This window comes from Lolium perenne, chromosome 7 (assembly GCF_019359855.2).
Source record: "Lolium perenne isolate Kyuss_39 chromosome 7, Kyuss_2.0, whole genome shotgun sequence".
In the NCBI taxonomy this organism is placed as follows: domain Eukaryota; kingdom Viridiplantae; phylum Streptophyta; class Magnoliopsida; order Poales; family Poaceae; genus Lolium; species Lolium perenne.
Window position 1 is genome coordinate 273,876,428 of NC_067250.2, and position 72,089 is coordinate 273,948,516.

General features: G+C 43.7%; 2 protein-coding genes across 3 annotated transcripts; one reads left to right on the top strand and one right to left on the bottom strand.

Moving 5' to 3' along the window:
* The first annotated feature begins 23,760 nt into the window (after positions 1 to 23,760).
* Positions 23,761 to 24,926, top strand: LOC127312934 (uncharacterized). Its single transcript, XM_051343471.2, has one exon. The coding sequence runs from the start codon at positions 23,922 to 23,924 to the stop codon at positions 24,744 to 24,746; it is 825 nt and encodes a 274-aa protein (XP_051199431.1). The 5' UTR covers positions 23,761 to 23,921; the 3' UTR covers positions 24,747 to 24,926.
* Positions 24,927 to 25,194: 268 nt separating this feature from the next.
* LOC127312933 (uncharacterized) lies at positions 25,195 to 29,802 on the bottom strand. 2 transcript variants are annotated; one of them, XM_051343470.2, is made up of 7 exons: positions 28,601 to 29,802; positions 27,689 to 27,841; positions 27,513 to 27,584; positions 26,899 to 27,001; positions 26,707 to 26,829; positions 25,828 to 26,082; positions 25,195 to 25,732 (listed from the first exon to the last, which is right to left on the bottom strand). In XM_051343470.2, exons 1-5 carry the CDS (start codon positions 29,747 to 29,749, stop codon positions 26,822 to 26,824), a joined length of 1,485 nt encoding a protein of 494 aa, XP_051199430.1. In that variant the 5' UTR covers positions 29,750 to 29,802; the 3' UTR covers positions 25,195 to 25,732; positions 25,828 to 26,082; positions 26,707 to 26,821. The 2 variants fall into 2 exon arrangements, with proteins under 2 accessions (XP_051199430.1, XP_051199429.1); XM_051343469.2 differs by having other exon boundaries at positions 25,195 to 26,082.
* Between the last annotated feature and the right edge of the window lie 42,287 nt (positions 29,803 to 72,089).

Genomic DNA, 72,089 nt, shown 5'->3' on the forward strand with positions numbered 1-72,089 from the left:
CATCACTCCGGAGGCGACCATGGCGGTGTAGAGTCCTCCGGGAGATGAATCCCCTCTCCGGCAGGGTGCCGGAGGCGATCTCCTGAATCCCCCGAGATGGGATTGGCGGCGGCGGCGTCTCTGGAAGGTTTTCCGTATCGTGGCTCTCGGTACTGGGGGTTTCGCGACGAAGGCTATTTGTAGGCGGAAGGGCAGGTCAAGGGGCGTCACGAGGGGCCCAGGAGACAGGCCGGTGCGGCCAGGGCTTGGGCCGCGCCGCCCTACCTCCTGGCCACCTCGTGGCCCCACTTCGTTGACTCTTCGGTCTTCTGGAAGCTTCGTGTGAAAATAGGCCCCTGGGCGTTGATTTCGTCCAATTCCGAGAATATTTCCTTACTAGGATTTCTGAAACCAAAAACAGCAGAAAACAGCAACTGGCTCTTCGGCATCTTGTTAATAGGTTAGTTCCAGAAAATGCATAAATATGATGTAAAGTATGCATAAAACATGTAGATATCATCAATAATGTGGCATGGAACATAAGAAATTATCGATACGTCGGAGACGTATCAGGTCCAGACAAAGGTATCGGATTTTTTCATCAAAGCATAGAGTGGTAGGGCCTTTTCCTCCAACCTGCTTATGAACCGGCTTAGCGATGCCAAGCTTCCGGTAAAATTTTGCACATCTTTGAGCTCTTGCGGTATTGCCATTCTTTCTATGGCCCGAATCTTTACCGAATTAACCTCAGTGCCCCGGCTAGACACGAGAAAGCCAAGCAATTTGCCGGCTGGCACACCGAAGGTGCATTTTGCCGGATCGAGTTTCATCCGGAACCTTCTTAGGTTATCAAACGTTTGCCATAAATCATCGATCAAGGTCTCCTTGACCTTCGTTTTTATCACAATGTCATCCACATAGACTTGCACATTCTTACCGATTTGATCAAACAAACACTTTTGCATGCAGCGCTGGTACGTTGCACCAGCGTTGCGCAAACCAAAAGGCATAGTAACATAGCAATAAGCCCCGTGTGGGGTGATAAACGCAGTTTTTATTTGATCTTCCTTTTTCAAGGGAATCTGGTGGAAACCGGAATAGGCATCCAGGAACGACAACAGTTCACATCCAGCGGTGGAATCAATCACTTGATCGATCCGGGGTAAAGGGAAAGGATCTTTCGGACAAGCCTTGTCCAGGTTGGTGTAGTCGATGCACATGCGCCACACCTTTGGAGCTTTTGCTTCAAGGTTCTCCTCTTTTTTCTTCTCGACCAGCACCGGATTGGCTAGCCACTCAGTATGCAGTACTTCCACGATGAAACCGGCAACTAACAACTTTGTCACCTCTTCTCCGATAATCTTTCTCCTGTCTTCAGCAAACCGACGCAACGGCTGTCTTACCGGCTTCGCATCCTTCCGGACGTTCAGAGAGTGCTCAGCCAACTCCCTCGGAACACCTACCAAGTCATCAGTAGACCAGCCAAAGATATTCTGATTCTCACGGAAGAAGTTGACAAGCGCGCTTTCCTATGCCTCGCTGAGACCGGCACCGATGCGAACGGTGCGCTCAGGGTAAGTCGGGTCCAGCACAATGTCTTTTGTTTCCTTGGTTGGCTTGAACGCCGGTGTGCCAAGGTTGCCACTCATTGCAGCCAAGCTCAACTGTGAGGACTGAGCCAGCGCAACCGCAGTTTGCATTCTCCTTTTTTCTTCTGCGATCACCAGCGATTCGGCCAGATTTGATCCGGCGGAGGCGGTTTCCAGCGAGATCTTGTAGTTTCCCACCACGGTCAGGGGTCCCGATGGTGCCTGCATCTTCATCTTGAGATATGTCATATGAGTTGATGCCATAAATGATGCCAACGCCGGTCTCCCCAGCAGCGCATGGTAAGGACTGTCTAAGTCCACCACTTCGAACAGGACATTTTCCACCCGGCAATTGTCACGTCCACCAAACGACACATCCACCCGGACCTTTCCCATGGGCGAGCAGGACAAACCCGGAACGATTCCGTGGAAAGTTGTGTGAGTTAGTTGCAGCATGTTCTCAGTGATTCCCAGCGTATGCATAGTCTGCCGGTACATAATGTTTATGCTGCTTCCATTGTCAATCAGCACCTTGTTGAACCGCACTCGAGCCGTTGGCCCATGCATGATAGGGTCCACAACAAGAGCATAACCACCCGGATTGGGCATGATTTTCGGATGATCCTTGAACGACCAGGTGATTTCCTGATCTGACCACAACATGTACCTTGGTACTGCCGGCATCACTGCGTTCACTTCCATGGAACGACGATACATGCTTTGTTTGTCAGTTGGCTTAGTAACGAACACAACACAGCACAAGTCCGGATCCTGGTAAACATTCCGGCCCAGAGGTGCCGGCGGTGGCGGTTGGTCATTGCCATCACCGACCTGATGAACTTGTTGGTGCTGCTTCCGGTTTGGCTGAGGCTGTACCGGTAGAGTGATACGTCTCCGACGTATCGATAATTTCTTATGTTCCATGCCACATTATTGATGTTATCTACATGTTTTATGCACACTTTATGTCATATTCGTGCATTTTCTGGAACTAACCTATTAACAAGATGCCGAAGTGCCAGTTGCTGTTTTCTGCTGATTTTGGTTTCGGAAATCCTAGTAACGAAATATTCTCGGAATTGGACGAAATCAACGCCCAGGGTCCTATTTTGCCACGAAGCTTCCAGAAGACCGAAGAGGAGACGAAGTGGGGCCACGAGGTGGCCAAACCCTAGGGCGGCGCGGCCTGGCCCTTGGCCGCGCCGACCTGTGGTGTGGGGCCCTCGTGTGGCCCCCTGACCTGCCCTTCCGCCTACTTAAAGCCTCCGTCGCGAAACCCCCAGTACCGAGAGCCACGATACGGAAAACCTTACTGAGACACCGCCGCCGCCAATCCCATCTCGGGGGATTCAGGAGATCGCCTCCGGCACCCTGCCGGAGAGGGGATTCATCTCCCGGAGGACTCTACGCCGCCATGGTCGCCTCCGGAGTGATGTGTGAGTAGTCTACCCCTGGACTATGGGTCCATAGCAGTAGCTAGATGGTTGTCTTCTCCCCATTGTGCTTCATTGTCGGATCTTGTGAGCTGCATAACATGATCAAGATCATCTATCTGTAATTCTATATGTTGCGTTTGTTGGGATCCGATGAATAGAGAATACTTGTTATGTTGATTATCAAAGTTATGTCTATGTGTTGTTTATGATCTTGCATGCTCTCCGTTACTAGTAGATGCTCTGGCCAAGTAGATGCTTGTAACTCCAAGAGGGAGTATTTATGCTCGATAGTGGGTTCATGTCTCCGTGAATGCAGGAAGTGACAGAAATCTCTAAGATTATGGATGTCTTTGTTGCCACTAGGGATAAAACATTGGTGCTATGTTCATGGATGTATTCACTGATTAGATTAGGCGCAATACTTAATGCAATTGTCTGTTGTTAGCAACTTAATACGGAGGGGTTCGGATGATAACTTTGAAGGTGGACTTTTTAGGCATAGATGCATGCTGGATAGCGGTCTATGTACTTTGTCGTAATGCCCAATTAAATCTCACAATACTCATCATAATATGTATGTGCATGGTCATGCCCTCTTTATTTGTCAATTGCCTAACTGTAATTTGTTCACCCAACATGATGTTTATCTTATGGGAGAGACACCTCTAGTGAACTGTGGACCCCGGTCCAATTCTCTATACTGAAATACAATCTACTGCAATACTTTGTTTCTTGTTTTCTGCAAACAATCATCATCCACACTATACATCTAATCCTTTGTTACAGCAAGCCGGTGAGATTGACAACCTCGCTGTTTCGTTGGGGCAAAGTACTTTGGTTGTGTTGTGCAGGTTCCACGTTGGCGCCGGAATCTCTGGTGTTGCGCCGCACTACATCCCGCCGCCATCAACCTTCAACGTGCTTCTTGGCTCCTACTGGTTCGATAAACCTTGGTTTCATACTGAGGGAAAACTTGCCACTGTACGCATCACACCTTCCTCTTGGGGTTCCCAACGGACGCGTGCTGTACGCGTATCAAGCTCTTTTTCTGGCGCCGTTGCCGGGGAGATCAAGACACGCTGCAAGGGGAGTCTCCACTTCCCAATCTCTTTACTTTGTTTTTGTCTTGCTTTATTTTATTTACTACTTTGTTTGCTGCACTAAATCAAAATACAAAAAAAATTAGTTGCTAGCTTTACTTTATTTACTGTCTTGCACTCTATATCAAAAACACAAAAAAATTAGTTACTTGCATTTACTTTACTTGATTCATCATGTTTCCTTTTAATTTTACCACAAAAGACATACCGGTAGGACGTGGGTCTATAGTTGGGAGAAATAATATAGAAGAATTTTTCAATCATGTTAGTACCATTGAAGATTTTGAAGATAGACACTTGGTAGAACTTGCTCCTACTTATGAAATTGCTGCTGCGCATTTAGTTCGCCTGTTGGAAACTAAATTTGTTAATCTCAATCCTATAATCCAACACATGTTCCTTACACTTGGTGATATGGAAGAAGGGGAAAAGAAAGATTTTGTTTTAGAAACCCTTCTTAGAGAATTTGGTGGTATAGCAAGAGAGGCTAGAAAGGTCTTTGCTAAATATGATATGCTTGGTTCTTATACGAATTTTGTTAGTCTCCTTGAAAAGATGGATATGGATAGAATAAAGTACACTAATAATATTAATGATGGTGGGGAGATCAAAACACCAATACCATGTAAGCTCCTAGCGATGAATGATGCACTAGAAAATAATTATGCTTGGCTTGTTCCTGAAAATTTATTTGATGAGAGTAGCAAGCCCAAGACTAATGAAAAGGGGGACGCTAAAACTTATGTATCTAATATACTATGCCTGGTTGAGAAAACTCCGCATCCCGCTGTAGATGCACCACCCTCCGATAATACTTGATACACACTTTCTGCGCCTAGCTGAAAGGCGTTAAAGAAAAGCGCTTATGGGAGACAACCCATGGTTTTTACTACAGTACTTTGTTTTTATTTTGTGTCTTGGAAGTTGTTTACTACTGTAGCAACCTCTCCTTATCTTAGTTTAGTGTTTTGTTGTGCCAAGTAAAGTCTTTGATAGTAAAGTTCATACTAGATTTGGATTACTGCGCAGTTTCAGATTTCTTTGCTGTCACGAATCTGGGCAAAATTCTCTGTAGGTAACTCAGAAAATTATGCCAATTTACGTGAGTGATCCTCAGATATGTACGCAACTTTCATTCAATTTGAGCATTTTCATTTGAGCAAGTCTGGTGCCATTTTAAAATTCGTCTTTACGAACTGTTCTGTTTTGACAGATTCTGCCTTTTATTTCGCATTGCCTCTTTTGCTATGTTGGATGAATTTCTTTGATCCATTAATGTCCAGTAGCTTTATGCAATGTCCAGAAGTGTTAAGAATGATTGTGTCACCTCTGAACATGTTAATTTTTATTGTGCACTAACCCTCTAATGAGTTGTTCTAAGTTTGGTGTGGAGGAAGTTTTCAAGGATCAAGAGAGGAGTATGATGCAACATGATCAAGGAGAGTGAAAGCTCTAAGCTTGGGGATGCCCCGGTGGTTCACCCCTGCATATTCTAAGAAGACTCAAGCGTCTAAGCTTGGGGATGCCCAAGGCATCCCCTTCTTCATCGACAACATTATCATGTTCCTCCCCTGAAACTATATTTTTATTCCATCACATCTTATGTGCTTTGCTTGGAGCGTCGGTTTGTTTTTGTTTTTTGTTTTGTTTGAATAAAATGGATCCTAGCATTCACTTTATGGGAGAGAGACACGCTCCGCTGTAGCATATGGACAAGTATGTCCTTAGGCTTTACTCATAGTATTCATGGCGAAGTTTCCTCTTCGTTAAATTGTTATATGGTTGGAATTGGAAAATGATACATGTAGTAATTGCTATAAATGTCTTGGGTAATGTGATACTTGGCAATTGTTGTGCTCATGTTTAAGCTCTTGCATCATATGCTTTGCACCCATTAATGAAGAAATACATAGAGCATGCTAAAATTTGGTTTGCATATTTGGTCTCTCTAAGGTCTAGATAATTTCTAGTATTGAGTTTGAACAACAAGGAAGACGGTGTAGATTCTTATAATGTTTACAATATGTCTTTTATGTGAGTTTTCCTGCACCGGTTCATCCTTGTGTTTGTTTCAAATAACCTTGCTAGCCTAAACCTTGTATCGAGAGGGAATACTTCTCATGCATCCAAAATACTTGAGCCAACCACTATGCCATTTGTGTCCACCATACCTACCTACTACATGGTATTTCTCCGCCATTCCAAAGTAAATTGCTTGAGTGCTACCTTTAAAATTCCATCATTTACCTTTGCAATATATAGCTCATGGGACAAATAGCTTAAAAACTATTGTGGTATTGAATATGTACTTATGCACTTTATCTCTTATTAAGTTGCTTGTTGTGCGATAACCATGTTTCTGGGGACGCCATCAACTATTCTTTGTTGAATATCATGTGAGTTGCTATGCATGTTCGTCTTGTCTGAAGTAAGAGAGATCTACCACCTTATGGTTAAGCATGCATATTGTTAGAGAAGAACATTGGGCCGCTAACTAAAGCCATGATCCATGGTGGAAGTTTCAGTTTTGGACAAATATCCTCAATCTCATATGAGAAAATTAATTGTTGTTACATGCTTATGCATAAAAGAGGAGTCCATTATCTGTTGTCTATGTTGTCCCGGTATGGATGTCTAAGTTGAGAATAATCAATAGCGAGAAATCCGATGCGAGCTTTCTCCTTAGACCTTTGTACAGGCGGCATAGAGGTACCCCATTGTGACACTTGGTTAAAACATGTGCATTGCGATGATCCGGTAGTCCAAGCTAATTAGGACAAGGTGCGGGCACTATTAGTATACTATGCATGAGGCTTGCAACTTGTAAGATATAATTTACATGATACATATGCTTTATTACTACCGTTGACAAAATTGTTTCATGTTTTCAAAATCAAAGCTCTAGCACAAATATAGCAATCGATGCTTTTCCTCTATGGAGGACCATTCTTTTACTTTCATTGTTGAGTCAGTTCACCTATTTCTCTCCACCTCAAGAAGCAAACACTTGTGTGAACTGTGCATTGATTCCTACATACTTGCATATTGCACTTATTATATTACTCTATGTTGACAATATCCATGAGATATACATGTTACAAGTTGAAAGCAACCGCTGAAACTTAATCTTCCTTTGTGTTGCTTCAATGCCTTTACTTTGAATTATTGCTTTATGAGTTAACTCTTATGCAAGACTTATTGATGCTTGTCTTGAAGTACTATTCATGAAAAGTCTTTGCTATATGATTCACTTGTTTACTCATGTCATATACATTGTTTTGATCGCTGCATTCACTACATATGCTTTACAAATAGTATGATCAAGGTTATGATGGCATGTCACTCCAGAAATTATCTTTGTTATCGTTTTACCTGCTCGGGACGAGCAGAACTAAGCTTGGGGATGCTGATACGTCTCCGACGTATCGATAATTTCTTATGTTCCATGCCACATTATTGATGTTATCTACATGTTTTATGCACACTTTATGTCATATTCGTGCATTTTCTGGAACTAACCTATTAACAAGATGCCGAAGTGCCGATTCTTTGTTTCTGCTGATTTTGGTTTCAGAAATCCTAGTAATGAAATATTCTCGGAATTGGACGAAATCAACGCCCAGGGTCCTATTTTGCCACGAAGCTTCCAGAAGACCGAAGAGGAGACGAAGTGGGGCCACAAGGTGGCCAAACCCTAGGGCGGCGCGGCCTGGCCCTTGGCCGCGCCGACCTGTGGTGTGGGGCCCTCGTGTGGCCACCTGACCTGCCCTTCCGCCTACTTAAAGCCTCCGTCGCGAAACCCCCAGTATCGAGAGCCACGATACGGAAAACCCATCGAGACGCCGCCGCCGCCAATCCCATCTCGGGGGATTCAGGAGATCGCCTCCGGCACCCTGCCGGAGAGGGGATTCATCTCCCGGAGGACTCTACGCCGCCATGGTCGCCTCCGGAGTGATGTGTGAGTAGTCTACCCCTGGACTATGGGTCCATAGCAGTAGCTAGATGGTTGTCTTCTCCCCATTGTGCTTCATTGTCGGATCTTGTGAGCTGCATAACATGATCAAGATCATCTATCTGTAATTCTATATGTTGCGTTTGTTGGGATCCGATGAATAGAGAATACTTGTTATGTTGATTATCAAAGTTATGTCTATGTGTTGTTTATGATCTTGCATGCTCTCCGTTACTAGTAGATGCTCTGGCCAAGTAGATGCTTGTAACTCCAAGAGGGAGTATTTATGCTCGATAGTGGGTTCATGTCTCCGTGAATCTGGGGAAGTGACAGAAATCTCTAAGATTATGGATGTGCTGTTGCCACTAGGGATAAAACATTGGTGCTATGTTCAAGGATGTAGTCACTGATTACATTACGCGCAATACTTAATGCAATTGTCTGTTGTTAGCAACTTAATACTGGAGGGGGTTCGGATGATAACCTGAAGGTGGACTTTTTAGGCATAGATGCATGCTGGATAGCGGTCTATGTACTTTGTCGTAATGCCCAATTAAATCTCACAATACTCATCATAATATGTATGTGCATGGTCATGCCCTCTTTATTTGTCAATTGCCTAACTGTAATTTGTTCACCCAACATGCTGTTTATCTTATGGGAGAGACACCTCTAGTGAACTGTGGACCCCGGTCCAATTCTCTATACTGAAATACAATCTCATCGCAATACTGTTTTACTGTTTTCTGCAAACAATCATCATCCACACTATACATCTAATCCTTTGTTACAGCAAGCCGGTGAGATTGACAACCTCGCTGTTTCGTTGGGGCAAAGTACTTTGGTTGTGTTGTGCAGGTTCCACGTTGGCGCCGGAATCTCTGGTGTTGCGCCGCACTACATCCCGCCGCCATCAACCTTCAACGTGCTTCTTGGCTCCTACTGGTTCGATAAACCTTGGTTTCATACTGAGGGAAAACTTGCCGCTGTACGCATCACACCTTCCTCTTGGGGTTCCCAACGGACGCGTGCTGTACGCGTATCATAGAGCATTTGCTCCGGTAAGCGGTGGTGGTGGTGGTAAGGGGTGCTGATGTAGCATATCTTGCGATGGCGGTAGTATCGTGGTACAGCCTTGTGCTTGCACATCTTTTATCGCACCTTTCAACATCAGGTACTTAGTCCAAGAATAATCCTTCGTCAAATGGTTAGATGGATTAGCCGGATTCGGTGTGTGCCACCGGCAAGGTTGGTCCATGGCTGCTTCCATGGTGTATTTCGCATGTTCCTGCCAGTTCTTTCTCTGGCCCCAGGGTTTCTTTTCAACCCATTGCTTCTTAGGACCCGCCCATGGCTGCGATCCGGCTTTCTGCCTCTGGCTGCCGCTGGCGCCAGAGTTATCTTGCACTGCAGCAACTTGCTGCGGACCGTATCTCCGATCCGGGAATTCTTCCCTTCTTTTGTTGTGCCGGTTATCCCGGTATTGATCTTGGTGTGGTTGGCTTGTTTGTGCTGGCTCTGCCTGCACTGCCGGTTGCATTGGGTCTCCCAATGCGTAGTTATCCGCCACACGTATCATTTCCGACAAAGTTGCCGACATGTTCCTCTGCAGCTTTTGCCACAGAGGTGAACCTCTTCTGCACCCGTTGCAAAACCAAGCTATGGCTTGCGCCTCGATTACTCCCTCACAGGAGTTTCTTATGGAGTTCCACCGGGTCAGGTAATCCCGGTCTGTTTCGTTCGAACGCTGCGTGCACCGAGCAAGCTGTTGCGGCATGTTTGGCCTCCGGTAGGTACTGCTGAAGTTGCTCACAAAGGCTTCCTCAAAGTCCAGCCAGCCGTTTATGCTTCCTGCCGGCAAGTTGTTTAGCCAGATGCGCGCCGGTCCTACCAGAAAAGATGGTACAATTCTCACGGCCCAACGCCGGTTTCCTCCACCAGCGACGGTTCCTCCACCATCGGCAACGTAAACTGTGGTCACGTAATCCGCAAGCCAGTCTTCCGGCTTAGTGGTGCCATCGTACATTTTCGTGTCACGAGGCAATGTGAAGTTGCGAACCGGTGGTTCCTCTTTCATGATCCGCGGGCCAAAGCACTTGGGACCCGGAGGACCTTTTGCCTCAACCATTTCAGACAAGTACACCCTATCCAGCATGTGCCTCGCATCCCGGTCTGGTAGGCATCTTTCTCCTAACCTTTCCCCCAAAGGGTTCCGGTAGGCTCCGACTCTTTCGGTTGCTGAATCAGCTTCATCGTCTCTTTCCGGTACCGCGGCCCTTGCCTGCCGGTACCTTGGCGGAGGCATTTCCTCCTCTGCATAAGCAGCTCTTGGTGCACGATAATTTTGCCCGGTTTCACCTCTACCGGCATACTCATCTCTGGCATAGCCGTATTTGGCGTAGCCACGATCTGCCCCTTGGCTTTTTCTACCGGCCTCGTGTCGCCCAGCTTGTTGTTTTCCGGCAAGAACCGGATCGTACACAGTCATCTGCTGCGCATTCACCTCTTTTTCTTTTCTCTTGTCCGGATGGGGGGACGATGCACTACAACATGACAGAGCTTTGGTAACACAGTATTGTGTTACTACATGTCCAAAACAGTGTTGCTAGGCCATGTAGTAACAGATTTTTATATGTGTTCCATTAGGCCGTGTTACTAAGTGGTGTCGCTAGTCACACATAATAATCGTTACCATATGTTAAATTTTGTGTTAAAATTTATATTGTAGTAACATGCATATTACGTGTTACTAGTTGCGCTGGTAACACATTTTTATAACAATAGTAATACTAGCAGTAACATATTTTCGTAGATGCAGAGCATTGGTGGTAACATATTTTTACAACTGTAGTAACCTTATTAGTAACATTATTTTTAGATTCATGGTATAATTAGTGATATAATATCCATCTGTTCTAACACTATAATTTATACACTGGTAACACATTTTATAACTATGGTAACACCAACAGTAACACTAAAATATTTGTATTGAAATATAATAAATATATGAATTATTATTAAACACAAAATTTGGTACCAATTTATGGAATATACATTTATTAATATTAAATAAAACCAATGCATAATAATTTATTAATTCATTTTCTATGATGCTTGGCACCATTACGATGTGAGAAACATTGAAGCACAACACATCCAAAAATTGAATATTAAGATACCTACTATGAATAAAAACGAGCGTAGGATTCATATACATTTCAATAAATAAATGCCAATATTATTTGTGCAACACCTTAACATTCATATAAATTTGACTAGAAAACACAACTGTGAAGAATATTACACAATTACATTTGCAGCAACTGAATTAAAGAAAAAGATCCTCTGAAATGATGTTACATTTTTTTCCAATCTGTCAATAGAAACTATAACTATTGCTAAGCAGAATCTTCAAAAATTATTTGCTTCTTGATCCAGCCAGAGAATTATGATGAATTCAATCCTTCTTCAACGTCTGTAAAGAAAATTGGACATCATAGTTGCATGATTAAATATACACAAATAAGATTCTAGAATATTGATGGCAAGAAATAACTTACAAAAGCTGAAGAGAAGCAATTAAGAATCCTAACAAAAAAAACATCACCACTTGTCTTGCAATCAGATACTTCCCTTACGAATTCCTCATTATCGAGAATAGGCTCATCGATGCGCAAAAGCGCAAATTCCGCACCCAACTCAATAACACCAGTCAATAAGTTGCAGGATTAGTACTCTGAATAGTAGCAAATGCAACATTCCACTTGTTTGGATAGGTTGAAGTATCCAGAACTAATTCGGAACCGGCCTATATTTTGATCGATATTAGCATTCAACGACAATGATGATATATTTGCATTAAAAATATGTCAATGGATACAAATGGTCATAGTTAAGGTAAACTGCCATGACATTCACTTTGTTCCATGTTTCTAGCTGCATGTACCATATTTAAGTATTGCATATATGCAGATTCCTAACCTTGTATTTTGATTTGTACTTGAATACTACTTGCTAATATACCTAATATTGAGTGAAGGTATTACCAGATCCTAATATGTTTGGATCTTGAATAGTAATAACATACTAAAGGAAGAGTAAGTACACGCTGAGAAGATTAATGGTCAGCTACGAAGTTAGGACACAATTTCCCCTTTTTAACACAATATTATGGTGTGCCGTTGTGTTATTGGGCCAGTCAGCTCATTATGAAGATGGATATACAAGTTTCTAAATTATCCTTGTTAACTGATAAATCCAACATGTATCTTGCTCTATCCTGCTTGCAGAACTTATGGAAATAACTACTAGTATGACATATTGTTAGGAAAGAGTTCCTTGAGCACGGACCATAGAACCAATGTACGGATGCTTTGATTTCAGATGTGTATGCTCTAGGAAGGACAGTTGAATAAATATGCTAATTCAAGATCTAGCACTGGCGGGGCTGGTTTAAAGAAACTTTTTGTCTCCAGTTTGATGGAATCAGTGTAGGAAGCAATCAACCTGGGTAGAAAAATGTGCATCAGGGTTGCACATTGCTGACCATTTGGTTTGTAAACAGACTGAAGAATTATGTTATATATTGTAAAGTCGGAGTTCTTTAACCTAGTACAGATTACTAACTAAATTTTCCCTCAAGCTAGTGCAGATTACTAACTAAATGAAGTTTCTTACATGATCACAAGGAGCTACCAACCAGAAGAAAATTGGAACACCGACAAAGAATATTAAGGACAACATCAGTTATTGTGCAACTACATTTGTAATGCCATTTTTGTGATACCAGGTACTGAAAGGCACATCATGTAACCCAACACCAAATAGCTTGGCAATAGTAGATACTATGGGGATATATTTACCTGGAGTGAAGAAACACACCGTTTTCTTAAGGGAACTGAGTGTCAATGCAGCTACAGAAAGCCGCAACTTCAAAATTAAATCACAATAGGAGATGTGACACCTCATCATGGATCTTTGTAAAACTTTGACCTCTTTATTTCCATCTTATAGTGGAGGTATACGGCGAACACGTCCATCACCATCCTACATATAAATGAAGATGTCAATCATACCAGCAGCACATGCATATATTCTTCTCAAAAGATCTTTGAGAGCAAGGCACCCTGCATGTGTATGTTTCTAAACAAAAAGAGATCTGTTTTTCTGATGTACTGATCTGCTGCCAAAAGATAGAATAAATGCCAAAATAAAAGTAAAAAAAAATGGATATATTAGTCTCTGCCAGTAATCACTTTCTTGTTCCAAATATTCGTGAAGCTATAACTTGAAGAATACCTCTAACATTGTTAATGAAGATAAAGGATTGTTAATACTAATATGGTCCTTTGGTGCTATCCATATGCCCATGCATGTTCTCACAGGATCCGTTATGATGCAGCATTACATAGCCAGATACAAGAGCGTGCAAGGCTGCAGCCTCATATCAGAAAACCGTGATTGAAAAACATCCAGGAAACAACAAGTAAACTAAAGCGTGTTGTAAGTTGAGACTAGCGTTTCTGAAATTGACTGAACATCTGATATTTTTTACAACCAATCACCTAAAATTAATGAGTTGTCTGACTTCACTAGTAGTTAAATTATTTCACGTACAGTTACTAATAGATATGCGTTTTTACTAGTGAATTCATAGCAGATAAATGAGGGAAGGGGTAATGGAGAATCAACCAGGTACAAGTTCGTATTATCGGACAGGGAAATCCATGGGAACATGGTGTTGGCGTGCCTTCTGCAACTTAGGTCGCGGATCAGAACAGTCCAACAAATAAAGAAACATGTGTCAAGGAAATCAATCGGAACAACTATTCCAGTTTATAGATTGCAGAATTAAGGAAATATCATACAAAGTAGTCGATCAACAACTGGCCTCGATAAACGCCTGTACTCACACGGGATGCATTGGACGAGATTGGCGGGCCTTGGAGACAAAGGGGAACAGATCGAGCCTTCAAATGGAAACAGGACGAGGGAAAGGATTTCGTGGTGCGACAGAGAGGAGGGCGTGGTGGTGGCAGTCTCGGAGGTGGAGGGCAGTGGGGGCAGCGGTGGGCGTTTTGGCGGTGGAGGGCAGTGGGGGTAGCGTGGGATCGATGGGCAGTGGGCATCTCGGAGCTAGCGGCGGTGGGATGGAGGCATGCTGGTGGTCGCCGGGGGCGAGTTAGGTGTGTAGATGAGTTTTTTAGGGGGGAGATTGGCCTGGAGAGGAGATTAATTAGGGTCAATATATGGGAGTTGTCAATGGACGGAAAATTCTATGTTAGCGGGAATGACTAAAAAATTCCCTCCACTAGTTTTTCCTATCGACCAAAATAACCAGATTTAAAGAGAAAAATAATTTATTTATTTTTCTGAAAAAAGGAACCTTACATCTATTGGTCAAACTAGCAGAATAGCCACCCCTCAAAAAAAAATCACGTCAAGATCCCTCCTTAGAGGAGGCTTGAGGATTAAAACACAAAGGAAAGCCGGACGAAGTGGTAATGGTGCAGTATGCCCATGACACGATATATAGAGGGAAATTATTTGAATTGAATGGAATTAAGATAAAATACAAAGCAAAATTTTCTTTGAATTAAGATAGAAAACCTCCATATTACAAAAAATACTTAGAATTGATCGAAGTCGATCTCTCCGACTAATGTGCAAATTAAAGTTTTTCTTAATTTTTTTCCTAGAACCAGTGATTGCAAGCCTATATATTAAGATAGGGTGAGGATAACTTTACAAGACACCGGCACCACAAATAGTGAAGTCCACACCCACCTCACTCCCGAACAAAAGAAGGTGGTGACGAATCTTCCTTCTTATGTGAACAGGGTTAGGCTTGATGCATGTCTTCTCGTCAAGATTCTCTTTGTAATATTTTCCCATATAGGCATGTAATTCTTTAGCAAATAAAAAACTAGAACGGTTCAGGTTTTATTAATGTATTCATCACCAATATGGGCTGCGTTGTGGTGGATTTGGGTAGTAGTTGAGTGCCTATGAGGCTTTAAGCGTCAAAAAAGAAATAACACTTCAACAACAAAGAGACTGGAATGGTTCACATTTTACTACTACATTCATCACCCGTATGGGCTTCGTTGTAGTGTGTTTATGCAGTATTTGAGTGCCTCTCAGGCTTTAAGTGTCAAAATAGAAACATTATTTACCATAATGAAACTGTATGTTGTTAATTTGAACTAGAATCACAACACTTATTATGGAGCGGAGGAACTACCATATTTGCTAAAATAATTTATTTACCATTTTATTACATAATCTCGTGTTGACTAGTAGACCCTATGTGTAAGGTAATGGTGATAGACATGCAAGTGTTTTTAGTTTTTCTATTTCCCCCCACATTAGATCTTGTTACGCTATGGAAAGAGACATGATTATGTGTTACTCATATTAAAGTATGTAACAAATTTCCACCAGAATATAAATATATGTTACTATGCCAGTACTCTCTTAACACCTTCATTTGCACACATAATTATATGTTACAATGTAATATCTCTGTAACACAATTTCAAACCTTATATAGTGTGTGTTACTATCGGTCATTGTCACACAAATGATGTGTTACTTTAATTTTACCTGTAACATACTTTACTATGTGTTAAATCAGTGTGTTACCAAAACTCTGTCTTGTTGTAGTGATGCCTGTCCATGGGGCTTGCTTCCAGCATTCTTAGTTGAACGCACAGACTTCGAAGCCGCAGCCTTGTTCAACTTGGCCAGCTGCTCAGCATTTTGCTGCTCGATGATATCAAGCAACTCCCTGACTCCCTCTTGCTGTTTTGCCAAAGCATCCCCAGAGAGCGACTCGCACAATTCTACCGCAGCCTTAGCTGCCCTAATGGTTTTATCCGGACTGCTATACTTAGGTTTTTCTATCATGCTCAACGATGCTGAAGCACTTTTTCCGGCAAGAATCTCTTTACGCAGATCCTGATCTAAGTTGCGAGCTCTAAGTCGGTTTTCCGGTATCCTTGCAGCCTGAGCGCTAATAGAAGCAAAGCCATGGGCAGCGTACTCACGTACGGTTAGGTTCAGCTCGCGCTGCGCCCGGACGATGTCGGCGCCGTTCGCGAGCAGCTTCTGGCGTTACGCCTCCAGCTCCGCCTGAGCCGCTGCCGGGTCGATGTTCTACGCGATGGGTGTAGCCAGGACGCTCATGGCCGCTTGGAGTGGAGTCTCTGGTGGTGGTGCGGAAGCACCTGCAGCTTCTTGGTCGCGCTCGGTCGGCGGCTTGGCCGTGCGCGTGGACTTCGTCCCGCCAGCGCCTTCCGCCGCAGCTCCCTTGCCGGCGTCGCCCGCGCCAACGACCAGCACCACGACGCTGCCGGCGGTGCGGTCGATGCGAAGCGCAGATCTTGGCGGATCCGGAGCTACCAGCACCGGCGAGAGGCACTGGCGCTCGGGGACGGTGCCATAGTAGACGAGGATGCTCCCGAACTCGATGACGCGGCCGTTCTTGGGGAACTTACCTCCATTGGAGAAGCAGCCCGTGTTGTCGTTGATGAAGCGCATGTCGCGGATGCGGTTGACGAGCGCGGTGACAACACGCTCGCCGCCTACGGTGAGGAGGCCCGCCCGAATATGAACTGTAGCAAGCACCGCTGCTGGCCCCACGGTGGACGCCAACTGTCGTCGTGGTGAACAGACAGATGCCATGGGATGGCTTATCTCGGGGCCGAATGGACGCTAGAGGATTCGGGGGAGGGTTTTTGGTATAGATGGAGAGGTTTCCGGATGGATTCCTCAAGAACTTGGCCTTGGCCGTAGGTGGAAGATGAAGAACTCAAGAACAAGGATAGCACAAGATCTCTTTATTTCTTCTTCACAAGTGCTTACAAGTTTAGTGCATGTCACCTCTCGTGTCGTGCCCGCGAAGGGCTGTGCCCCCTCTCCTTATATAGGGGAGAGGGTGGCTTACAAGGGAAGAAACCCTAGAAACCCTAATGGGATCTTTGACTATACAAACTACTTTACAAAGCTACTTTAGCTACCGGTGATGCCGGTACGCCTTTAATCAAGAGCCGTGACATCCTCCGGCACCTTTTACGTCATGCTTCGCTTTTGGCGTCATGGCTTCGATTAAAGCTGAAGTGCTTCGCTCATCTTTGTCTTCTAGCTCCCGAGAGCATCTTTGACTGGTCTTGCCGACGTGCTACAGTGTGGCCTGTTCCGGTATTCCGGTACGCTCTTAGCTAGTTTCGATATACCCTTCTTGGGATACCGGTATGATTCTCTGAATCAACCCTCGCTATCCGGAACAACCCTTAAACCGGTACTTTGATGGCCTAAACCATCCGGTTCGGCATGCCTTTGGCATACCGGGGGTCATCCCCCCAACAGAAGGTGTTGAGAAAATTTGGCTATGCTGATTGCAAATCTTCTCTCACATCTTATGATCCTAGTGTCTTGCTTCGAAAGAATGAAAAGGCAACTAGAGATCAATTGAGATACTCTCAAATCATTGGTTCACTCATGTATTTAGCTTGCGCTACGAGGCCTGATATCTCGTTTGTTGTATGCAAACTTAGCCGGTTTGTGGACAACCCGAGAGATGATCATTGGCATGCTCTTGAGAGAGTGATGCGCTATCTAAATGGAACCATGAGTTATGGAATTCATTATACCGAGTATCCAGGAGGACTTGAAGGTTATAGTGATTCCAATTGGATTTCAGATGCTAAGATGAAGGCCACAAGTGGATATGTTTTCACTCTTTGTGGTGGCGCTGTTTCCTGGAAGTCTTGCAAGCAGACCATCTTAACAAGGTCAACTATGGAAGCAGAACTCACAGCATTAGATACAGCTACTGTCGAAGCGGAATGGCTTCATGAGCTCTTGATGGACTTGCCTATGGTTGAAAAACCAATACCGGCCATCCTTATGAACTGTGATAATCAAACTGTGATTATTAAAGTGAAAAGTTCTAAGGATAACATGAAAAGTTCCAAACATATCAAGAGGAGATTGAAGTCTGTCAGAAAACTAAAGAACTCTGGAGTGATAGCATTGGATTATGTCGAAAGTGTTAAAATTCTGGCAGATCCTTTCACAAAAGGACTATCAAGAAACGCGATAGACCTTGCATCGAGGGAGATGGGTTTGAGACCCACCTAAGTTGCCGAGGGGGTAACTCAACCTATGTGATCGGAAATTCCGTGAACTAGGACCTGGGAAAACAAACCGGAGCAACTGAGTTGAGAGAAAATTAATACTCCCACTCCGCTACAGATGCAATTCTCTCATAGTTACTGTAAGGCAGGTTGACAATGTCTTAATGTGTTCCGTGCGGCTCTTGATGAGCGAAGACGCTATCCTACAGGGCGATCTTTGAAGAACATACCTATATGAGTGACACTACTGGTCATAGTGTGGGAGATTTGGGTGAATCTCTAGTAAGCTCATGAAGGGCCGAGGAGTATGACTTATAAGCTCCACCCGAGGGGAAGGCTATGGTAGCCTAGTACCGTGCCGACATTGAGTGAAACTTGCTGCACAAAGACTGACAATTCAAGGCATAGTCCATTGTTCAGTTGTAGTCAAGCGTAACTCCTTGTCTAGGTGGAAGTTTAACTTAACAGTCTCCACGGAAGTGCAGGTATATTAAACAGTGAATGGAACTAATGTGTCACTTGATGTGCATATGAGATCTGGTGGGGGATTGTTGAATGTAGATGGGCTGCAGCCCAGTAAGGCAGCCCATGTAGTCTACAATTCCTGAAATCTCAAGGCCCATCACGTTGGCAGCTTGGGATAGCCTTGGGGGACAAAGTTTAGTCCCATATTGCTAGTTGGGAGAGAGTTGGAGTGGTATATAAGGGCTGCTGTTCTAGTCCTTCCAAGTGAGTGAGAATAGAAGGAGCCCTCGTGCACTCCTCCTCCTCCGCCCGCCCCGCCTCGGCTCAGCTCAGCTCGTCACGTCACGCACGCACGTCGCGTTTCGTGACTCGAGTTCGAGTCACACTCAAGGAAGTCTAATTTTTTTGCTTGGTGCACCAATTGGATTCCTACGCGTGGCAATGCGGTCGGGTCGGCTTAATTACCTCCTAGGCTATACAAGGAGACAAATTAGATCTGGAGTCGACAGCTCTCAGAACTCTCTAGTCCGTCTCTCTCACGAAGTTCTTTTTGCTGCGCTACTCTCTAGTCTTCCCCATCCCGGCGACAGCGTGCACAGCCGTCCGGGAGAGCAGGCCTCCGAAGCCCCGTCCGTTGAGATCCTGCACCGGGAGACGGGCGATAAGGTTTTTGGGGAGCGTCTCGGCGCGACTGCTCGCTGTTGTTCGTCTTCTTCTTCGCCGGTTCGACTGCTTCATCAACAGATCCGACTACACCATGGGCGACATCAACAATTCCCATGGTGGTGGTGCTGCTGCTGGTGCGACCTTCCTGGTCGTGATGTACGTGATTTTTCTCTTCTACCTTGCACAACTACTTGTTCCATGTTCAGATCTGATGCATGTGCTTAGTCTGATGTGTATGGTTAAATATGCTTGTGCATCTGTCATGTTGTCTTCAGTAATTAATCTCACACGAAAATTGCCTAATATTCTAACACCACCTTGGGCGGGATGGGCGCCGCCACTGCCACCGTTACCAGTGGTGGCGGCGGCTAGGGAAACGGGATGGAAGTGGGCTAGGCTAGAGTTTTGGGAGACCTCTCGAGTCGCTTGGGCGGAAGCGACCCGGAAGTATACTCATGCAAATGCCGTGCGCTCCACCGTTGTCCTTTTGACACACGCATTCTACGCTGTGGTGATCTCTTCTGTTGCCGAGGAGCAGAAGCGTGGTATCATGCTTCCATCCGAACAGAGGCGATATTGTACTAGCTTGCACAAATAAGTAAAGAGTCGATCCGGTGTTATAAAATTAAACGTTGATGCAGCGTTTGATGTGGAATCGGGTACTGGAGCGATCGGTGCTGTCCTAAGAGACTCTTTAGGGATGTTCATTGCTGCTAAGACTGAACATGTTCAGTTTGCACTTGATGTGCCGTCGATGTGCCGTCAATGGAGGCTACTGCATTGTGGAAGGGATTGAATCTCGCGGAGCAGTTGGGAGTCCATTCGTTGTTAATTGAAAGCGATTCGATGGAGGTGGTTCAGGCGGTGCTCAACCCATCAGAATATAGAGCAGTAGGAGCGGTGGTGATAGATGATTGCCGAAAAAAGATGACTGAGCTCGGTAAGGCGACGATTATGAGAGTGGATTTTCAGAACCCGGCGGCATCTGAACCTGGCTGAAATCAGCATCTCATTGGTCCAGCAATTGTGTGTGGGGTCCAGTCCTGCAGTATGTGTATTCCATATACGGAAATGAATACATGTCACATGTGTGGTCCTCCCCCATCGCATCCCCATCCCCATCCCCTTCCCTTCCGGACGTCCTTCCCTTCCCCGTGCTGCTGCAGCAGCCGCCAGCTCGGCGATGTGGCCTCCGTCGCTGCCGCCTCCGCCTCCGCCTCCACGTCAGCAGCCAGCTCGCCGACGTTGCCACCGAGCAGCTGCGTCCCATCGTCGTCGGCGTCCTGCCTGTCTTTCTCGTCGGCGCTTGTCGGCGCCGTCCCCAACAATCCCACGAACCGGGTGCACGAGCTGCAGCATGACCGGGTGCGCGAGCTGTAGCACGACCTCACCGCGCGCCTTGAAATCCTCCCCTTCGCCGAGCTCGGGCTACCCGCCGCGGGACAAGCGCCTAGCCCAGCTCCGCGTCAAGTTTCGCCGGCACCCGCTGGCTCCCCTGCCAGAGCTGCATGTCGGCGCCGAGCGCACAGCGACGCCGCAGGCGTGGAGCGCGTGCCGGCCTGGATGCCCCTCGCCTCCTTCGTCCTCGGCTCGCTGCTCCTGGCCGACACGTCGGTCGGCGACGAGGAGCTGGAGAAGTTGGGCGACCGAGCGGGCGGAGGTGCTGCAGCGGATGACGTGGCGGGTGCCGGCGCCCGCGGCCATCGCGGCGGGCGAGGGGGCGCTGCGCGCCGCCTGAGAGGCCACCGGGGTCCACGACCTGCAGGCTGCAGCCGCCGGTCTGGGTGGCGTTCCTGCTTTTCAGCCTGCCGGTCCGGGAACCATATGGCTTGCTCGTCTAGGCAGCCGTATTCCGGCGATGCAACCAAACAACGGCGCCTCGACGCGCGGCCCGCTCGGCCTCCCGACGACTCCACCAACCGCCGAGGCAAACTGCAGCGGCAAGCGCGCCGGCGTTGCCTCACCGCAAGAGGATGTGTACGGGAGGTCTGTGGCAGCTAGCTTGACGGAGGAAAAGGAGGACGGGAGGGCGAGCAGCGGGCAATCAGCTGGGAAATAAATTCGCTCACGTTTTCTCTCTCTGTTCCCACTCAGTGGTGGGTCCCATGCGAAGTATTTATACATTGTATTGTTGATTGCATCCAAAACAACCGCAGGAGCTAGGGGACCACCTCTCTTTGGCAGCCAATAGCGTGACGAGTTCCGGCAGGAGCATATGCCGGCCGGTTCATCTATGCATTATCCGACGATTATGCACTGTTTTGGAGAAGCAAATGTAGCCGCGCATGAGCTTGCTCGTTTTTCTTTTAGGGAAAGGATTGGGGAGGTCTGGTATGATCAGCCACCTGGATTCCTTCTCCCTTTTCTTGTAACAGACTTGGTTATCATTGAGTAAAGTCGCCTATAGTTTCAAAAAAAAAAAAGTAAAGAGCCGAGGTTGGTCACTGCTCGCTGGGCTTAAGCAAAGCTGAATTATAAAAGACCAGTCAGTACTAGCCTAGCAAAATGGTTGTACAGTTTCTTTCGCTTTTTTTGGTAGGAGATTTATCAAAATTAAATAATTTTAAATTTGAGAAATTTAAAAAATGAACTCTTTTCAACTTTGAATAATTTAAAACCAGAACAAAATTTTAATCTGAACAAAGAAGTTTCTTTTGAACTTGGAACCGGCCCAAGGGGTCTTAATGTTGCTTAACTATTAGTGGTGAGGGTACAAGTTACAAAGGAAACTTTAGAAAATAAAACCATTACAAAACAACCCCTAGCTTTTACTAAAAGGTCCCCAAAAAATCTACAAAAACCAATAAGGACCTTGTCCATCATAACCGCTGGAGAACAGGAGTCTCTCACCGCGGCCTTCTTCATCGGAGTCGGGGACATAACCACTTGGTACCAAGAAGAAGTTGAGCGTCGTCGCAAGATCTTCAAAGGGCCTCCATCGCCTAGAAGTTGATTAAGGGACGGTTGACATCACCAACATCGAGGAAAGCTACATGATTGCCATCTGGGTCGGCAGCCAGACATGGTCTACTGTGTTCTTCTTGGCCATGTAGTATCACCACACGATCCCTACAGCAACGATCGAGGACAAGGCGAGGAACCTTTTCCCCGGTGACCACCATCACCACCATGGGTGCATCAACTAGAAGAACTGCACAAAATCCTCATATCTGAGCTACCACCAAGTATATGTAGAACGGGGGTAGAGGACCCACCGCTAACCATCTCCGGCTCTATACACTAGAGCAACATGGACAGGAGGAGAACCACCACTAACCACACATACTTGCAAAATATAGTGACCAATCCCTAATAGGCAGCAGGTCAAGCCCCATGGAATAAAACCAAAGGAAACTCCTAGATACTAAAAGGGTACTACCCTACTACTGTACAAGATGGTACCCTCTCCCATCTCCGCATCGAACACCACCGGAGAGAGGGGGAGGGGCCTAATGGCCCTGGATCAAAAAAAAAAAGTGAAGACCTAGCTAAAACTCGCGGAAAATAACCTAACATAGGAAAAACCACGAAAAACTTTAAAAGACCGTTTTTAGCATGCGTTATTGGGCTGACTCGACTCGCTCAATCACTGTGTGCGTGCGCTGTGGGCAATATATATGGTTTTCCCAACATATCCGCATTAGTAAGAAGTTGAAAAGGTGGAGGCCACATCGCTTTGTCAGATTTTATCTTTTCTGCGTGGCCTAAAATATATAAGTGTGTTGGGTCGGGAGTTTGTACGGTGGTAGAATGCATCATTATCAACATCTAGAATTTATTTTTTCAGATTTTTTTGACACCCTTGGGATGTCGTTTTCAAATTTTCCAAAAAAAGAGAGGCTGAGCTACACTTGCAACTTCCCCTCTAATGGGCCCTACATTTGGGTATGGAACTCTCCAAATCTCGCAACTTTACCCCTGGACAAGGCTGAGCAATAGAGCCTGCTTGTACCTCTGATTTTGTTTTTTTTCTTTGCGCCAAAAAAAAAAACGAGGCAACAGCCAACAGCTAGCACGTTATGTTTTATAGCCATAGAAACGTTTCCCACTGCCAAATTTACATTGACCATCTTGGTCCGACGGCAGGATCTGGCCAGCGATTCACGATCAATCATGGCATGATGCCATGATCTCTCCGTCCTTAATCACATGGATACGTATCAATTCCTCAATTAAACGTGTGTATCTGAATCTCTCGAGCCTGCCATTTTTATTCTCGTTTACCAAAGGAAAGAACATCAGGACGCTCGATCGTGCCTGCGCTGCGCCCCATATAAGCCGGAGCGCTCGCCCCGGCCACTCGACGGAACACCGCCGAGTTTACTTTACACGGCCGCCGGTCGGAGCAGTGCGCTCGCCGTTGCCGGAGAAGGCGGTGGCGCGCTTTCCGCGCAGCCGGCCTGTGGACACGATCCAGGCCACAACGGTCAACAGCCAGCCGAGGGATCCGAGGAGGAGCGGGGCGGGGCCCAGCACGCGCCGGACGTGACAAAACCGCGCCGAGCTGCAATCACTGACGAGCCACGCCCACACTCTTTCTGCCCTCCACTCCCAGCTCACTCCTGATCCCCACCCCCAACCTCGGTTCCGCCATGGCCTACGGCGGCGGGAAGTCGGCCGTGGACGCCATCCTCGCGGAGGCGGCCGACCTCGTTGCGCTGGAGCAGATCGCGAGGCTCAACACGGCGCACCTCGACGACTCGGCGGCGCTGCCCTCCAGCCTCGAGTCCCGCTTCCGCAAGCTCAAGTCCCTCCCCGCCGCCGCCCCCTTGCCCCCGCCCGCCAAGACCCTGGGCCGCAGCGTCACCGCGCCGCCGCAGCACCGGGACGATCCCGCCGCCGACTCGTCTCCCCAAGCAAACCCTCCCGCGCCTGCGCTGGAGGCATCCCGGAAAGACGACCAGACCTCTCCGCCGCAGCCTCATCCCCACCCTCCGAACCCGACCGTCCCCGCCGTTCCAGAGGAAGACGAGGACGAGGACGAGGACCTGGAGCGGCTCTTCGGGCCACGGCGCGGCCGGCCGACGCTGAAGGAGCGGAGCCGGCGGGCGGACTCCTCCTCCTCCCGGTCTCCCCCACCGCCGCGCCAGGCGTGCTGCTTCCCCTTCTCGCCCAAGAAGGCCCTGCAGAGGACCCCTGCCACCAGGAGCAGCAAGAAGAAGACCCACGCCGAAGGGTACACCGGCGACGTCCTCGGCGTCGACGCCGGCGAGTGGGGCGACGAGAACAGGCGGATGGTCACGGAGCTCAAGGAGCAGCAGCGCAAGATGAAGAAGGCGCTGGAAGAGCAGGTCAAGGTGAGCAGGGAGACGGCCAAGATGGCGCGCTGGGTCAAGCAGGCCTCCGCGCGCATGACGCACACCGATGCCATTGACGACCTGCTCAGCGATCTCGACGACGATGACGACCTCAAGTGAACGGAAATTCTGCTGCTTTGCTCGGCGTCTTCCGGAGCTGCTGCTTTGGACATTCTTAGGTTACAATGCATAGTAGTAGTTATAAGAGTTAAACTTCAGACAAAAGGGTATAAATTCTGCTGTTTTTTCGTATTATATGAGCTGGACGAACAGAAATAGATGTATGAAGCTACACTGTCAGTGTCTGTTCTTCTGTCCCTGTTTCTTAGCCTAAATCTACAAACCATAGCCACCATGACATGCACACACGTGCGACATATAATCTGCTTGCAAATAAATCCAGTAGAGGTTGGGCACAAGTGGGGCTGCAAGTAATTTGTAATCTGAGAAGAATGGCAATAGGACCTGACAGTTCAAAAGATTCAAACAAGAGCAATAGGATTTGACAATTCAACAGCTAAAAAAAAGATTTGTCAATTCAAGAGATTGCAGTAAACAGACAAGCACATGACAGTGACTGAGCTAGTTGATTGATAGAATTTCGAGTTTACAGCCTGTCTTGACAACTTGAAAGGTTAGAACAACAGCAAGGAGACTTAACAATTCAGAAGATTGTAGTACACAAACAAACAAAGGACTGTGACAGAACTAATTGATTGATAGAATTTCGAGTTCACACTCCGTCGGCTGAGAGCAGAAAGAATGTAGAGACAAAAAAAAGTAGCTTTAAGAAAATGGTTACAAAGAACCACCTTACTTGTCTACTTCGAAAGATGATTCTTTACACAAGCGTTATCCTACAGTTAGGTGAAATAAGTGATATATAAGTCAATCCTCAGTGCACCTAATATTGTCTTTATCGTTCAAACGATGCAATCCGACCCAGGGAGAGGTAAATGCATGCAACTTGCAAGCTCATGAGACACTTCACCATCTCCATGAATATTTGTATTCCCGTTTCACTATTCATGAATTCAAGTTTCTTCAAACTATTCCTAGTTCTGATGCCTGAAATACTTCTGTAACTGTTTCCTTGACTATGAGATCTGCACTCCAGTACAAAGACAAGCGTATACCAGTTGATCCTACGCTGTAAATGAATGTAAATAGCATCCAGCTGTTTGTTTGTTTGCTTGCTTACCTGCACTCTGGTGCCAGAAATGCATGCTCCGAACCATATGGCCTTCTGCCCAACCTCAAAAAATCCAGAGTTCAGCAACTAAGGAGCAATGGCTGTCGGTTTTTGCCGGCTCATTATCATTGTACAGAGAACCTCCAATGGAGGAAATGCTAGAGGAGGTTTCTCCAGAATCCATGAATTTTTCATGACTAATATGACGCAAAACACATCATGTGGATTAGAACCCCGTTTGTGCGCTGACTGTTGTCTCATGATCTGCCATTCAAAAGAGGGTCAAAGTATCAACTACTATTGTTGAGAAAACCATGTCCACAAATTTCAACTGAGAAAGAAAATAAGAACATTTGCACAACTTCATGTCATGCTTCATATAAGTTGAGACCAAACCTTACTTATTCTAAGGGAAAATTTGCTACAGGACACTATTATTTTGTGACTTTTCCAAAACACACCGCTTGATTGTGTCTTTGCCAGGTACCATTACAATTCTGTGTCATATTTGCCAAAACATACCACCTGGCTAAAAACGGAAAGTTTTACACTTTGATTGTGATGAGTGGTTTTGTAGACAAAGGGCAAAACTTTCCGTTTTAATCAGGTGGTGTGTTCTGGCAAATGTGCCACAGAATTGTAATGGTACCTGGCAAAGACATAATCGGGCGGTGTGTTTCAGCAAACGCCGGAAAATAACGATGTCCTGTAGCAAATTTTCTAAACAGGTACTATTTAAGCTACGTTCATCAAATTCAGCTGCAGACTATAAGTAAGTCGAAAAATACAGTTGGAGCAACTTAGTGCAAAAGGACATCATACAGTGTTAAGAGATTAGGAGAACTATTTATATGCTAATTTATGGACAAATTAAATCAGCCCACTCACGTTTACTCTTAAAGGATACCCATCAAGCATGTGCAAGCAAAGAAAAGATACTTGAAGTTATAGACATTCATATGTCAGGTGTCAGCCCACTTCAGAGTTGCTGAGGGTTCCAATTTCAGTAATCTGCAAAACCATGCATCAATCAATACACCCTCGAAAAGCAAGAGGACAACTGCAAAATAAAACACTTACATCTCATCTGTTCCATTGTAACAGTGGCATCATGCAACATTTCTCTAGCTTTTCTATCAGGGGTACAACCAGCGCGCTCCATTTCATTATATACTTCCAAAACCTATTCAAGAAAATGAACAAAACTATTTCAAGCTCGTAAAATTATTCAAGTACAAAGATGGTATCATGCAATATTTCTCTTGCTTTTCTATCTGGGGTACAACCAGTGTGCTCCATTTCATTATATACTTCCAAATACTATTCAAGAAAATGACCAAAAGTATTTCAAGCTTGTCAAATTATTCAGGTTGAAAGATGGCTGTAATGTTGCAAAGTCTCAATTATATAATTTTCGAAAAACAATCTGTATGGAAAATCCCTAAAGCATAAATAGGACCCTAGATTTGAATTTCAATTATAATTAGCACCATCTTTATCAGGATAATAAAATCTTCATTCTTTAAGGAGAGTTGCGTGCCATTAAAAAGAACCTCTTTTACCGTTACAGTTAAGACTGGAAAACATCATAATTTTTACCAACAAAGAAGGGTTTCTTTGTGCCACAAGGCATAGATATTTAAGCGACTGAAGTAGACAAGTAGTAATGGAGAGTAGATATACAGCCGGGGAACCTTTTCAAATCTTTTTACTCTCATGAAACCCTTCATAAGTGTAGTGTAAGTCACAACATCTGGGCTCATACCCTGAGTAAGAAGCACTGGTAAGAGATAGTGCAAAGAAAGAATCATGGCACCCAAAGAAGAATTCATAAAAATAACAGCATGTTCATTCAGGAGAAAGTACATACACTATCCTTGATATGCTGGAATACTGCTAGTGCTTCCAAATGCCTTCCAGCAGTACTAAAAGCATTTATTAACAAATTCAGCATAACAAGATTCGGCTCTATTCCTTCTGCCTCCATTAACTGAAGAACACATACAGTCTGTTCACACAAACCCTGAAAAGTGATAGCCATACGAACATGATACTCACAAGGTGAAAAGTACAGATGGATATTGATGGTTTTGAAACCACTAAGCTTCTTCTTAAGGAGAAGGGGACTAAACTAACAAAGTTAGAATAATAATTCATGTACAGTTTCAATCCAAATTCTGGGTGAGCTAAAGCGCTAACCCAGGTGGAAGAATAATTCATGTAAATTGTCTTGCTGATGATTATAGGTAACACAACATGCAGAAACTACATCAAGAATCGCAAGTCCTAAGGGGCCAAGAGATATTGATGTTAATGAAACCCATTAAGCTTCTTATGTACACGAAGACAACTACGATGTCAGAATTATTTGAAGGTTTCTATATCATTTGCAAACCTTAAGTAGCAAGTGTGCCAAATTACTTGGTCTTGGGCAATCCCAGTTCAGACATAGTGCTAAACCACATGAAGAAAAAGAGGAACTTCTTGCAGGTCGGCTCACATATGATTTTGGAATAACCCAAAAAGCTATAAGCAAATGTAACTATTTATCATAGCAGTTTTATTACATTGATGTAACACATTTGAACCAAAAAGTTTGAACTTCTAGGGAATTATTGCTTGATTTTAATTATACCAAATCTAGAGATGCAGTTTGTTATATTAATTGTTTTAGAGACTTAGGGTCATTGGAAAATTTCGCATGCACTGGCAAACTTTAAAATGACACCATTGAACATTCAGTTATGCAAAGTTGATTTCCTCCAGGTCCAGCAGCACTAACCCGTTGAGCATAAGCATTTGCCAGGACACAGAAGATGCTAGGAGTAAGCTGCAGTTTTTCAGCTTTCAGAGCAGCTACACACTCGCGGGCATCACGAAAAAGGCCATACTGCCCGTAAATGTCGACCAAAACGGCATACACCGCACCACTGTCCTTGAACCCTCGGTTCCTCATTTTATCAAACAGCCTCTTGAGCTCATCCCACTTGCCTTGCTCCCCCAACCTGCCGATGATGGTGATGAAGATCTTCGGGTCAGGGTACATCCCTTCCTCCTGCATCGCCGCGAAGTACCGCAGCGCGCGCTTCATGTTCCCGACCCGGCAGTGCCACCGAATCAGAGCGTTCCACGTAGCGATATCCGGCTTGACCCCCTCGGCGCGCATTTTCTCGAACACCTTCCGCGCGTCGGCCAGCTGCCCGTACTTGCCGAAGGTGTCGATGAGGCCGTTGTAGATCCTGACGTCGAGCTCCACGCCGACCTCCTGCATCTCCAGGACGAGGTCCGTGGCCTTCTTCCACATGCCGTTGTCCCGGTAGAGCCGCACCAGCGCGCTGTACCCGGCGGTGCCGAGCCGGACCCCGCGCCGCCGCATCTCGCCGAGCACCCACCACGAGTCCTCGAGGCGCCCCGCCCGCGCGTAGGCGTCGAGGAGGAGCGTGTAGGTGCGGTGGTTCCGCGGCACCCCGTCGTCGGCCATCTGGAGGATTAGGCGGTCGGCGAGGCGGAGGTGCGCACGGGCCAGGAGGCCCTCGAGGAGCGCGTTGTAGTGCGCGGCGTCCGGGAGGGGGCCTCCGAGGTGGCGCAGCTCGAGGAGGAGCGCCTCGGCCTCGAGCGTGCGGCCGGCGCGGGATAGAGCGCGGATGAGGCGCGCGTAGGCGGCGGCGCTGGCGCGCATCCCCGCCGCCTGCATGTCCGCGAGGAGGCGGAGGGAGCGCGCGAGGTCGGAGCCCGCGTGCGGCTGGATGTCGCGGTCGTAGGACTCCCACGGCCGCTCCTGGTGGTGGTCGTTTGCCGCGCTGGAGCGGCAGGCGACGGCGGTGGTGAAGCCGCCGCGCCGGCATCTGCGAATGGGAGGCAGACGCTGGAGGGATGGAGGAAGCCGGAGCGGCGGGCGCAGGTGGCGGCGTACGAGGCAGTGGGCGTCCATGGAGGTTTGAGCGCGCTCGCTCACGGGTATTGGGAGCTGCGTGGAAGCTGGAGAGGAATGGATGGCAGAGAAACAGTAACCGGAAGGCGGAAGCGCAAAGCGGCTAGCGTCATCAGGGAAGGCACGAAACGACTGCTGAATACGTATTATAGTGAACCCGTAAACTCTGGTTAGCGGATTTGTTTGTGTCAGGATTTCGAAATTTTCTATCACCCCGCTTGCTAAATAAACCAACCACAACCCTTTATGGAGTTCAATTGCCAGAAAATGATTAGGCAAAAGCATAAACATGCCCCAAAAAATGATAATTATGTGATACAATGCTCAATAGCTTGAGGGTATCAACGGCGAAGCGAGACCTGCCACCACTTCACCCTTCGAATTTGTTCCACCACCATGATTCATGATCCACAGATCACAGAGTACCAAGGCTACAACTTTGAGAGGAGATGTGACATCCGCACTCTCGGATACCTACAAGCTAGTCCTAGATTTCCCCCTATATTCAGAGGTATGTGTAGAATATGTAACCCTATCAGGTTGCCGGGACTGTTACCAGGATAGATGAAATTGAAGTATGGCCAAGAGCACACGTACACGTCAGCATCCGTCTCTCACGCTTGCAGTGAGACGCTGACGTGGAGATCGACCCTATTTTTGCACCATCAAAGAACATACGGTCAACTAAACTTCAATTTAAAACATAGAATACGCCACGAGGGTGCCCGACAGTGTTGGTGCGATGGTGGCCACGCAGGATCAGTTTAGGTCTACAATGGTCAAAGGTCCGGTCACATTTGCACCAGCCAAATCCCACAGGATTTTATATCCAGGCAGGATTATGTATCTTTAATTGTTTGTGAATGTTAAAATTGACTAGACTGTCGCAACTGCCGTTTGGTACACTTGCCACTGCAGTCAATCAGTCAGTCCGTCAAATCAATCAGAGTTTACGGATGCCAACCCTAGCTATATATATTGGAGCAATCTAATTAATTCCATCATATATACACGTGTGGTGTACAAGTAAGATTTCGACGGCATGCAGGTGTTTTCTCGTTCTTTTTGAGACAAAGTGAGGGAGGAGTTCGTGCAACTAACTTGCTTCTCCCCCCTAGCTAAGGAAACATCCTATTTTAAACCCTAAACTTATAGATATTGGGCGAAATAAACCCTCAACTTGAAATCCCTGTTGTTTACACCCTAAAGATCTGAACTAATCGATCCCAGTCTAAATCAAACCCTGGAGCTTTTTGTTACACAGGAAAAGCAATGATCCCGCCCGGGATTATAGCCTACTATCAGTGATCCCGGCTGGCAGAGCGCTGCACGGCACGGCGACGCGCGCTGAGCGCCGCACGGGACGACGATGCAACCAAGCGCGAGCGTCCTGCGAGGCAGCGAGCTTGAGATGCCTGACCAAGGTCACGCGGAGGCTACGCACGGTTGCGAGTCCGCGCGCCGCGGCGGCAGAGACGAGAGGGCTTTGTCGCCTCTGCAAGCGCCGGTCGGCGTAGGCCACCCAAATTCAGACGAATCAGATACCCAAAATTCATGGAGGTTCGAGTGTTGCGACAAGCCTCGACCCAATACTAGTACCACCTAGGAGTACTTTGGCCGCAATCTGCGTGTGTGTATCAATTCAGGCCCTGTTCGTTTTGTTGGGATTCGATCCAAGGATGGAACCGATCCAGGCTTGGATTGGGTTGATCCCGCACCATCACCCAATCCATGTCAAACTAATTTCTGTTTAACCCCTCCAAGAGTTATGTGTTCGTTTAGGCCACCCGGATCAGCGTCCATGTCTTCCCCGTCCCTTGGCGCTCTCTCTCTCTCATCTCACGTCCTGGAATATTTACCAGACGTTGGGTGGGGGTAGATTTTATCCAGACCATCTATGTACGAGCTGAACGGGATAAGTTGGGCTAATATTCCCATCGGGAGTAAACAAAGACAAAATTTTGATGGGCTGGAAAAAATACCCAGCCGAGCTGGCAAACCAGAACCGAGCCACGATCCAGATCAATCCCTGGCCCCAAGGGAATAAACGAACGAGGCCTCATAGTAGGGCGTCAAGGTGGGATCCCAGTGGGATGTCATTTTGTACTATGTAGTTCAAATTTTGATGTCAAATTTTGTACTAGAAAAGTTAAATTATACAACAAGTGGGACAAAAGTGGGATCCCACTTGACACCCTTACCTCATAGTGAGAGAAGAGATCGGGGAGACAAGTAAATTAATCGGTTTCTGATAAAAAAAAGTAAATTAATCGGTTGAGTTGTGCTCACGCCAGCGCCTGGGGCCACGGCCTCGCACGACGAAGCAGCATGGCGCGTGTGCGACGTTGTGCTGCGGGCGTGCTCCATCTGTGAGCAGCACACCTGCTCAGATATGATTGGGAGTGAATGGAGGAAAAACATGAGGAAGAAGATAATTATGACACGCAGGCCCCGTAATCCCGGCCGGGATTGTTGATTTTCCAGTGCCACCAAACAGGTCTAGGGTTTAATTTAGACGGAATTTACAAGTTTAAGGTATAAATGACTTCGAGTTCAGGGTTCATTTCCTCGAACCTCTACCAATTCAAGGTTTAAAATAAACTTTTTTCGCTAGCTAATCATTCATGCACGCATGCGCACTCGTGTAGCCACAGCCCCATCCCGGGTCTAAAACAAACCACAATGATGCCTTCGTGTACGTGGGTCAATTGGTCAAACATAAATGTGTATCATATTATATGGAACAGCTGGGGAGCGGGTATTGGTCCATGCATGCAAGAGAGCAGCATAACTACACGCAACAAAACCAGTATGCATGATGCCTTCGTGGACGATTAGCCAGGAGCCCGGGATCATGCCGATGGGATGTACGGAGTAGTACCCACAAGTGTTTTCGTGTCTCTACAAGTGCTAAATTAAGAGTAAAGTTTGTTTTAAACCTTGAAGTGGTTGACGGTGTCCGAATCAAACCTCAAACTCTGGATCCCGGAAATCAGCACCCCAAACTTGCTCATCCCAGTCTAAAGACATCTAGACCAGGTTTTTCACCAGGATTGCTGATGTGGCAATGGTCAACGCTGGGAAGCTGACTAAACATGCCATATGGGAGCTGGTCCCACGGACAACTCAATTTCCACGGCACTGGTGCCGGCGATGGAAGGCCTTCACCGACGCGCACAGATTCGGCGAGGCGTTTTAGCTCGTTCACCATGCGAACACGACAATGGCATTTTCGTTGGCCATGAGAGCATCCCAGCCGTTAGGGCTCCCCACGCCCAAATCCGGCGGTATTTAGCGCCAGATGGATGTAATTTTAGGTTCGGGAAACCCATTTTTTCCAGCAGCGAGCCCAGGATGGATGAATTCTTTTGATAAATAACGGCCAATTCGTACAAAACAAGCCGAAATTTGATCAAACAAAAGCGAAATTTAAAGGTAGAGTTAACATACGTAGGCGAGTTCGTACATATATAGGCCGGATTCGTACATATATTTGAATTCGGCCAGATGGAAACATAAAAAAGTACTACATGTCGTCGTCGCTCGAGGTCCCGGCGTTCGGCGCCGCAGGCGGCATCCCCAAGGGGGGGGGTGTTGCCGGCCTCGATGTGCGCGAGTACACGGGCGAGCGTGCGGCCCGGCGCACCCCACCAGCGGCGGCGGGCGGCATTGTTACGCGCTGGAGGAGGGGGAGGACCGTCGAAGGCTACGAGTTCACGTTCGTGCCGGAGACGGAAGAACTCGTTCCAGGAGTCGTAGTTGTCGGCGCGGTACCGCTCCTCCGTGCGCTGCTCGTCGGTGAGGGTGACCAGTACAACGTCGATAGCGGCGTCGAGCTCGTCGCGTCTCACCAGAAGCGGCGGGATCGGGACCCCCCTCCCCCCGCGCTCAGGCGCCATCCTCCGGGCACACGGAAGTTCGGCGGCGCCGGGTAGCTCGCCATGTGCAGAAGTCCCGCCTCCCACTGGTGCAGAGAACGGCGGCCGAAACCGTTCTTCACCGCGCCATGGCCCGCCATTGCTCACTGGTTGAGGTGGATTGGGGAGAGAAGACAGGGCTGGGGAGAGGAGGGAGACGACGGTGGTGAATGCGGCGAGACGCGGTAGGTTCGACGATAAATAGAAGGAGCCGCGCGTGAATCCGAGGCGACGCGTCCAGCGTAATATGCGGTGCCAGTACAATACGTTGGCCTCGTCGAGGCTAAGCTGCAACGAGCGGAGCACGCCGCCACTGCTGCCGCCGGCCTGGTCGTTGTGCGCCATCGTCGGCGGGGTGCATGGGAGGTTTGCGCGGTGGTTGGACGGCGGCGGCTAGGGTTGGACGGCGGCGGCTAGGGTTGGACGGCGGGGAACAGAGAGAAGTGCGCGCCGCTGGGGTTTTAAGGGAGGCGGCGGACGCGCATTGAAGGCGCGTGGGTAAGGTAGGTGGACGCCGCGTAGCCAATCACCGCCCTCGCCGTTTGGGTTTCCGCGCGGGAGGTCATTAACGCCGATGAACAACCTCCCCGCGTCGTTTTCGATGCGAACCACCGCCTCCTCTCGCTGACAAGGCGCCCCCACCCGCGAAAACCGTCGTTTCGCGAGGCACCGGCGCGCCCTTGGCTAAGAGGCCGGTACGGGGTTGCCGGCGCTTCTATTGGGCTCGAAAAAACGCCGGCACCGTTTAGAGCGCACCGGTGTAAGCCCATTTTCGCTGCCGACCCTCAAAACGCTATCGGGGCCACTATCGGGCCCGCTGGTGGAGATGCTCTTACTGCTTCGGCCGAGCAATTAGCCAAAAAGAGGAAGAAAAAGATAGCGTTGGACTTAATTTGCCATCAATTCAGAGCTCATCACAAAATTGAAGTTCAGCTGCACGGGTAACCTCTATTTATTCGCTGGACTACATATTGATGGACAGTTAGAAGATTAATTGGACAGCCCGTGGAACTGTTTTCTGAAATTTGCAAACAGAAGTTTAGTCTTGTAGAGGCTCTAAAATCCCAGGGCGTCATGGTTCATGACGTTGTGCGTGGAGCAGTAGGAGCGGTTCAGGAGCACGAGCCCACCTCACCAATCCTTGTTTGGCAATGATCTAAATGTAGAATATGACCGGGAATTGCGAGTTTAGGGTGCTGATTTCAAGGATTGAGAGATCAAGGTTTGATTTACACACCCTCTACAAGTTCAAGGTTTAACGCAGACTTTACTCCTAAATTAATAAAGTAAAGTTTATCTGGTGCCTAAATATAGGTGTATCTACATAAAATTAAGTATGCTAATATGGCAACAGAGAGAATATTTTTTCCTTTGTATTTACTCCGACTTATCAGGTTCACTGGAATGCGTCGAAACCGGCTTGCCAAGCTCTTCCGTAGCACGCTTTTTGTTTTTCATAACTTAGGCGTGGTTGAGAGCTGCCCCCTCCCCGGCGGTAGCGGCAATGTTGCCTTCTTTAACACCCTTTTATATGATCGATACACCTTTTTATGCTGTATTTTCAAAAAAAAAAAGATAAGTGATTAATGGACGAATTAGTGCTCCGTGAGAAAGACGAACGAGTTGCTTTTGATGGACGGTTTTGATAATTCCCAGTCCACTTGTAGACCATACTATTGTACATGATACTTGCTATGTCGGGTTGGGTTGCAACTAAATAAACGGCTAATTAATGCAAGCTGGATATAAGTTGCAAGATGGGTAAAATAGCATAACAGCTTCCTGTCAACATCACGCAGGTCAATGCGATGTGGCATCATTTGTGCGTACGATTTTGACGCCCACGGGCCAGCAGCGGGTAATAATGCTACGCAGAAAACCAAAAAAAACCACAGAAAGCTTCAAATGGACACGTTTCAGTCGAGCGACCTGATGATGATGAGTCTCCGGGCAATTTAAACGGCCACCAAACGCCACTCACGCAAGCCGCGCGCTCACACACTGTGTCACTGATACTGCCTGAACTTGTGTGGTGTGGTGTCGCAGCTCAGCCGTCGTTTTTGTTGAGAAATGAGAATGTTGTTTAAGGTTTTATGTGCGACTTTCTTTGACCACACGGGCGAGATCACACAAAGGGGTATGAAAGTAGTCCCGCCTTTTTTTTAACAAGGTCGTCGGGTGCAAACACCCGACAAAAGCTGCTACTGATAATCTGGATTACAAGAAGACCCTAAGAAATGGAAAAATTACATATGTGTCTAGGAAATTAGCAAAAGAGGGCCCTAGAGGAAAATAGAAACGCGATCAAGTCCTCTATCCTCCTCCTCCAGATCGAGCTCCGACCAATAGACTGCAACCTTGATACGCGTGAAGCACACGTCCGTTGGGAACCCCAAGAGGAAGGTGTGATGCGTACAGCAGCAAGTTTCCCCTCAGTAAGAAACCAAGGTTATCGAACCAGTAGGAGTCAAGGGCCACGTGAAGGTTGTTGCGGAGGAGTGTAGTGCGACGCAACATCAGGGATTCCGGCGCCAATGTGGAACATGCACAACACAATCAAAATACTTTGCCCCAACTTAACAGTGAGATTGTCAATCTCACCGGCTTGTTGTGGGTTGGTTATATACTACGCCTTCCTTCTTCGAACCTTTTGGTATGACCTTATTTCTTGAAGCATAAGCATTTTCAGCATTTAAAGAATGGAAGACTATGGTTGAAAGGCAAACTGAAAGGAAGGTAAAGAAGCTTCGCACTGATAATGGGATGGAATTATGTTCTAATGAGTTTGAATCATATTGCAAGTCTGAAGGCATTGTTAGGAAGCTTTGGATGCTCACACTCCTCAACAAAACGGTGTAGCTGAGCGTATGAACAAGCTTTATGGTCCACTGCACCCATGCCTCTCTCAACCGCGTAAACAAAGGATTAAATGTATGGTGTGGAAAATGATGTTTGTTTGCAATGAGCAGCAGAGAATAATGATTGCAGTAGATTGTATTCAGATGTAAAAGAATGGACCGGGGTCCACAGTTCACTAGTGGTGTCTCTCCAATAAGAAATAGCATGTTGGGTGAACAAATTATAGTTGGGCAATTGACAAATAGAGAGGGTATAACAATGCACATACATATCATGATGACTACTATGAGATTTACTTAGGGCATTACGACAAAGTACATATACCGCTATCCAGCATGCATCTATGCCTAAAAAGTCCACCTTCGGGTTTGCATCCGCACCCCTTCCAGTATTAAGTTGCAAACAACAGACAATTGCATTAAGTATGGTGCGTAATGTAATCAACACAAATATCCTTAGACAAAGCATCGATGTTTTATCCCTAGTGGCAACAACACATCCACAACCTTAGAACTTTCTCATCGTCCTGCATTCAATGGAGGCATGAACCCACTATCGAGCATAAATACTCCCTCTTGGAGTTACAAGTATCAACTTGGTCAGAGCCTCTACTAGCAACAGAGAGCATGCAAGATCATAAACAACACATATATGATAGATTGATAATCAACTTGACATAGTATTCCATATTCATCGAATCCCAACAAACACAACATGTAGCATTACAAATAGATGATCTTGATCATGATATGCAGCTCACAAGATCTAACATGATAGCACAATGAGGAGAAGACAACCATCTAGCTACTGCTATGGACCCATAGTCCAAGGATGGACTACTCACACATCAGTCCGGAGGCGATCATGGTGATGTAGAGTCCTCCGGGTGATGATTTCCCTCTCCGGCAGGGTGCCGGAGGCGATCTCCTGAATCTCCCGAGATGGGATTGGCGGCGGCGGCGTCTCTGGAACTTTTTCTGGCGATTTCGTCTAACCCCCGTGCGTTTTTAGGTCGAAGCCCTTAAGTAGTCGAAAGGGGGGTGTCAAAGGCTGGCCGAGGCGCCGCCACCATAGGCCGGCGCGGCCCAGGGGCCTGTCGCGCCGCCTGGTGGGGTGGGCGCCTCGTGTCCCCCCTCCTTCTGGTCTTCTGGCTCCGTCCCTCTTCTATGAAAATAGGCCTATGGGAATTAATCCCGGGGATTTTCCTGAAAGTTGAGTTTCTGCACAAAAACGAGACACCAGAGCAATTCTGCTGAAAACAATGTTAGTCCGTGTTAGTTGTATCCAAAATACACAAATTAGAGGCAAAACAATAGCAAAAGTGTTCGGGAAAGTAGATACGTTTTGGACGTATCAACTCCCCCCCCAAGCTTAGCTTATTGCTTGTCCTCAAGCAATTCAGTTAACAACTAAGTGCGATAAAAGAACTTTCACGAACACATTTATTCATATGATGTAAATATTCTCATGATATGGGCAAGTACTTAAGCAATTCATAATAAGATATATGCAAATAAAGTTATCTAATAGCTATGTCAATAATGGAAAAGGTACCAACAAATTAATAATAAGCATCATGAATCATGTCTATCAGCAAGATTGCAATATTCATAAAAGGATATGATAAAGTGGTATCTCGCTTGCCCGTATTTATACAGCAAAACATAAATGCCCGGGCACCTTTGAAGTTCATGGAAAGACTGGAAGTATAGATTGTCAAAGATAAAAGCATCAAACCTATACCACAGTTAATCACATTTTGGGACAAGCATATTATACTAAGAATGACAGTTGTGCTCTCAAGAAAGTGCTCAAAGAACGGATGGTGACTCAATGTAAAAGTAAAAGATTGGCCCTTCGCAGAGGGAAGCAGGGATTAACATGCGCTAGAGCTTTTCATTTTTAAAACAGGAGTAAAATTATTTTGAGAGGTGTTTGTTGTTGTCAACGAATGGTAGTGGGCACTCCAACTACCTCGTCAACCAGACTTTCAAGAGCGGCTCCCATGAAGGACGTGCAGGAAAATGTTGCATAGAAAACAAAAATTTTCCTACCGCGAGAACGCAATCCAAGCCAAGATGCAATCTAGAAGACGGGAGCAACGAGGGGATGATCAAGACTAACCCTTGAAGATTTCCAAAGCCTATAAGAGTAGGCTCTTATTGCTGCGGTAGACGATCACTTGCCGCTTGCAAAAGCGCGTAGAAGATCTTGATCACGGTGCCACAATCGGGCAGCACCTCCGTACTCGGTCACACGTTCGGTGTTGATGAAGACGACGTCCTTCTCCCCGTTCCAACGGGCAGCGGAAGTAGTAGCTCCTCCTTGAATCCGGCAGCACGACAGCGTGGTGGCGGTAGCGGTGGAGATCTCTGGCGGAGCTTCGCTAAGCATGCGGGAGAAGAGGAGGAGAGAGGGGGCGGCTAGGGTTTGGGAGAGGGGGTGGCCGGCCACCTATGGGTGCGGCCAAGATATGGTCTTGTGGTGGTCAGCCCCCTCTCCTATGCCCCTCATTATATAGGTGGAAGCCCCAAGTGTTGGACTACAAGTCTTCGAATAAGACCCGAACCAAAAACCTTCCATGTGTAGGGAAACCTACCCAAGGTGGGAATCCCACTTGGGGTGGGATTCCCCCCTTCCATGAGGGGGGTTGGCCGGCCACCCTTGGGGAGTCCACCTTGGACTCCTCCCCTTTAGGGTTGGCTGGCCATGCAAGGTGGAGTCCCTCCGGGACTCTACTTTCCATGGTGATTTCTTCCGGACTTTTCTAGAACCTTCTAGAACCTGCCATAAATGCACCGGATCATTTCCAAACTTGGAATATGACTTCCTATATATGAATCTTATTCTCCGGACCATTCCGGAACTCCTCGTGATGTCCGGGATCTCATCCGGGACTCCGAACAAATATTCGAACTCCATTCCATATTCAAGTTCTACCATTTCAACATCAAACCTTAAGTGTGTCACCCTACGGTTCGCGAACTATGCGGACATGGTTGAGTACTCACTCCGACCAATAACCAATAGCGGGATCTGGAGATCCATAATGGTTCCCACATATTCAACGATGACTTCAGTGATCGAATGAACCATTCACATACGATACCAATTCCTTTTGTCACGCGATATTTTACTTGTCCGAGGTTTGATCATCGGTATCACTCTATACCTTGTTCAACCTCGTCTCCTGACAAGTACTCTTTACTCGTACCGTGGTATGTGGTCTCTTATGAACTTATTCATATGCTTGCAAGACATTAGACGACATTCCACCGAGAGGGCCCAGAGTATATCTATCCGTCATCGGGATGGACAAATCCCACTGTTGATCCATATGCCTCAACTCGTACTTTCCGGATACTTAATCCCACCTTTATAACCACCCATTTACGCAGTGGCGTTTGGTGTAATCAAAGTACCTTTCCGGTATAAGTGATTTACATGATCTCATGGTCATAAGGACTAGGTAACTATGTATCGAAAGCTTATAGCAAATAACTCAATGACGTGATCTTATGCTATGCTTAATTGGGTGTGTCCATTACATCATTCATATAATGATATAACCTTGTTATTAATAACATCCAATGTTCATGATTATGAAACTAATCATCCATTAATCAACAAGCTAGTTAAGAGGCATACTAGGGACTCTTTGTTGTCTACATATCACACATGTACTAATGTTTCGGTTAATACAATTATAGCATGATATATAAACATTTATCATAAACATAAAGATATATAATAACCACTTTTATTATTGCCTCTTGGGCATATCTCCTTCAGTCTCCCACTTGCACTAGAGTCAATAATCTAGTTTACATTTGTAAAGATATAACACCTTGGCCTTCTGGTGTTTTATAATGTTTTGCTCACGGGAGAGGTTTTAGTCAACGGATCTGACATGCTCAGAAACGTATGTATTTTGTAATTCATTTGCGTCTCAACGCATCACTCATTTCCAAATGAGTCGGCATTAAATATGTTTGGTCTTCTGGTGGAACCTTAATTCCGCGGTCTGAAATATGTTACTAATATTGTCACACACAATATAGCTTCAAAGTTCTGACTCTGTCGGAACTACACCAAGTTCTCAAAAAACCTCTTGACTTTAACATCCTTTGTCATTGTCAAAACAATGACATATTCTGCCTTCTTTTGTAGAATCCGTCATAATATTTAGAACTCTTCTAAATCTAGCATAGACAACTTCTAGCTCATCGTGCTACCTTTTAAACAACACTTAGTCTAATTTGAGATTGAAATTTTATTTTCATATGTGACAAAACAAATATCGGTGCAACATCTTACAGCGATTTGTTTGTCATTTTCCATACAAAACTATATATATATATATATATATATATATATATCCTTAGTTCTTCTAAAATACTCAAGAATATTCTTACTGTCGTCCAATGATCATCATATGAATCATTCTGGTATATGCTCATAACACTTTATAGCACATGACATCTGATTGTGTACATATTATTCGTGATCTATAATCACTCATGTGTTTTTACTCATTGAGTGTCAGATACACTCAAGTCTTGTTAAAACTTAACATGACAAGAATATTTTCTTAATATTTTTATATTGAACTATTTCAATATCCATTCTATGTACTTTGACTTGAACATATTATGTGTTTCAATCTATCTTCATAGATCTTGAAACAAAATTTGTTTCAATCCATATCACTTTCATTGAAGTTAATTTTTCAATGAAACCTTTTTAATCAAGTATGTAATTACATTATTTATAACCAACTATATGTCTTCTACATAAGTATTATAAATATGTCTCAGCGCTCCCACTTAATTTCTTGCAAATGCAAGCCTCTTCATCGTTTCTGATAAAATCAAAAACTCTTTGACTATTTCATCCAGTGAAGATTCAAACTCCGCTATACTTACTTCATCAAATTGAAGTTTGTATACCTATCTAGTATTCCACGGACCAGCAAAACTCTTGGTTGTATCTTGTATACACCTTTTAATACATACTTCTGATAAGTAATGTATTTTGCCATCCTACTAGCATATCTCATAAAAGAAATATGTAGTGATTACTAGAATAATCCACATAGACTATAAGCATTGCTACGGAAGATCTAATCTTATCGTAGTCAACTCTTTGAACTTTGTCGTAAACAATTTTTCGACAAGTCGAGCTTCTTTAAGGATATTCCATCCAAGTCCATCAATTTTATAGATCCATTTACTTTCAAAAAGTATTTATCTATCTTGGATTTCATGGCATATAGCCATTTTAACGGAGTCAGGGCCCATCATAACTTCTTTGTTTGTAGTTGGTTTATCATTGTTCAAAATCAATCCTTTGTTCACAAATCATTTATTTGATCACAAAGTAAACCATACCTACAAGGTTCAATATGTACTTCGATCTCCATGGCTAAAACACTTTGTAGTCATGGGAGCCATGTTCGTCATGGTCGCTTAGGAACCAATTTCCGATGCTGCGCTACTCGATCATTATGCTCGTGTTCATAAACCTTATCAAGTTCTATTGTCCTCCCACTCAAATACTTCGCTAGAAAACAATTTCTTGGAAATAAGCAAGTAACATTAACAAACACTTTTGTCGTTTACTTCATAGTGGAAAGAATTCCCAATCAATTCTTTGGGATAACCAACAAAGACATTCATCCGATTTTGGTTGTTAACTTTTAGACCAAAATTTAAAGAAAGGACTATTAGGGTTTATACCCATGCCATAACTCGTATGGTGTCATTTCTATGGATCATGATGATGCTCTATTCAGTGTAAAAGCGGTAGTCACTAAAGCATAATCCACAAAAATATAATGGCGTCATAATATTTTATCTCATCATTAATCCAACAAGGCTTGGATACATCTCTCGGATACTATATCATCATTATGATGCTCCAAGAAATGTGAGTTTTAGAACAATTTCATGACTCTCTTAGATGTTCGCTAAAACTCGTAATTCAAATATTTTCACCATGATCCAATCATAGATATTTGACTTTTCTATTACGATGATTTCCACTTCATGCTGAAATTTATTTGAATCCATTCAAATGTTTCAAACTTCTTTCTTATTGAATATATCCACATATATATATACTCAATTCATTGTTGAAAGTTTTCATGAAGTAGAAGAATCTCCCGCACACAACTATGCCCAGTGAACCACATACATCATCATGTATTTTTCACTAAGTTAGTTGCCCGTTCAACTCTTGGCCTATGAACGGTATTTTAATCATTCTCTTTAGAAAAGATTTGCAAGCGCCAAATGATTCAAAAATCAAATGACTCCAAAATCCATTTGCATGGAGTTCCTTCATGCGTTTCTTTCTAACATGACCTAAATGGCGGTTCCACAAATACGTGGAATTCAAATCATTTGCCTTATGGCATTTTAGCGTCAGTGTTATGTATGTGTGTTTCACCATTAAGATTTATAGTAACTTATCCATCGTACATGGAGTAATGTCATAATTTGAACAACTCATTGTTTTCATTTGACCAGAGCAAAATAACAATTATTAAGTTCTTTATTATAAATTCTAAGGGCTAGATAGAATGCCAGCGACGAACATAATAACACTTTATTTTGTTCCAGACGTGTATTCCTATCATATTCCTTGTCAGTCACTTAGGCCATTGTATTCTTGTATTGTGTTGTTTTGTATGACACTTCATACCAACCAATATAGTACTAATACCCAAGAATTTCATAGTGTGACCTAACTAGGAATACAACCATAACATGTATATCATTTATATACACCTGAGCTAGACTTTCTAGTCTTTTCTTTCTTTCTGCCAAAATATCTTTTGCAGTTTCTCTTTTAGCTTTCCTCATTATTCAGAGAAACACTTCAACATCAATAACTTCTAGGTTTGTTGGTCAAATACCAATAACCTTGAGGTTCTTACTTTGAAGTTGATCATCATATGACAAGTGTTCCGGATTTCTTTATTAATAACCTTTTAATATGATGAACAATTTCACTCATAATTTTATCCATCATATCATGACGAATTTTCGAGACCATGTCTGTACATGCTAGGCTCGTAAAGTTTAACCTTAGTATTCACATGTGCAAATCTGGCTTGTACCCGTTGTAAGCACACGTAGAATCTATAACACCCGATCATCACGTGATGCTTTGAAACGACGAGTCTTAGCAACGGTGCATACTAAGGAAAATCACTTCATGGATATGCGAATATCGTTAGTGCCCCAATAGTTGGAGGATTGGGACACCTTGCGTCTTCAACCTTCGTACATTCCCATAAAACTTATGAGTTTATGTAGTCTCACCAAAATATATTCTATCATCTTGCAATAAGGTCTTAGATATCGCATATATCTCATACCTTGATTATTTCTGAAAACTAAATTTTCAGCTCCTTATTTTTCAAACAGATTTGAACTTCAAGTTTTACGGAGACAAAATAACTTTAGGTACTAATTGAAACCACAACTCTTTGAATCAACAATGTGAGGTTTACTAAAAGTTTGCAATAGGACTTAATCATTTCTTGATTCTTTAACAATACGGTACCAGTCCGTAAAGTTTCTCATCAGACTTAACAATATTTCTATCTCAATTACAAGACTAGCGCATGGTAGAAAACGGATGCCAATACTACAAAATTAATCAAAAATACTACTCAGACTATGTTTATGATAATTAGTTCATGTTTTAATCTAATTACTAATGAACTCCCACTTAATACAACATCCCTCATAGTTGTTAAGTGGTACACGATCCAAATCCACTACACCAAAACCGATCATCACGTGAGATGATGTAGCTTCAATGGTGAACATCAACATGTTGATCATATCATCCATATGACTCATGTTCAACCTTTCGGTTTCCGTTGTCCCGAGGCCATGTCTGTACATGCTAGGCTCGTCAAGCAAACCCAAGTATTCCGCGTGTGCAACATGGCTTACACCCGTTGTATGTTGAGTTTATCACACCCGATCATCACGAGATGCTTCAAAACGTCAAACAATGCAACGGTGCATACGAGGGGAGAACACTTTATTATCTTGATATTAATGTGAGGGATCATCTTATAATGCTACCGTCGCGTTCTAAGCAAAATAAGATGCATAAAGGATTAACATCACATGCAATTCATATGTGATATGATATGGCCCTTTAGTCTTTGTGCCTTCGATCTTCATCTCCAAAGCACGGACATGATCTCCATCATCAACGGGCATGATCTCCATCATCGTCGGCGTAGCGTCAAGGTTCATGGTGCCATCTTCATGGTTGTTCACCTCATGTAGCAACTATTACAACTACTTTGAAATACTACTCAACATGAAATTTAAAGACAACCATAAGGCTCCTGCCGGTTGCCACAATACAATAATGATCATCTCATACATATTCATCATCACATTATGGCCATATCACATCACCAAACCCTGCAAAAACAAGTTAGACGTCTCTAATTTGGTTTGCATATTTTACGTGGTTTAGGGTTTTCGAGTAAGATCTAATCTACCTACGAACATGAACCACAACGGTGATACGAGTGTTGTCAATAGAAGAGTAAATTGAATCTTCACTATAGTAGGAGAGACAGACACCCGCAAAGCCTCTTATGCAATACAAGTTGCATGTCGAACGAGGAACAAGTCTCATGAACGCGGTCATGTAAAGTTAGTCCGAGCCCGCTTCATCCCACTATGCCACGAAGATGCAAAGTACTCAAACTAAAGATAACAAGAGCATCAACGCCCACAAACCATTGTGTTCTACTCGTGCAACCATCTATGCATAGACACGGCTCTGATACCACTGCAGGAAAACGTTGCATAGAAAACAAAAATTTTCCTACCGCGAGAACGCAATCCAAGCCAAGATGCAATCTAGAAGACGGGAGCAACGAGGGGATGATCAAGACTAACCCTTGAAGATTTCCAAAGCCTATAAGAGTAGGCTCTTATTGCTGCGGTAGACGATCACTTGCCGCTTGCAAAAGCGCGTAGAAGATCTTGATCACGGTGCCACAATCGGGCAGTGATGGCGTGTATTTCACACGTTCGTTGGGCAACCCCAAGAGGAAGGTATGATGCGCACAGCAGCAAGTTTTCCCTCAGAAAGAAACCAAGGTTTATCGAACCAGGAGGAGCCAAGAAGCACGTTGAAGGTTGATGGCGGCGGGATGTAGTGCGGCGCAACACCAGGGATTCCGGCGCCAACGTGGAACCTGCACAACACAACCAAAGTACTTTGCCCCAACGAAACAGTGAGGTTGTCAATCTCACCGGCTTGCTGTAACAAAGAGTTAACCGTATTGTGTGGAAGATGATTGTTTGCAGAAACAAGAGAACAAAGATTACAGAGATTGTATTTCAGTAAAGAGAATTGGACCGGGGTCCACAGTTCACTAGAGGTGTCTCTCCCATAAGACGAACAGCATGTTGGGTGAACAAATTACAGTTGGGCAATTGACAAATAAAGAGGGCATGACCATGCACATACATATCATGATGAGTATAGTGAGATTTAATTGGGCATTACGACAAAGTACATAGACCGTCATCCAACTGCATCTATGCCTAAAAAGTCCACCTTCAGGTTATCATCCGAACCCCCTCCAGTATTAAGTTGCTAACAACAGACAATTGCATTAAGTATTGCGCGTAATGTAATCAGTGACTACATCCTTGAACATAGCACCAATGTTTTATCCCTAGTGGCAACAGACATCCGTAACCTTAGTGGTTCTTTTCACTCCTCCAGATTCACGGAGTCCTGAACCCACTATCTAGCATAACTACTCCCTCTTGGAGTTACTCGCATCAACTTGGCCAGAGCATCTACTAATAACGGTGAGCATGCAAGATCATAAACAACACATACACATAACTTTGATAATCAACATAACAAGTATTCTCTATTCATCGATCCCAACAAACGCAACATATAGAATTACGGATAGATGATCTTGATCATGTTAGGCAGCTCACAAGATCCGACAATGAAGCACAATGGGGAGAAGACAACCATCTAGCTACTGCTGTGGACCCATAGTCCAGGGGTAGACTACTCACACATCACACCGGAGGCGACCATGGCGGCGTAGAGTCCTCCGGGAGATGATTCCCCTCTCCGGCAGGGTGCCGGAGGCGATCTCCTGGATCCCCCGAGATGGGATCGGCGGCGGCGGCGTCTCGGAAGGTTTTCCGTATCGTGGTTCTCGATGCGGGGGTTTCGTCACGGAGACTTTTTATAGGCGGAAGGGCAGGTCAAGAGGCGGCACGGGGCCCCACACCACAGGCCGGCGCGGCCAAGGGGGCCGCGCCGCCTATGGTGTGGCCCCTCCGTGGCCCCTCTTCGTCTCTCCTTCGGACTTCCGGAAGCTTCGTGAGAAAATAGGCCCACAGGCTTTGATTTCGTCCAATTCCGAGAATATTTCCTTACTAGGATTTCTGAAACCAAAAACAATGAAAACGACAAGCGGCACTTCGGCATCTTGTTAATAGGTTAGTTCCAGAAAATGCACGAATATGACATAAAGTGTGCATAAAACATGTAGATAACATCAATAATGTGGCATGGAACATAAGAAATTATCGATACGTCGGAGACGTATCAGCATCCCCAAGCTTAGTTCTGCTCGTCCCGAGCAGGTAAAACGATAACACAGATAATTTCTGGAGTGACATGCCATCATAATCTTGATCATACTATTTGTAAAGCATATGTAGTGAATGCAGCGATCGAAACAATGTATATGACATGAGTAAACAAATGAATCATATAGCAAAGACTTTTCATGAATAGCACTTCAAGACAAGCATCAATAAGTCTTGCATAAGAGTTAACTCATAAAGCAATAATTCAAAGTAGAGATATTGAAGCAACACAAAAGAAGATTAAGTTTCAGCGGTTGCTTTCAACTTGTAACATGTATATCTCATGGATATTGTCAACATAGAGTAATATAATAAGTGCAATAAGCAAGTATGTAGGAATCAATGCACAGTTCACACAAGTGTTTGCTTCTTGAGGTGGAGAGAAATAGGTGAACTGACTCAACATTGAAAGTAAAAGAATGGTCCTCCATAGAGGAAAAGCATCGATTGCTATATTTGTGCTAGAGCTTTGATTTTGAAAACATGAAACAATTTTGTCAACGGTAGTAATAAAGCATATGCATCATGTAAATTATATCTTATAAGTTGCAAGCCTCATGCATAGTGTACTAATAGTGCCCGTACCTTGTCCTAATTAGCTTGGACTACCGGGTCATCACAATGCATTGTTTTTACCAAGTGTCACAAAGGGGTACCTCTATGCCGCCTGTACAAAGGTCTAAGGAGAAAGCTCGCATTGGATTTCTCGCTATTGATTATTCTTCAACTTAGACATCCATACCGGGACAACATAGACAACAGATAATGGACTCCTCTTTTATGCATAAGCATATAACAACAATTAATAATTTTCTCATTTGAGATTTGAGGATTGTTGTCCAAAACTGAAACTTCCACCATGGATCATGGCTTTAGTTAGCGGCCCAATGTTCTTCTCTAACATATGCATGCTTAACCATATGGTGGTAGATCTCTCTTACTTCAGACAAGACGGACATGCATAGCAACTCACATGAAATTCAACAATGAAAAGTTGATGGCGTCCCCAGTGAACATGGTTATCGCACAACAAGCAACTTAATAAGAGATAAAGTGCATAATTACATATTCAATACCACAATAGTTTTTAAGCTATTTGTCCCATGAGCTATATATTGCAAAGGTGAATGATGGAATTTTAAAGGTAGCACTCAAGCAATTTACTTTGGAATGGCGGAAAATACCATGTAGTAGGTAGGTATGGTGGACACAAATGGCATAGTGTTGTTTGGCTCAAGGATTTTGGATGCATGAGAAGTATTCCCTCTCGATACAAGGTTTAGGCTAGCAAGGCTTATTTGAAACAAACACAAGGATGAACCGGTGCAGCAAAACTCACATAAAAGACATATTGAAAACATTATAAGACTCTACACCATCTTCCTTGTTGTTCAAACTCAAAACTAGAAATTATCTAGACCTTAGAGAAACCAAATATGCAAACCAAATTTTAGCATGCTCTATGTATTTCTTCATTAATGGGTGCAAAGCATATGATGCAAGAGCTTAATCATGAGCACAACAATTGCCAAGTATCACATTACCCAAGACATTTATAGCAATTACTACATGTATCATTTTCCAATTCCAACCATATAACAATTTAACGAAGGAGAAACTTCGCCATGAATACTATGAGTAGAAACCAAGGACATACTTGTCCATATGCTACAGCGGAGCGTGTCTCTCTCCCATAAAGTGAATGCTAGGATCCATTTTATTCAAACAAAACAAAAAACAAAAACAAACCGACGCTCCAAGAAAAAGCACATAAGATGTGATGGAATAAAAATATAGTTTCAGGAGGAACCTGATAATGTTGTCGATGAAGAAGGGGATGCCTTGGGCATCCCCAAGCTTAGACGCTTGAGTCTTCTTGATATATGCAGGGGTGAACCACCGGGTGCATCCCCAAGCTTAGAGCTTTCACTCTCCTTGATCATGTTGCATCATACTCCTCTCTTGATCCTTGAAAACTTCCTCCACACCAAACTCGAAACAACTCATTAGAGGGTTAGTGCACAATATAAATTGACATATTCAGAGGTGACACAATCATTCTTAACACTTCTGGACATTGCATAATGCTACTGGACATTAATGGATCAAAGAAATTCATCCAACATAGCGAAAGAGGCAATGCGAAATAAAAGGCAGAATCTGTCAAAACAGAACAGTTCGTATTGACGAATTTTAAAATGGCACCAGACTTGCTCAAATGAAAATGCTCAAATTGAATGAAAGTTGCGTACATATCTGAGGATCATGCACGTAAATCGGCTTAATTTTCTGAGCTACCTACAGGGAGGTGGACCCAGATTCGTGACAGCAAAGAAATCTGGAACTGTGCAGTAATCCAAATCTAGTACTTACTTTTCTATCAACGGCTTAACTTGGCACAACAAAACACAAAACTAAGATAAGGAGAGGTTGCTACAGTAGTAAACAACTTCCAAGACACAAAATAAAAACAAAGTACTGTAGGTAAAAACATGGGTTGTCTCCCATAAGCGCTTTTCTTTAACGCCTTTCAGCTAGGCGCAGAAAGTGTGTATCAAGTATTATCAAGAGACGAAGTGTCAACATCATAATTTGTTCTCATAATAGAGTCAAAAGGTACCTTCATTCTCTTTCTAGGGAAGTGTTCCATACCTTTCTTGAGAGGAAATTGATATTTTATATTACCTTCCTTCATATCAATAACAGCACCAACAGTTCGAAGAAAAGGTCTTCCCAATATAATGGGACAAGATGCATTGCATTCAATATCCAAGACAACAAAATCAACGGGAACAAGGTTATTGTTAACGGTAATGCGAACATTATCAACTTTCCCCAAAGGTTTCTTTGTAGAATGATCAGCAAGATTAACATCCAAATAACAATTTTTCAGCGGTGGCAAGTCAAGCATATTATAAATTTTCTTAGGCATAACAGAAATAATTGCACCCAGATCACATAAAGCATTACAATCAAAATCTTTAATCTTCATCTTAATGATGGGCTCCCAACCATCCTCTAACTTTTTAGGAATAGAGGCTTCACGCTCTAGTTTCTCTTCTCTAGCTTTTATAAGAGCATTTGTAATATGATGTGTAAAAGCCAAATTTATAGCACTAGCATTAGGACTTTTAGCAAGTTTTTGCAAGAACTTTATAACTTCAGAGATGTGGCAATCATCAAAATTCAAACCATTATAATCTAAAGCAATGGGATCATCATCCCCAATGTTGGAAAAAATTTCAGCAGCTTTATCACGAGCAGTTTCAGCGATTTTAAGCGATTTCGAGCGATTTTTCGCGCTTTGCATTAGAAGTGGAAACATTGCTAACACCAATTCTTTTATTAGTATTAGTAGGAGGTGCAGCAACATGTGTAGCATTAGCATTACTAGTGGTGGTAATAGTCCAAACTTTAGCTATATTCTTTTCTTTAGCTAGTTTTTCATTTTCTTCTCTATCCCACCTAGCACGCAGTTCAGCCATTAATCTTATATTCTCATTAATTCTAACTTGAATGGCATTTGCTGTAGTAGTAATTTTATTATGATGATTCTCATTAGGCAAAACTTTTGATTTCAAAAGATCAACATCAGCAGCAAGACTATCGACTTTAGAAGCAAGTATATCAATTTTTCCAAGCTTTTCTTCAACAGATTTGTTAAAAGCAGTTTGTGTACTAATAAATTCTTTAAGCATGGCTTCAAGTCCAGGGGGTGAACTCCTATTATTGTTGTAAGAATTACCATAAGAATTACCATAGCCGTTGCCATTATTATAAGGATATGGCCTATAGTTGTTACTAGAATTGTTAGGTAAGCATTGTTGTTGAAATTATTATTTTTAATGAAGTTTACATCAACATGTTCTTCTTGTGCAACCAATGAAGCTAACGGAACATTATTAGGATCAATATTAGTCCTATCATTCACAAGCATAGACATAATAGCATCAATCTTATCACTCAAGGAAGAGGTTTCTTTGACAGAATTTACCTTCTTACCTTGTGGAGCCCTTTCCGTGTGCCATTCAGAGTAGTTGATCATCATATTATCAAGAAGCTTTGTTGCTTCACCAAGAGTGATGGACATAAAGGTACCTCCAGCAGCTGAATCCAATAAATTCCGTGAAGAAAAATTTAGTCCTGCATAGAAGGTTTGGATGATCATCCAAGTAGTCAGTCCATGGGTTGGGCAATTTTTAACCAGAGATTTCATTCTTTCCCAAGCTTGAGCAACATGTTCAGTATCTAATTGTTTAAAATTCATTATGCTACTCCTCAAAGATATAATTTTAGCAGGGGGATAATATCTACCAATAAAAGCATCCTTGCATTTAGTCCATGAATCAATACTATTCTTAGGCAGAGATAGCAACCAATCTTTAGCTCTTCCTCTTAATGAGAAAGGGAACAATTTTAGTTTAATAATATCACCATCTACATCTTTATATTTTTGCATTTCACATAATTCAACAAAATTATTAAGATGGGCAGCAGCATCATCAGAACTAACACTGAAAATTGCTCTCGCATAACAAGATTCAGTAAAGCAGGTTTAATTTCAAAGAATTCTGCTGTAGTAGCAGGTGGAGCAATAGGTGTGCATAAGAAATCATTATTATTTGTGGTTGTGAAGTCACACAACTTAGTATTTTCAGCGTTGGCCATTTTAGCTACAGTAAATAAAGCAAACTAGATAAAGTAAATGCAAGTAAACTAATTTTTTTTGTGTTTTAGATATAGCAAACAAGATAGCAAATAAAGTAAAACTAGCAACTAATTTTTTTGTATTTTGATTTAGTGCAGCAAACAAAGTAGTAAATAAAACTAAGCAAGACAAAAACAAAGTAAAGAGATTGAGAAGTGGAGACTCCCCTTGCAGCGTGTCTTGATCTCCCCGGCAACGGCGCCAGAAATTTAGCTTGATGGCGTGTATTTCACACGTTCGTTGGGCAACCCCAAGAGGAAGGTATGATGCGCACAGCAGAAAGTTTTCCCTCAGAAAGAAACCAAGGTTTATCGAACCAGGAGGAGCCAAGAAGCACGTTGAAGGTTGATGGCGGCGGGATGTAGTGCGGCGCAACACCAGGGATTCCGGCGCCAACGTGGAACCTGCACAACACAACCAAAGTACTTTGCCCCAACGAAACAGTGAGGTTGTCAATCTCACCGGCTTGCTGTAACAAAGAGTTAACCGTATTGTGTGGAAGATGATTGTTTGCAGAAAACGGTAGAACGATTGCAGTAGATTGTATTTCAGTAAAGAGAATTGGACCGGGGTCCACAGTTCACTAGAGGTGTCTCTCCCATAAGACGAACATCATGTTGGGTGAACAAATTACAGTTGGGCAATTGACAAATAAAGAGGGCATGACCATGCACATACATATCATGATGAGTATAGTGAGATTTAATTGGGCATTACGACAAAGTACATAGACCGTCATCCAACTGCATCTATGCCTAAAAAGTCCACCTTCAGGTTATCATCCGAACCCTCCGGTATTAAGTTGCTAACAACAGACAATTGCATTAAGTATTGCGCGTAATGTAATCAGTGACTACATCCTTGAACATAGCACCAATGTTTTATCCCTAGTGGCAACAGCACATCCGTAACCTTAGTGGTTCTTGTCACTCCTCCAGATTCACGGAGACATGAACCCACTATCGAGCATAAATACTCCCTCTTGGAGTTACTAGCATCAACTTGGCCAGAGCATCTACTAATAACGGAGAGCATGCAAGATCATAAACAACACATAGACATAACTTTGATAATCAACATAACAAGTATTCTCTATTCATCGGATCCCAACAAACGCAACATATAGAATTACAGATAGATGATCTTGATCATGTTAGGCAGCTCACAAGATCCGACAATGAAGCACAATGGGGAGAAGACAACCATCTAGCTACTGCTGTGGACCCATAGTCCAGGGGTAGACTACTCACACATCACACCGGAGGCGACCATGGTGGCGTAGAGTCCTCCGGGAGATGATTCCCCTCTCCGGCAGGGTGCCGGAGGCGATCTCCTGGATCCCCCGAGATGGGATCGGCGGCGGCGGCGTCTCTGGAAGGTTTTCCGTATCGTGGTTCTCGGTACTGGGGGTTTCGTCACGGAGACTTTTTATAGGCGGAAGGGCAGGTCAAGAGGCGGCACGGGGGCCCCACACCACAGGCCGGCGCGGCCAAGGGGGGGGCCGCACCGCCCTATGGTGTGGCCCCTCCGTGGCCCCTCTTCGTCTCTCCTTCGGACTTCTGGAAGCTTCGTGAGAAAATAGGCCCCTGGGCTTTGATTTCGTCCAATTCCGAGAATATTTCATTACTAGGATTTCTGAAACCAAAAACAGCAGACAAAGAATCGGCACTTCGGCATCTTGTTAATAGGTTAGTTCCAGAAAATGCACGAATATGACATAAAGTGTGCATAAAACATGTAGATAACATCAATAATGTGGCATGGAACATAAGAAATTATCGATACGTCGGAGACGTATCAGGCAGCACCTCCGTACTCGGTCACACGTTCGGTGTTGATGAAGACGACGTCCTTCTCCCCGTTCCAGCGGGCAGCGGAAGTATTAGCTCCTCCTTGAATCTGGCAGCATGACGGTGTGGTGGCGGTGGCGGTGGAGATCTCCGGCGGAGCTTCGCTAAGCATGCGGGAGAAGAGGAGGAGAGAGGGGGCGGCTAGGGTTTGGGAGAGGGGGTGACCGGCCACCTATGGGTGCGGCCAAGCTATGGTCTTGTGGTGGTCAGCCCCCTCTCCTATGCCCCTCATTATATAGGTGGAAGCCCCAAGTGTTGGACTACAAGTCTTCGAATAAGACCCGAACCAAAAACCTTCCATGTGTAGGGAAACCTACCCAAGGTGGGAATCCCACTTGGGGTGGGATTCCCCCCTTCCATGAGGGGGTTGGCCGGCCACCCTTGGGGAGTCCACCTTGGACTCCTCCCCTTTAGGGTTGGCTGGCCATGCAAGGTGGAGTCCCTCCGGGACTCTACTTTCCATGGTGATTTCTTCCGGACTTTTCTAGAACCTTCTAGAACCTGCCATAAATGCACCGGATCATTTCCAAACTTGGAATATGACTTCCTATATATGAATCTTATTCTCCGGACCATTTCGGAACTCCTCGTGATGTCCGGGATCTCATCCGGGACTCCGAAGAAATATTCGAACTCCATTCCATATTCAAGTTCTACCATTTCAACATCAAACCTTAAGTGTGTCACCCTACGATTCGCGAACTATGCGGACATGGTTGAGTACTCACTCCGACCAATAACCAATAGCGGGATCTGGAGATCCATAATGGTTCCCACATATTCAACGATGACTTCAGTGATCGAATGAACCATTCACATACGATACCAATTCCCTTTGTCACGCGATATTTTACTTGTCCGAGGTTTGATCATCGGTATCACTCTATACCTTGTTCAACCTCGTCTCCTGACAAGTACTCTTTACTCGTACCGTGGTATGTGGTCTCTTATGAACTTATTCATATGCTTGCAAGACATTAGACGACATTCCACCAAGAGGGCCAAGAGTATATCTATCCGTCATCGGGATGGACAAATCCCACTGTTGATCCATATGCCTCAACTCATACTTTCCGGATACTTAATCCCACCTTTATAACCACCCATTTACGCAGTGGCATTTGGTGTAATCAAAGTACCTTTCCGGTATAAGTGATTTACATGATCTCATGGTCATAAGGACTAGGTAACTATGTATCGAAAGCTTATAGCAAATAACTCAATGACGTGATCTTATGCTATGCTTAATTGGGTGTGTCCATTACATCATTCATATAATGATATAACCTTGTTATTAATAACATCCAATGTTCATGATTATGAAACTAATCATCCATTAATCAACAAGCTAGTTAAGAGGCATACTAGGGACTCTTTGTTGTCTACATATCACACATGTACTAATGTTTCGGTTAATACAATTATAGCATGATATATAAACATTTATCATAAACATAAAGATATATAATAACCACTTTTATTATTGCCTCTTGGGCATATCTCCTTCAGGACGCTATCTCTACCAGCAAGGTAAATCATCCCTCTTCTCTTTTGTTTACACACGTACTTTAGTTTCATTATGGATGACACTCCCCCCAACCTTAGCTTACACAAGCCATGGCTAACCGAATCCTCGGGTGCCTTCCAACATTCACATACCATGGAAGAGTGTCTATTTGCAAATTAAATTGCTTACTGATAAATCGGGGCAAAACATGTGAAGAGAATTATTGATGAAAGTTAATTAATTGGGGCTGGGAACCCCGTTTCCAGCTCTTTTTGCAAAATTATTGGATAAGCGGATGTGCCCCTAGTCCATTGATGAAAGTCTGTCAGGAGTAAATGACAAGGTTGAAAGATAAACACCACATACTTCCTCATGAGCTATAAAACATCAACACAAATTGAGAAGGATTTTGAAGGTTTAAAGGTAGCACATGAGAATTTACTTGGAATGGTTTGAAATGCCATGCATAGGTATTTATGGTGGACACTCTGGAATAACTTGGTTTTCAGGGGTTTGGAAGCACGAGCAGCGTTCCCGCTCAGTACAAGTGAAGGCTAGCAATAGACTGGGAAGCGACAATCAAGAGAGCAGTAACTGTCATAATCATGCTTGCGACAAAATAAATTAACAGAGGCATAAAGGTGATACAAGAACTCTGAGGCAAAGTAAATCATCGAGGCTTAATTGACTTTTGCTCAGTCATATGCATGCGTGAGCATGTGCCAAGTCGATTCAAGTGAATTATTCAGAGGAGGATACCACAATGTCATACCTATTTATGAATAAAACAATGCAAGCAAATATTTATGACATGCTACTCATATTAATAAATTGGAGCTAAACATGAGAGATCATGAACTACCAGACTTTCATTAAATGAAATATACCTCACACGAACCAACTAACCGTGCTCACATGGATGAGTATATGTACAAAAATGAAAACAAATAGAGTTCATACCAGCCTCTCACCACAGTCGAGTTGTCGTAGATCGCTATTATTGCCTTTCACTTGTGTAGCTTAAATAATATGGAGTGAAAACCAAGCTCCAGCCACCGGAGACCACTGAACTCCATAAGGAACTTTACAAAACCAAAGAAGAACAACAAATATTTTTAGTGTTTTCGAATTGGAGACAAGAACAAAAGGAAACAAGCAAACAAAGCAAAATCTTTTTGGATTTCTTATAGCAAATCAACGATAACAAATAAAGTAAAATAGGAGCAAGAAACCAAAATAAACAAATGGTAAAGAGAAACAACATAAATATTTTTGGTCTTTTTTTGTTTTAGGAAAGAAACAAAGCAAAAACAAGAAAATGAAAACTAAAAGAGTCACATAAACACAAAGCAGCAGAAAATTCGTCAAACTTGACAGCAGTACAGTAATCGATTTTTACAAAAATCTTCCGCTGCTCAGCTCGAAAAGTGCTTAACTAATGAAAGTTAGATAATAACCTGGGGAACATGCAAAAAAATTGGCTTTGCAAAATAACGCTCTGGCTGTTTTTGAGAATTTTTTTGGTATCAGTCCAGAATCTGTTTTCAAACAGAACTTCCCCAAATATCATCTCCCTCTTATTAGAAACCACTTTAAGAAGCTAAACAAGTATGTACAAGTATCCAGGAATTATAATATGCAATGAATGAGTGATGCCGGCATACCTCCCCCCAATCTTAGGCTTTTGGCCTAAGTGGAGATCAACCCCAGCGAGGGTCAGGGTTCCACGCCGGTGGATCATACATGGTGTGGTCATAATAAGGTCCCTGTGCAGAAGAAAAGGGTGAAGGCTCCACATGCCCGAAATGTTGATGCGAAGAGCTTGCTGCATCGGATGACAAGTCGAGGTGTTCCTCGGCCTCCTCCGTGTCATCCCCTGCATGATGGCCATCCCCCTCTATGTATGCATTCAGTTAATCTTCCGTGACCGACCAATTTTTCCTGGAATCAAGGTTAAACAAAACAGGTGCAGGCAATCCTACTATCCTTTCAGTTTTTTTAGTTGTTCTCCAATTTTTCTTGTAAAATGTTATCTTATAAGATAGGTTACTCAAATTAGACCAATCAGAAACAAAGTCATGTTTAATCATGGAAACAATGTCAAGTTTCTCTATGGAGAGCTGAACATCAAGATGGTGAAGTTCTACACCATGCATACCTAATAAACGAGATGCGATGAGACCTCCACAAATTCCTCCCTTCTCACGGTTAGTAGCAAGTCTATAGGCTATCAAAACACCCAAATTATAAGTCCTATCACATTGCAATGCAGCAGCTAGGAAAGCCAAATCCTGGATAGATAACTTATCTGCATTCTTTCTAGCAAGAACGCACTTGGTGATGAAATAAGCAAAGTAGCGAATAGCTGGGATTTGAATACTACTGATTTTACCACTCTCATCTGAGAAGCTTCTCCTTGACAGATCATCTTGTATAGATTCAAGAGCTCCAGCGGTAGTCCCCTAACCTTCTCGCCTGATCCCCATTATGGCACTCTAATTGCTGCACAAAAATCATCAAAGGGCAAGTTGACAGTTTTATTATAAATTTTGTATCGAACCATGGGGTTAGGTTGGGACCAATTGAATTCAAAATCCTGCACCAGTGACATGGTTAGTTTTGCATATTGGTAAGGTTCACCAACAACAAAACTTTCTAACCCTGCAATGGAAATCAGATTTTGAACATCTCGCAAGATTCCTGCACTCCTCATAAAATCAGCGCATGGGTAGTAAGAGGGGTATACTCCCTCTTCGCGGTGAACTCTCATAACTTCTTGCACCTCCAATTCTTGTTGGTTCAGTTGGTGCCTATTCCACTTCATTTTCTGAAATTTTTCAACAAACATTATAAAAGTTGATTTGGAGACATATAAATGAGGGAAACTACTATAGGAACTTGGTAGAGTACTAAACATGCATCAAAACTAATTTTTACAACTTAGAACAAGCATGCAAGTTCACTTAACATGTTACCTACAGCAGCAAAATACTCAAGATATACTCAACCAAACAAAATTCTACTTGGATAATCGGAGGAGTCACATACCGGAGAGCAAATGTGCCAAATTTCAGACAGAAATCTGGGCTGAGCAAAGAGATCGAAGAATCCTGAGCTCTTGAGCAAAAACGCGAGTGAGAGAAAGTTGGTACGAGTTTTTTCAGGAGAGAGAGTAGAATGGGAGGAAGAGATGACTTAGTGGGGCAAGGAGGGGCCCACACCACAGGGTGGCGCGCCCCCCTCCTTGGCCACGCCGGCACATGGGGGGAGCCCTGGGGTGCCCCACTGGTCAGCCCCAGGTGCTCCCAGGTAGCTCTTCGAAAAATAAGACCAACGGTATAATTTTTATGAATTTTTGAAAACTTTGAAAAATGCACATTTCTGGGTGTTAAAATTATTATTACAGGGCAGAAAAAGATTTTCAAACCTCTAAACAACTAAAGCATCTTGCAAATCAAGTAGTGCTACAACAAGTAGAACAAGTGGTGGAATAAAGAAATGTTGTTTAGCTCCTCTATGCATATAAAATGTACTTGTTAACAAGGTTGATCAAGTCTTGCCACCAAATAAATTTTACATGACATAAGAAGAAATAAACCTCAAATCAATCATGTTACCTTGTATTGAATTGATATGTATCCAATCATAATATTTTGATATCCTTCTTTAGGCTCATATATAGGACAATCAATAACTCCCACTTTGATAGTTCTCACATTATAAATTGTATTAACTCCACATACTTTATCAATCCTCTTGGGAAAATAAACAGTATGCTCCTTGTCATCAACATTGAAAGTGACTTTTCCTTTATTGCAATCAATAACAGCCCCTGCAGTGTTAAGAAAAGGTCTCCCAAGAATAATAGACATATTATCATCTTCAGGCATTTCCAACACAATAAAATCAGTTAATATTAAGCAATTATTAGTAACTTGAACAGGAACATCCTCACATATACCAACAGGAATAGTAGTAGATTTATCAGCCATTAGCAAAGATATATCAGTTGGTATCAACTTATCTAAATAAAGTCTCTTATAAAGAGAAAAGGGCATAACACTAACACCTGTTCCCAAATCACATAGGGCAGTTCTAACATAATTATTTTTGATGGAACAAGGAATAGTCGGTATACCTGGGTCGCCCAGCTTCTTTGGAACTTTGCCATTGAAAGAGTAATTAGCAAACATAGTGGAAATCTCCTCATTACGAATTTTCCTTTTGTTAGAGACAATATCTTTCATATACTTTGAATAAGGAGACAATTTAATAGCATCAGTTAAATGGATTTGCAAGAACAAAGGTTTCATCTAATCACAAAATTTATTATAGTGTTCTTCTTCCTTTGATTCTAGTTTCTTAGCAGGAAAAGGCACTTGCTTTTGAACCCAAGGTTCCCTTTCATTACCATGTTTCTTAGTAATAAAATCTTCTTTAGTATATTTTTTATTTTTAGCATGCTTTTCAGGTTCATCTTCAACCTCTTCTTTATCAGAAGCATCATTCTTATCATTATCTTTATCATGTTCATTACCACTTTCAGTTTCAGCATCAGAAATAGAAATACTATTAGGATCATTAACAGGTGATACGTCTCCGACGTATCGATAATTTCTTATGTTCCATGCCACATTATTGATGTTATCTACATGTTTTATGCACACTTTATGTCATATTCGTGCATTTTCTGGAACTAACCTATTAACAAGATGCCGAAGTGCCGATTCTTTGTTTTCTGCTGTTTTTGGTTTCAGAAATCCTAGTAACGAAATATTCTCGGAATCGGACGAAATCAAGACCCAGGTTCCTATTTTCACCGGAAGCATCCAGAACACCCGAGAGCCGCCAGAGGGGGGCCCTGTGGGCCCCAGATGATAGGGTGGCGCGGCCTGGGCCCTGGCCGCGCCAGCCTATGGTGCCGCCGCCTCTTCGACCCTCCTGCGCCGCCTCTTCGCCTATTTAAAGCCCCTGGATCGAAAACCCTGATACGTTCGACGAAAACCACAGAAACCTTCCAGAGCCGCCGCCATCGCGATGCCAAGATCTGGGGGACAGGAGTCTCTGTTCCGGCACGCTGCCGGAACGGGGAAGTGCCCCCGGAAGGCTTCTCCATCGACACCGCTGCCATCTCCACCGCCATCTTCATCACCGCTGCTGCTCCCATGAGGAGGGAGTAGTTCTCCATCGAGGCTCGGGGCTGTACCGGTAGCTATGTGGTTCATCTCTCTTCCATGTACCTCAATACAATAATCTCATGAGCTGCTTTACATGATTGAGATTCATATGAGTTTTGTATCACTATTCATCTATGTGCTACTCTAGCAATGTTATTAAAGTAGTCCTATTCCTCCTGCACGTGTGTAAAGGTGACAGTGTGTGCACCGTGTTGGTACTTGGTTTATGCTATGATCATGATCTCTTGTAGATTGCGAAGTTAACTATTGCTATGATAATATTGATGTGATCTATTCCTCCTACATATGCATGAAGGTGACAGTGTGCATGCTATGTTAGTACTTGGTTTAATCTGTTGATCTATCTTACACTATAAGGTTACTTAAATATGAACAAATTGTGGAGCTTGTTAACTCCGGCATTGAGGGTTCGTGTAATCCTACGCAATGCGTTCATCATCCAACAAAAGTGTAGAGTATGCATTTATCTATTCTGTTATGTGATCAATGTTGAGAGTGTCCACTAGTGAAAGTCTAATCCCTAGGCCTTGTTCCTAAATACTGCTGTGTTACTACTGCTTGTTTACTGTTTCACTGTGTTACTACTGCTGCAATACTACCACCATCAACTACACGCCCGAAAGCTATTTTCTGGCACCGTTGCTACTGCTCATACTTATTCATACCACCTGTATTTCACTATCTCTTCGCCGAACTAGTGCACCTATTTGGTGTGTTGGGGACACAAGAGACTTCTTGCTTTGTGGTTGCAGGGTTGCATGAGAGGGATATCTTTGACCTCTTCCTCCCTGAGTTCGATAAACCTTGGGTGATCCACTTAAGGGAAAACTTGCTGCTGTTCTACAAACCTCTGCTCTTGGAGGCCCAACACTGTCTACAGGAAAGGAGGGGGAACGTAGACATCAAGCACTTTTCTGGCGCCGTTGCCGGGGAGGAAAGGTAAAAAGGCACTCATACTTCGGTTCCAGGTAAAGTACTTTTCTGGCGCCATTGTGTTTGTGCTCGAAGCTATTTCCTTTAGATCCTGCAATTGCAACTTTTTGTTTCTTGTTTACACTAGATTGGCATAATGGAAAACATCTGTGAGCTTTTTATTCTATTTCCTGAGTCAAGACATGAATGGTTTAATGCGAAAATTAAAAAACCTATGGAATCTTATTTGCATGCTAGTAGCAATGATATTAGTATGAACGCTTTGAACACCATTGTTGCTAATGATATGGAAAATTCTAAGCTTGGGGAAGCTGGTTTTCATGATCTTTTTAGTCCCCCAAGCATTGAGGAGAAAATTTTCTTTGATGATACTTTGCCTCCTATTTATGATGATTATAATGATAGTGGTCTTTTGGTGCCACCTACTATGGAGAGTAAATTTTGTTGTGATTACACTATGCCTCCTACACTTGATGAGAATAATAATGATAGCTACTTTGTTGAATTTGCTCCCACTACTACTAATAAAATTGATTATGCCTATGTGGAGAGTAATAATTTTATGCATGAGACTCATGATAAGAATGTTTTATGTGATACTTATATTATTGAGTTTGCTCATGATGCTACTGAAAGTTATTATGAGAGAGGAAAATATGGTTGTGGAAATTTTCATGTTACTAAAACACCTCTCTATGTGCTGAAATTTTTCAAGCTACACTTGTTTTATCTTCCTATGCTTGTTACTTTGCTCTTCATGAACTTGTTTATTTACAAGATTCCTATGCATAGGAAGCATATTAGACTTAAATGTGTTTTGAATTTGCCTCTGGATGCTCTCTTTTGCTTCGAATACTATTTCTTGCGAGTGCATCATTAAAACTGCTGAGCCCATCTTAATGGCTATAAGAAAAGAACTTCTTGGGAGATAACCCATGTGTTATTTTGCTACAGTACTTTGTTTTATATTTGTATCTTGGAAGTTGTTTACTACTGTAGCAACCTCTCCTTATCTTAGTTTTGTGTTTTGTTGTGCCAAGTAAAGCCGTTGATAGAAAAGTAAGTACTAGATTTGGATTACTGCACAGTTCCAGATTTCTTTGCTGTCACGAATCTGGGTCCACCTCCCTGTAGGTAGTTCAGAAAATTAAGCCAATTTACGTGCATGATCCTCAGATATGTAGGCAACTTTCATTCAATTTGAGCATTTTCATTTGAGCAAGTCTGGTGCCATTTTAAAATTCGTCAATACGAACTGTTCTGTTTTGACAGATTCTGCCTTTTATTTCGCATTGCCTCTTTTGCTATGTTGGATGAATTTCTTTGATCCACTAATGTCCAGTAGCATTATGCAATGTCCAGAAGTGTTAAGAATGATTGTGTCACCTCTGAATATGTTAATTTTTATTGTGCACTAACCCTCTAATGAGTTGTTTCGAGTTTGGTGTGGAGGAAGTTTTCAAGGGTCAAGAAAGGAGGATGATATACCATGATCAAGGAGAGTGAAAGCTCTAAGCTTGGGGATGCCCCGGTGGTTCACCCCTGCATATATCAAGAAGACTCAAGCATCTAAGCTTGGGGATGCCCAAGGCATCCCCTTCTTCATCGACAAATTATCAGGTTCCTTCTCTTGAAACTATATTTTTATTCGGTCACATCTTATGTGCTTTACTTGGAGCGTCTGTATGCTTTTGTTTTTGTTTGTGTTTGAATAAATTGGATTACATCATGCTTGTGTGGGAGAGAGACACGCTCCGCTGGTTCGTATGAACACATGTGTTCTTAGCTCATAATATTCATGGCGAAGTTTTCTCTTCGTTAAATTGTTATATGGTTGGAATTGGAAAATGATACATGTAGTAATTGCTATAAATGTCTTGGGTAATGTGATACTTGGCAATTGTTGTGCTCATGTCTAAGCTCTTGCATCATATGCTTTGCACCCATTAATGAAGAAATACATAGAGCATGCTAAAATTTGGTTTGCATATTTGGTCTCTCTAAGGTCTAGATAATTTCTAGTATTGAGTTTGAACAACAAGGAAGACGGTGTAGAGTCTTATAATGTTTTCAATATGTCTTTTATGTGAGTTTTGCTGCACCGGTTCATCCTTGTGTTTGTTTCAAATAAGCCTTGCTAGCCTAAACCTTGTATCGAGAGGGAATACTTCTCATGCATCCAAATCCTTGAGCCAAACAACACTATGCCATTTGTGTCCACCATACCTACCTACTACATGGTATTTTCCGCCATTCCAAAGTAAATTGCTTGAGTGCTACCTTTAAAATTCCATCATTCACCTTTGCAATATATAGCTCATGGGACAAATAGCTTAAAAACTATTGTGGTATTGAATATGTAATTATGCACTTTATCTCTTATTAAGTTGCTTGTTGTGCGATAACCATGTTCACTGGGGACGCCATCAACTATTCATTGTTGAATTTCATGTGAGTTGCTATGCATGTCCGTCTTGTCTGAAGTAAGAGAGATCTACCACCCTATGGTTAAGCATGCATATTGTTAGAGAAGAACATTGGGCCGCTAACTAAAGCCATGATCCATGGTGGAAGTTTCAGTTTTGGACATATATCCTCAATCTCATATGAGAAAATTATTAATTGTTGTTACATGCTTATGCATAAAAGAGGAGTCCATTATCTGTTGTCTATGTTGTCCCGGTATGGATGTCTAAGTTGAGAATAATCAATAGCGAGAAATCCAAAGCGAGCTTTCTCCTTAGACCTTTGTACAGGCGGCATAGAGGTACCCCTTTGTGACACTTGGTTAAAACATGTGCATTGCGATGATCCGGTAGTCCAAGCTAATTAGGACAAGGTGCGGGCACTATTAGTATACTATGCATGAGGCTTGCAACTTATAAGATATAATTTACATGATACATATGCTTTATTACTACCGTTGACAAAATTGTTTCATGTTTTCAAAATCAAAGCTCTAGCACAAATATAGCAATCGATGCTTTTCCTCTATGGAGGACCATTCTTTTACTTTCATGTTGAGTCAGTTCACCTATTTCTCTCCACCTCAAGAAGCAAACACTTGTGTGAACTGTGCATTGATTCCTACATACTTGCTTATTGCACTTATTATACTACTCTATGTTGACAATTATCCATGAGATATACATGTTACAAGTTGAAAGCAACCGCTGAAACTTAATCTTCCTTTGTGTTGCTTCAATGTCTTTACTTTGAATTATTGCTTTATGAGTTAACTCTTATGTAAGACTTATTGATGCTTGTCTTGAAGTGCTATTCATGAAAAGTCTTTGCTATATGATTCGTTTGTTTACTCGTGTCATATACATTGTTTTGATCGCTGCATTCACTACATATGCTTTACAAATAGTATGATCAAGATTATGATGGCATGTCACTCCAGAAATTATCTGTGTTATCGTTTTACCTGCTCGGGACGAGCAGAACTAAGCTTGGGGATGCTGATACGTCTCCGACGTATCGATAATTTCTTATGTTCCATGCCACATTATTGATGTTATCTACATGTTTTATGCACACTTTATGTCATATTCGTGCATTTTCTGGAACTAACCTATTAACAAGATGCCGAAGTGCCGATTCTTTGTTTTCTGCTGTTTTTGGTTTCAGAAATCCTAGTAACGAAATATTCTCGGAATCGGACGAAATCAAGACCCAGGTTCCTATTTTCACCGGAAGCATCCAGAACACCCGAGAGCCGCCAGAGGGGGGCCCTGTGGGCCCCAGATGATAGGGTGGCGCGGCCTGGGCCCTGGCCGCGCCAGCCTATGGTGCCGCCGCCTCTTCGACCCTCCTGCGCCGCCTCTTCGCCTATTTAAAGCCCCTGGATCGAAAACCCTGATACGTTCGACGAAAACCACAGAAACCTTCCAGAGCCGCCGCCATCGCGACGCCAAGATCTGGGGGACAGGAGTCTCTGTTCCGGCACGCTGCCGGAACGGGGAAGTGCCCCCGGAAGGCTTCTCCATCGACACCGCTGCCATCTCCACCGCCATCTTCATCACCGCTGCTGCTCCCATGAGGAGGGAGTAGTTCTCCATCGAGGCTCGGGGCTGTACCGGTAGCTATGTGGTTCATCTCTCTTCCATGTACCTCAATACAATAATCTCATGAGCTGCTTTACATGATTGAGATTCATATGAGTTTTGTATCACTATTCATCTATGTGCTACTCTAGCAATGTTATTAAAGTAGTCCTATTCCTCCTGCACGTGTGTAAAGGTGACAGTGTGTGCACCGTGTTAGTACTTGGTTTATGCTATGATCATGATCTCTTGTAGATTGCGAAGTTAACTATTGCTATGATAATATTGATGTGATCTATTCCTCCTACATATGCATGAAGGTGACAGTGTGCATGCTATGTTAGTACTTGGTTTAATCTGTTGATCTATCTTACACTATAAGGTTACTTAAATATGAACAAATTGTGGAGCTTGTTAACTCCGGCATTGAGGGTTCGTGTAATCCTACGCAATGCGTTCATCATCCAACAAAAGTGTAGAGTATGCATTTATCTATTCTGTTATGTGATCAATGTTGAGAGTGTCCACTAGTGAAAGTCTAATCCCTAGGCCTTGTTCCTAAATACTGCTGCGTTACTACGCTTGTTTCTTTGTTTCACTGTGTTACTACTGCTGCAATACTACCACCATCAACTACACGCCCGAAAGCTATTTTCTGGCACCGTTGCTACTGCTCATACTTATTCATACCACCTGTATTTCACTATCTCTTCGCCGAACTAGTGCACCTATTTGGTGTGTTGGGGACACAAGAGACTTTTTGCTTTGTGGTTGCAGGGTTGCATGAGAGGGATATCTTTGACCTCTTCCTCCCTGAGTTCGATAAACCTTGGGTGATCCACTTAAGGGAAAACTTGCTGCTGTTCTACAAACCTCTGCTCTTGGAGGCCCAACACTGTCTACAGGAAAGGAGGGGGAACGTAGACATCAACAGGCTCAGAGGATTCTATAACAGTTTTATGTTTCTTCTTCTTTTTCTTAGAAGGAGCACTAGGTTCAGTTCGTTGAGAATCTTGTTCAACTCTTTTGGGATGCCCCTCAGGATATAGAGGATCCTGAGTAGAAACACCGCCTCTAGTTGTTACTTCATAAGTATGTTTTTCTTTAGAACTATTTCTTAACAAGTCATTTTGCACTTTAGTGAGTTGATCAATTTGAGTTTGAACCATATGAAAATGTTTAACAAGCATCTTAACATCATTGGAGGTTCTCTCCACAATATCATGCAATTTACTAATAGCTTGAGAATTTTCCATTAAATGATTCTCTACTCTCATATTAAAATTATCTTGCTTAACAATATAATTATCAAACTCATCTAAGCATTGATCAGGAGGTTTTGAATACGGAATATCTTCCCTACTAAAGCGTTGAAGAGAATGTACCTCAATCATTGACTAAGGGGGAGTTATCTTACATAAATCTTCTATGGGAGGTAAATTCTTCACATCTTCAGATTTAATACATTTCTCCTTAAGAGATTTCTTGGCTTCCCTCATATCTTCATCATTTAATTTAATCATACCCCTCTTCTTCAATATTGGTGTCGGGGTTGGTTCAGGTGTAGTCCAATCATCATGATTTCGGCCTATTCTAGCCAATAATTCTTGACTTAAATCCGGAGTTCTTTTCCTGAAAACACAACCATCACAACTATCCAGGTATGCACTAGACTCAATGGTTAGTCCACTATAAAATATATCAAGTAAATCATGATTTTCCAAATCATGTCCAGGTCGAGCTCTGATAAGAGAACAAAATCTTGCCCAAGCTTCAGGCAATTTCTCTCCATCTTCCTGGTCAAAACTATAAATTTCTGCAAAGCAATGTGTTGGGCACTAGCAGGAAAATATTTCCGAAAGAAAATATCAAGCAAACCACTTGGACTATCAATAGAATCAGGAGGCAAACTATTATACCAAGTTTTAGCATCATGCTTTGATGAGAAAGGAAAAAAATTTAGCAACAAAATAAGTACGCTTCTTGATATCATCAGAAAACAAGCTACTCAAAGTTGAAAGCTCATTCATGTGTTCTACAACACTTTCTTTTTCAGTACCACAAAAAGGTGTTTTCTCCACAATAGATATATGAGATAAATCAAGAGAAAAATCATAATCCTCATCCTTAATGTTTATAGGAGATGTGGCAAATTTAGGATCAGCAGACAGTTTATATCTAACAGTATGTTGTGCAAGAAGCTTTTTAATTTTACTTGCATCAGTAGTAGCATTGCATTTAACAATAGAATCGTCATCAAGTTCCACATAATCTTCATCAAGATCATCACTAGAGTATTCAACAGACTCAGGTGAATTAACAGGTGTAACAGTATTTTCATTAGGAGTTTCAGTATTTTCATTTTGTCTAGACCTAGCAATTGTAGCATCTAGAAAAGATCCTAACGAACCACTATCATCAAGCACAACATAAGCATCATCAAAATTATAAGAATTTTCAGATTCAGCAGAAGTACCAGCATGTGAAGCTTGTGGTGGTGAAACAAGTTGACTTATCACAGATGGTGAATCAAGAGCAGCAGAGGTACTCAGAGTTGTACCTTTTCTTGTAGTGGATGGTAATATGGTGACTTTAGTAACGCGAGGTTTACCCATGATGGAGAATTTGCAGCGAACAATATCAATCCAAGTGAACTTGCAAATAAAGCTATGCTCCCCGGCAACGGCGCCAGAAAATAGTCTTGATACGCGTGAAGCACACGTCCGTTGGGAACCCCAAGAGGAAGGTGTGATGCGTACAGCAGCAAGTTTTCCCTCAGTAAGAAACCAAGGTTATCGAACCAGTAGGAGTCAAGGGCCACGTGAAGGTTGTTGGCGGAGGAGTGTAGTGCGGCGCAACACCAGGGATTCCGGCACCAACGTGGAACCTGCACAACACAATCAAAATACTTTGCCCCAACTTAACAGTGAGGTTGTCAATCTCGCCGGCTTGCTGTAAACAAATGATTAAATGTATGGTGTGGAAAATGATGTTTGTTTGCAATGAGCAGCAGAGAACAATGATTGCAGTAGATTGTATTCAGATGTAAAAGAATGGACCGGGATCCACAGTTCACTAGTGGTGTCTCTCCAATAAGAAATAGCATGTTGGGTGAACAAATTACACTTAGGCAATTGACAAATAGAGAGGGCATAACAATACACATACATATCATGATGACTACTATGAGATTTACTTAGGGCATTACGACAAAGTACATAGACCGCTATCCAGCATGCATCTATGCCTAAAAAGTCCACCTTCGGGTTAGCATCCGCACCCCTTCCAGTATTAAGTTGCAAACAACAGACAATTGCATTAAGTATGGTGCGTAATGTAATCAACACAAATATCCTTAGACAAAGCATCGATGTTTTATCCCTAGTGGCAACAGCACATCCACAACCTTAGAACTTTCTGTCACTGTCCCAGATTCAATGGAGGCATGAACCCACTATCGAGCATAAATACTCCCTCTTGGAGTTACAAGTATCAACTTGGCCAGAGCCTCTACTAGCAACGGAGAGCATGCAAGATCATAAAGAACACATATATGATAGATTGATAATCGACTTGACATAGTATTCCATATTCATCGGATCCCAACAAACACAACATGTAGCATTACAAATAGATGATCTTGATCATGATAGGCAGCTCACAAGATCTAACATGATAGCACAATGAGGAGAAGACAACCATCTAGCTACTTCTATGGACCCATAGTCCAAGGATGAACTACTCACACATCAGTCCGGAGGCGATCATGGTGATGTAGAGTCCTCCGGGTGATGATTCCCCTCTCCGGCAGGGTGCTGGAGGCGATCTCCTGAATCCCCCGAGATGGGATTGGCGGCGGCGGCGTCTCTGGAACTTTTTCTGGCGATTTCGTCTAACCCCCGTGCGTTTTTAGGTCGAAGCCCTTAAGTAGTCGAAAGGGGGGCGTCAGAGGCTGGCCGAGGCGCCGCCACCATAGGCCGGCGCGGCCCAGGGGCCTGCCGCACCGCCTGGTGGGGTGGACGCCTCGTGGCCCCCCTCCTTCTGGTCTTCTGGCTTCGTCCCTCTTCTATGAAAATAGGCCCATTGGAATTAATCCCGGGGATTTTCCTGAAAGTTGAGTTTCTGCATAAAAACGAGACACCAGAGCAATTCTGGTGAAAACAGCGTTAGTCCGTGTTAGTTGTATCCAAAATACACAAATTAGAGGCAAAACAATAGCAAAAGTGTTCGGGAAAGTAGATACGTTTTGGACGTATCAAACCTCATCGCCGGGGAACTAGCCACTTGGAGACGAAGCACAGGAAGCACCATTGGGCAGAGCAGAGCAGCAGCGGAGCGACAACCCTATTGTCTTTTGGTCCGACGCGGAGATAGCATGTCGGAGAGGAGCTCCTCAACGAAACTGTCGCCGACATCCATCGACTCCCGCAGTCAAACCACCACCGCGGGGCTTGATGAAGCGAGAAAGAGAGACTGCAGCGACAAGAACTGCGTCAGCTCCAAGAAGGAGAAGCACGGCTGCACAGCACCTCCAGTCCCCTCGCCTCCACGGCCGGTCAGGTCAGAAGGAATCCAAGTAGTTCGCCTCCGTGCCCACCTCCCCCGCCACCATGGCCAGCCAAGGAGGCAAGGAGACAACCTTCTCCTTTGCTGCTGACTCCTAGGCGTCTTATCTGAGAGCTTAGCCATCAACGAGCCCCAGTCCAAGATCCACCATGGATCTAGAGGGAGGCCGCCGGCGACAGGCCACCTGGTGCCGCACCAGAGCACCAGAGAGGCAATCCGCCCCTGCCACCTCCAGATCAAGTCCTTGCCGACGACCTCGACCAGTCCCCCTCGCCACCAAGGCCGGCCAGGAGCGGGGGAAGAGGCGGCAAGAGGAGCTTAAGGGAGATGATGGTGGCCTTATTGCGGAGATCGGTCGAGGTAGAGGCGCCGTGGGTTCCGGCCGCCGGAGCAGCGAAGAGCACCACCAGCCACGGCCCACACTGGATCTGGCTGAGAAACCAGGCTTCAACTCCAAAACTAGCCGGCAAACCGCCGGAAACTACTCCTAATCTAGGCAAACCTACTCCGGCACCTCACCCCCGCCACCTCCGGCTGGCATCACCGCCGGAGGGGCTCGAGATCATGCCGGTCTTCTCAGAAGCTCCTTCGGCTAGTGTAGCAGAGAGGGAGGGGGGAAGGAGGAGGAAATCAGATAGACGGGTGCAGTAGTCCCGCCTCCTTGCGATGGAGTGGGATAAAGCTATGGAATATTGTCATATTGGAGTGCGATCTTCATCAGAGCGATTACATTTTACATAGTACTCCATCCGCTCGATTTAGTTGACATGGCCAATGTACATTTGTAAATTTGTGAAAATCCCTCGCTGATCCAATTCTTCGAAAAATAAGACCAACGGTATAATTTTTATGAATTTTTGAAAACTTTGAAAAATGCACATTTCTGGGTGTTAAAATTATTATTACAGGGCAGAAAAAGATTTTCAAACCTCAAAACAACTAAAGCATCTTGCAAATCAAGTAGTGCTACAACAGGTAGAACAAGTGGTGGAATAAAGAAATGTTGTTTAGCTCCTCTATGCATATAAAATGTACTTGTTAACAAGGTTTATCAAGTCTTGCCACCAAATAAATTTTACATGACATAAGAAGAAATAAACCTCAAATCAATCATGTTACCTTGTATTGAATTGATATGTATCCAATCATAATATTTTGATATCCTTCTTTAGGCTCATATATAGGACAATCAATAACTCCCACTTTGATAGTTCTCACATTATAAATTGTATTAACTCCACATACTTTATCAATCCTCTTGGGAAAATAAACAGTATGCTCCTTGTCATCAACATTGAAAGTGACTTTTCCTTTATTGCAATCAATAACAGCCCCTGCAGTGTTAAGAAAAGGTCTCCCAAGAATAATAGACATATTATCATCTTCAGGCATTTCCAACACAACAAAATCAGTTAATATTAAGCAATTATTAGTAACTTGAACAGGAACATCCTCACATATACCAACAGGAATAGCAGTAGATTTATCAGCCATTAGCAAAGATATATCAGTTGGTATCAACTTATCTAAATAAAGTCTCTTATAAAGAGAAAAGGGCATAACACTAACACCTGTTCCCAAATCACATAGGGCAGTTCTAACATAATTATTTTTGATGGAACAAGGAATAGTCGGTATACCTGGGTCACCCAGCTTCTTTGGAACTTTGCCATTGAAAGAGTAATTAGCAAACATAGTGGAAATCTCCTCATTAGGAATTTTCCTTTTGTTAGAGACAATATCTTTCATATACTTTGAATAAGGAGGCAATTTAATAGCATCAGTTAAAGGGATTTGCAAGAACAAAGGTTTCATCTAATCACAAAATTTATTATAGTGTTCTTCTTCCTTTGATTCTAGTTTCTTAGCAGGAAAAGGCACTTGCTTTTGAACCCAAGGTTCCCTTTCATTACCATGTTTCTTAGCAATAAAATCTTCTTTAGTATACTTTTTATTTTTAGCATGCTTTTCAGGTTCATCTTCAACCTCTTCTTTATCAGAAGCATCATTCTTATCATTATCTTTATCATGTTCATTACCACTTTCAGTTTCAGCATCAGAAATAGAAATACTATTA

Excerpts from the sequence above, each read along its gene's own strand:
- LOC127312934 (XM_051343471.2), top strand. The coding sequence starts at position 23,922 with ATGGCCTACGGCGGCGGGAAGTCGGCCGTGGACGCCATCCTCGCGGAG.
- LOC127312933 (XM_051343470.2), bottom strand. The coding sequence starts at position 29,749 with ATGGACGCCCACTGCCTCGTACGCCGCCACCTGCGCCCGCCGCTCCGG. Across the intron at positions 27,842-28,600 it reads CAAATGCTTATGCTCAACGG|GGTTTGTGTGAACAGACTGT; the intron begins GTTAGTGCTGCT and ends ATCACTTTTCAG. Across the intron at positions 27,002-27,512 it reads GAGTAAAAAGATTTGAAAAG|GTTTTGGAAGTATATAATGA; the intron begins GTTCCCCGGCTG and ends TTTCTTGAATAG.